Source organism: Lampris incognitus, chromosome 10 (genome assembly GCF_029633865.1).
Source record: "Lampris incognitus isolate fLamInc1 chromosome 10, fLamInc1.hap2, whole genome shotgun sequence".
NCBI lineage: Eukaryota > Metazoa > Chordata > Actinopteri > Lampriformes > Lampridae > Lampris > Lampris incognitus.
Genome location: NC_079220.1, coordinates 14,070,710 through 14,142,798, shown reverse-complemented (window position 1 = coordinate 14,142,798; position 72,089 = coordinate 14,070,710). Strand labels below are relative to the sequence as shown.

General features: G+C 43.0%; 2 protein-coding genes and 1 long non-coding RNA gene across 7 annotated transcripts in view; all 3 read left to right on the top strand.

Annotated features, from left to right (window-relative positions):
* smurf1 (SMAD specific E3 ubiquitin protein ligase 1) overlaps positions 1-902 on the top strand; it is a 22,217-nt gene extending 21,315 nt beyond the window's left edge. For both annotated transcript variants that reach the window (XM_056287817.1, XM_056287816.1), the window contains exon 18: positions 1-902. This exon is cut by the window's left edge and continues 787 nt beyond it. The gene's annotated coding sequence lies outside the window, so the exon portion shown is untranslated.
* Positions 903-19,262: 18,360 nt separating this feature from the next.
* rnf216 (ring finger protein 216) lies at positions 19,263-67,286 on the top strand. Of its 4 annotated transcripts, none has more exons than XM_056288522.1 (17): positions 19,263-19,363; positions 20,293-20,434; positions 30,569-30,696; positions 40,864-42,162; positions 42,330-42,406; positions 42,628-42,736; positions 43,532-43,693; positions 44,372-44,483; positions 45,500-45,633; positions 46,510-46,560; positions 47,089-47,226; positions 47,584-47,732; positions 49,540-49,618; positions 57,783-57,880; positions 63,482-63,704; positions 64,988-65,057; positions 66,723-67,286. In XM_056288522.1, exons 2-17 carry the CDS (start codon positions 20,368-20,370, stop codon positions 67,130-67,132), a joined length of 3,306 nt encoding a protein of 1,101 aa, XP_056144497.1. In that variant the 5' UTR covers positions 19,263-19,363; positions 20,293-20,367; the 3' UTR covers positions 67,133-67,286. The 4 variants fall into 4 exon arrangements, with proteins under 4 accessions (XP_056144497.1, XP_056144500.1, XP_056144498.1 ...); XM_056288523.1 differs by having other exon boundaries at positions 19,289-19,363; positions 20,298-20,434; XM_056288524.1 differs by lacking the exon at positions 19,263-19,363 and adding an exon at positions 20,073-20,202 and having other exon boundaries at positions 20,298-20,434.
* LOC130119927 (uncharacterized) lies at positions 30,715-32,504 on the top strand. Its single transcript, XR_008810868.1, has 3 exons — positions 30,715-31,581; positions 31,669-31,878; positions 32,014-32,504. It is a non-coding gene; the product is annotated as an uncharacterized LOC130119927 (long non-coding RNA).
* Positions 67,287-72,089: the final 4,803 nt, after the last annotated feature.

Below are 72,089 nucleotides of genomic sequence, written 5' to 3'. Positions count from 1 at the left end.
AGAAAATAACTGATCAAATGAGCCTGCACCTCTGTTTTGTTACATTTTGTCTCTTCCATTTGTATCTGCGACCACTTCGATCCACTCTTGATACCAATTGTTAATGTCTGATATTATTTATTACTAAGTGATTACTGACCATGCTGCTATATGCCCTACCAAGAGCCCACACTAATCTTTTCATTTATCTGCCCATTTGCCCCACCACCACCAATAGGATTGCAGGGTCAATTTACTTGAAATCCAAACAAGCAGAGCCTCTCGTGGAAGTGGATTTTCTCATAATTCACTTGTTAGGTGTATTACTACGTGGGAGTTATGATTTCCATATTGTATTTATTGAATTTGAACCAGAGTATTAAAGAATAATTCTCATCTAAGAGATACTCTGCTGGTGTCCTGGAGGTGTCGGAGGGCATCATCTTAGTATCAACCCATATGTTTGGGAGAAAGGAATTGGCGGTTCAACAGTTTGTTTACGTATGTTAACTAAGCAATAAAATTTCAACCTTCTCAGCAATTTTTTTCTCCTGCATTTCACAAATTTTTTGGCCCTGATGTTTCTTTTCTTCTTCTTTTTTCATGGCTCTAGGGTTGGGGGAAAGTTGCGTTTATCTTGTTGTCATCTTCCTTAAGACCGCCATGAATGAACAAAATCTCTTAACAGTCACTAAGCCTCCACTGAAATGAATGAAACTGAAAACTAAATGTTGAGCAAATGCCGAGGAAAGCATTGGGATGTGTTGTAGATTGAAAATGACTGTTATGCAGTACCATTACAATCTACATTTTTTTAGGTTGTTTATTGTGTAATGGATGCAAGAGTATTGTAACTTACTATGTACTAAAACATTTATGAAAAATACAATGTAAATAAGATTATATTAAAGAAAACTAAATTGAAAATACTTTACCTGAGTTCTGTGCTGTATTTTGTGTAAAAGCAAAGCTTATTTCACATAAGATGTAATATTTTGCAATTCTCAAGTATTTTTTTTCTGGTTGATTGATGGCATCGATGCCTTTAAAATCAACTGTGATATAATTTTTAGCCTCACTTTAATGTACTGTCCTGCCATATTTTCCAGTAAAAGCAAAAAGTTGCAATGAAAGTGACACTGAGTAAAATGGTAATTTATGCATAATAAGGACCTCAGTACTATTTAATTAAAAATGTTCAGCAATCAAATGCTGCCGAAGTGATTGCGACCTTAACATGCTAGGTGAGTAGGCCTACAGTTTGTATTAGCATTTTAGTAGAGTACTTGCAAGGATGGTTTAAATTTGACTAGTCTGAAAAGCTTGTCAAGGATAATTTAGTCAAAGTTTTGTAGCTAACCCAATTCTAAGTTAAATTCTAAGATTTCCCTGTTGAACAACCACTTATTCATATTATTGCAGTCTAATGTTTTCAATATGTATTGCATTAGTTCCTATTTTGTTTGGTTTGAGGGACTTTTATTCTGAAATTACGAATTTGATTCTTAGTGTTTCCTAGCGCGAACGAACGGAGGAATATTAACGGTGAAATGAAATCTCATTAAGTCGAATTTTATTGTCTTTGCACCCTCCGAAGAGGCACAAGGTTAGTGTTCTTTGTATTGTATTGTATTGTGTGTTTTTGTGCTTTGATGTAATTTTGAAGCCTTAAGGAACTTCATAGCTCTTACAAGTATCTTAACAGATGAGAGCTAATGCTAAGCTAGGCTAACGCTTGAAGCTACATGGCTATGTAGTTAATGTATTTCTGTTTGTGCTTTATATCTAGCTCTTACGGTGATTTGGAGTTTTTAAATAAATGAAAAATCATCAGTTGAAGTATTGACCATCATTCGGTGGGGATGCTACAAGTTCACTTCCGAAGCAGTGGGTCGAATAATAATAGCAAACCGGCAGCGCTGCATGGAAGGCACTCCCCGCGCCCTACAGTTTCAGCCAATCACAGCACTGGCGCCAGATTTAAACTTTTTCCCTCCTTCTGCAGTGAAGGAGTTCGACTCAACGTTGGTAAGGTGAGTAGCCTAGATATGTTGTGTGGAGCCTTAGTATTTTAATAATACAGGGTGTCCGCGGATCCTTAAAAAGTCTTAAATTCCTGTATCTAAATTAAAGGCCTTAAAATGTCTTAAATTCAGTAAAAATTTCGGGAAATTGTTTACTCAAAGGTCTTAAAAGAACTGTCCGGGAGAGGACTATTTCTTCTTCGTTTGTGTTGTGCAAAGATTAATTTAGCTTGGGTTGCGTGCAGAGCGCGAATCATTGTGGTAACTACTTGCAGTCGTGACTAGAGTTGGCTGCTTTTTTCGCTGCAGCTAATGTGAGGTTGTAAATAGACCGTTCTACGGTGAAATGCATAAATGTGTTCAGCCAGCGACATCTATTGGTCAGATAGAATCGCTTATAGAAGCCTCTGGAAACCGGACATCCGCAGCAGAGATGACAATTCTGAGAAGTGGTAAGTCACGTTCCGGTAGCTCCGCAAAAATAATAAAATAACGCCTTTTAAAACGAACGAAAAATCTATTGAACACCTAAACTGACATAAGATAATATTTGACACTTATACGGTACATATTCATTCCAACACATGCTAGTTTAATGAATTCCAGGTTCGTATCAGGCGCACCTGTTAGCTATAGCATGCTATTCCCAGTATTAAAACATATGTATCCCCATAGACTAATAAATGACCTGGATGATGCGATACCATGGCAATATTACCTGCAACTCACGGTTGTAGGTAATATTAATGTAACTAGTTATCGAAAAGAATACCGATGTTGGTTTTACTGAGCGGTTAATACACCCTTCTCACGCCGCGGCCATCTTGGATTAAAAAAAAAAACCAGCGGTGGGAACTTAGCCACGCCCCCTTCTTACTCAATCGGAAATCAATGCAGCCGGGGCCAGCAGCAAACATGGTTTGGACTACCAACCTCGAGCACCTACCGTCATTTACCACAATATGAAAACTAAGCTGGATCTTCTTTTTCGAGTACTTTCTGCCTCTCCTGTGCCAGTGAAGAGAGACACACACACAGGGCTGTATTCAAAGAAGCTGTTTAATCAAAATAAAAAATAAGATACATTTCATTTTTATACTGTACATTCAATATTTATACATTAGATCGTCCCATCTACAATATTTTCATTCTTTGTCCTTTAACTTTAACAAAACTGTTGGTTCATTTTAAACTAAAATATGTTCGGTCAACTGTCATTCTGTTGTAGCAATAAACTGGAACTCGCTACCAACTCAAATCATCAATTGTTTACTAAACTGAGATAGTGATTGCTCATCTCAAGGTGTGAGCTAAAAAATGGGACTGTACTGAAATTAAGTTAAATATGTTTCAATCTATCTAAGGTTTGTGTGCACTATTTTCTTGTCAGCTGAATTTAACAAAGGTTTAAAACAGTGGTCCCTGAAAATTTGTTAGGAGAGCACACACAGTCCACAGTTGGTTGACTGTTCCACTTAGTGAAAAGGGTATGACTCCATCAAAAATGTGGTACTCCTTTATGCGTCTTATTGACCGTTCAACGTGTATTCTCAAGCCAGCAATACTCTGTGTGTCTGTGAGCTCATCATAGCTAAACTGTCCACTTGGGCCTAAAAATGCAGGGATGACCAGTTTTACATCTATTTCATCGAGCAGGTCTTTCATAAGGAAGCCCTTATCGGCCATGACCTCATCACCTGACTCTAAGAGGTCCAGAACACCTGACCTCTTAGTTATCTCCTTATCAGAAATACATCCTGTGTATAGATTACTTACCAGGCTAACTGACCCTGAGGGAGTGATCCCAATTAGGGATTTCAGTGTAGTGTTACTTTTATAATGGGAGTATGTCATGGTGTTCAAAACCTTCGAACTAGCTGTCTCGATGCGGATCTCTGTGCAGTCTAGTATCACTCTTGTGTTTGGGTAGAATTCCCTGAATACTGGTGGCATTAGCTCGTCTACTGCTGCTCTACTAGGCCATATTGGGAGGGTCCCTAACATAAAGAGCAAATAGTTGGCCCACGTCGTACAGTTCCTGCTGGCTGTGGCCGGCGACACATTGAATCGTACAGATAAATCCAGAGCAAAAAAGCCTTGCCTCACACGGCACAAGAACAGGAAAAACTGATCAATCAGCGATAAATGCTCTGCATGGAAGCCAGACACAGAAATGTGTTCTAGGTTATGGCTGTTCCTTTGCATTTGAGTCCATCGCACCATGGACTCTGCAGTAGGCTGTAAAGCTAGGAAGAGTGCTTTGAGGGTGTGGTAATCCTTAAAACCAGTGTAAAACCTGATCAGATTGGGCGCACACTGGAAGCGTTCTAGACCAAAACGCTCACTTTTCAGCTTTTTATTTTTCGTCCTCCAGGAAAGCGATGCATTTCTTTACTGCGTCAAGCTGGTCTTCCACAGAAAGGGGCTTCACATCGTAGTCATGATCAGGTAGAGTCGCCCAAACCTCACTGGACACGAGGAAATGTCATACATGTGGGAAGCAATATAAATCCACACATTTTCCTGTTATCAAGATGATGTGTCAGAACAGAGTTATCCACTATTGAAAGATTAGTGAATATATATACACTACCGTTCAAAAGTTTGGGATCACCCAAAAAATTTTGTGTTTTCCATGAAAAGTCACACTTATTCACCACCATATGTTGTGAAATGAATAGAAAATAGAGTCAAGACATTGACAAGGTTAGAAATAATGATTTGTATTTGAAATAAGATTTTTTTTACATCAAACTTTGCTTTCGTCAAAGAATCCTCCATTTGCAGCAATTACAGCATTGCAGACCTTTGACATTCTAGCTGTTAATTTGTTGAGGTAATCTGGAGAAATTGCACCCCACGCTTCCAGAAGCAGCTCCCACAAGTTGGATTGGTTGGATGGGCACTTCTTTGAGCAGATTGAGTTTCTGGAGCATCACATTTGTGGGGTCAATTAAACGCTCAAAATGGCCAGAAAAAGAGAACTTTCATCTGAAACTCGACAGTCTATTCTTGTTCTTAGAAATGAAGGCTATTCCATGCGAGAAATTGCTAAGAAATTGAAGATTTCCTACACCGGTGTGTACTACTCCCTTCAGAGGACAGCACAAACAGGCTCTAACCAGAGTAGAAAAAGAAGTGGGAGGCCGCGTTGCACAACTGAGCAAGAAGATAAGTGCATTAGAGTCTCTAGTTTGAGAAACAGACGCCTCACAGGTCCCCAACTGGCATCTTCATTAAATAGTACCTGTTAGAGCCTGTTTGTGCTGTCCTCTGAAGGGAGTAGTACACACCGGTGTAGGAAATCTTCAATTTCTTAGCAATTTCTCGCATGGAATAGCCTTCATTTCTAAGAACAAGAATAGACTGTCGAGTTTCAGATGAAAGTTCTCTTTTTCTGGCCATTTTGAGCGTTTAATTGACCCCACAAATGTGATGCTCCAGAAACTCAATCTGCTCAAAGAAGTGCCCATCCAACCAATCCAACTTGTGGGAGCTGCTTCTGGAAGCGTGGGGTGCAATTTCTCCAGATTACCTCAACAAATTAACAGCTAGAATGCCAAAGGTCTGCAATGCTGTAATTGCTGCAAATGGAGGATTCTTTGACGAAAGCAAAGTTTGATGTAAAAAAAATCTTATTTCAAATACAAATCATTATTTCTAACCTTGTCAATGTCTTGACTCTATTTTCTATTCATTTCACAACATATGGTGGTGAATAAGTGTGACTTTTCATGGAAAACACGAAATTGTTTGGGTGATCCCAAACTTTTGAACGGTAGTGTATATATATACATATTATACAATGCAGTAATCTACATGTTGGAAAAATTGTATTGTACTGACAGTAACAAATCACCTATCTCCCTCATGTTCCTCTTCTTCCGCTATTAAGTCACCAATGTGACTACAAACAGGAGCAAACATTTTTCAACATCAAACTTCTGTCTCCCTTCTAATGTTTTAGTCACAGTGAAACTGGTCACCCCAATATTATTTAACAGGCTGTACATGGTGCAACCTCTGCAGCTCAATGCATACAGTAACGTTAAATGTACATGCAACCTCTGCAGCTCAATGCATACAGTAGGCCTACATGTACATAATGTCTGTTGCAATAATAGCAGGAGGAGTAAACATTTAGCCATATGGCATCTTAATGTGTCAGTTGAATTTAAGATGGTACAAAGCAGTACGACATGTTGCTTCCAGCAGTGTTTTCAATGAAGTAATAAGGGGGCGTGGCTAAGTTCCCACCGCTTGGTTTTTTTTTTAAATCCAAGATGGCCACGGCGTGAAATGGGCGTATTGCTAAATGGTATAGCCTATATAGAATTTGGCGAACAAATGCTAACTAAGTTATGACAAAATGGCAGCCGAGAGAAGAAGAAAAGTTGATGCTAGAATTGATCGTCCGGCGGGAAGGGGGCGGGACCTCCGCTGTGCGCTCTGCTGTGATTCGTTGTTTTGCTCACAGCAAATCAACCAATCACAGCAGCGTATAGTTTCTAGCAGCTTTTTCAACATGGAGGAGGACTTCAGCTTATATGATTGCAATCGCGCAAAATTCCGCGAATCAAATGTTTAAATATTCGGTCTGAACGTCAAGAAATGCGGTTACAACATCAACGTGTCACAAAACATACATTTGTTTAACCATTTCAATAAAACTGCACTCGCACGAATCAAATATCTAAATATTCAGCTGTTGGGCGTTAGGTCTTACCAACCATATGTATATATTTTGTTGTAGATCTTGGTCTTAAATTCCATTCCAAGTGGCATTAAAAAGGTCTTAAAAAGTCTTAAATTTAACTTACTGAAACCTGTAGATACCCTGTAATAGCGATTTTGATGTGTATTAGCAGTAGTGCTAGTAGTGCCCCTAGCGCATCCATTCAAAAAGCCATTTCTCCCGAAAACAAAACAAACGTCAATCTTAAAAGTGCAGCGTTTGATGTAAATATCCTTTTAAACGAAAGTTTGACTCGTGTACATTCACAAAAAGACCACAGATTGCATTTTGGCGACAGTTTTGCTTTAACTTACTTAGCTGCTATGTCTAGATGTCTTACAGCTTATCTAGCAACAACTGGATGCCTAAAGGAGTTTTGGAAAGACACCCACTTAACCATGCCTTTTTGCAGCTCACTTAAAACTAGGTTGTCTCATAGTTGTTCAAATAAACAGACTGGGAGACATAGGCTAATGCCTAACTACATAGCAATAGCACTACTCAGTCGCTCTCATAACCACCCAAAAAATGAATTGGCTGCCTGGAACTTAGCTAGCCCATTACTAAGTAAACTCTGTCCTGCATGGATAAGTTTAAAAGTAGTACATGCCAACATAAACTGAATGCTCACCACTGCCAGCTATTTGAACAGATTGACTGCATTTGAGCTAACCTTGGCTTAAAATAGTTAGCTAAAATCTACTATTGCAATCTGTTTACAGTTAGCTAGCTAGGTGAGGTGTCCGTTCAGCAAAGAAAATCCCTAGCAGTTCAATTCGAGCACCAGTGCTGTGACTGGATGAAACTGTTGGGGGCGGGGAGTGCCTTCCATGCAGTGCTGCCTGGAAGAGTACGTTGGGGGCTTAAAACACCATCGAGCCACTTTTGTGACACCACCATGATGGGATCAATCAGATGGTATCACAGGGGGACCCTGGTTAAAGTGTGAAGGTGTTTAAGATGGTGGGTGGCACTATCTCAGACATCCTCACACTTAACATGGGGTCCCCCAAAGTTGTGTCCCGAGCCCCCTGCTGTATTCTTTTTTCTTTTTTTTTTTATAAATTTATTTATGGTTTTTCCCTTTTTTCTCCCAATTTAGTGGCCAATCGATCCCTATTTTAATACAAACACCCACCCTCGTACTGCATGCGTTCGCCAACTGCATCTCTCCGGCCGGCAGTCTCGAAGGAGACCGCCTCCCCACTTTCGTGACAAGGCGACTGCAGGCCGAACCACTGTTTTTTCCGACTCCGCCCCCCTCCCGAAGACAGCGTTGCCAATGATTGCTGCTTCATCGAGTCCAGCCATAGTCGGATCTGACGAGACCGGGGCGCGAACCCCAGTCCCCAGTGGGTAACTGCATCGACACAAAGCCGATGCTTAGACCGCTACACCACCGCAGACCCCTGCTGTATTCTCTATATACCCATGAGTGCACGGCCAGGAAAAGAAAGAAAAAGCATTCGACAGGGTGGACCATGGCTATTTGTTTTGAGTACTTAAGGCTTTTGGTTTTGGTCACCATTTTGTATCATGGATGGGGTTATTGTACAGTGGTTCTGAGTGTTTGGTGAAAGTTGGGGGAGGGTTGAGCCAGCCAGTCCCTGTGCAGAGGAGGATAAGGTAGGGTTGTCCCATCTCAAGGCAGTTTTTCTCTCTGGCTATTGAACGTCTGCTGTGTAGGCTGAGAAGCCGTCTCAGTGGGCTTTCACTGTCAGGCACTCAACACAACCTACACTACCGTTCAAAAGTTTGGGATCACCCAAACAATTTTGTGTTTTCCATGAAAAGTCACACTTATTCACCACCATATGTTGTGAAATGAATAGAAAATAGAGTCAAGACATTGACAAGGTTAGAAATAATGATTTGTATTTGAAATAAGATTTTTTTTACATCAAACTTTGCTTTCGTCAAAGAATCCTCCATTTGCAGCAATTACAGCATTGCAGACCTTTGGCATTCTAGCTGTTAATTTGTTGAGGTAATCTGGAGAAATTGCACCCCACGCTTCCAGAAGCAGCTCCAACAAGTTGGATTGGTTGGATGGGCACTTCTTTGAGCAGATTGAGTTTCTGGAGCATCACATTTGTGGGGTCAATTAAACGCTCAAAATGGCCAGAAAAAGAGAACTTTCATCTGAAACTCGACAGTCTATTCTTGTTCTTAGAAATGAAGGCTATTCCATGCGAGAAATTGCTAAGAAATTGAAGATTTCCTACACCGGTGTGTACTACTCCCTTCAGAGGACAGCACAAACAGGCTCTAACAGGTACTATTTAATGAAGATGCCAGTTGGGGACCTGTGAGGCGTCTGTTTCTCAAACTAGAGACTCTAATGTACTTATCTTCTTGCTCAGTTGTGCAACGCGGCCTCCCACTTCTTTTTCTACTCTGGTTAGAGCCTGTTTGTGCTGTCCTCTGAAGGGAGTAGTACACACCGGTGTAGGAAATCTTCAATTTCTTAGCAATTTCTCGCATGGAATAGCCTTCATTTCTAAGAACAAGAATAGACTGTCGAGTTTCAAATGAAAGTTCTCTTTTTCTGGCCCTTTTGAGCGTTTAATTGACCCCACAAATGTGATGCTCCAGAAACTCAATCTGCTCAAAGAAGTGCCCATCCAACCAATCCAACTTGTGGGAGCTGCTTCTGGAAGCGTGGGGTGCAATTTCTCCAGATTACCTCAACAAATTAACAGCTAGAATGCCAAAGGTCTGCAATGCTGTAATTGCTGCAAATGGAGGATTCTTTGACGAAAGCAAAGTTTGATGTAAAAAAAATCTTATTTCAAATACAAATCATTATTTCTAACCTTGTCAATGTCTTGACTCTATTTTCTATTCATTTCACAACATATGGTGGTGAATAAGTGTGACTTTTCATGGAAAACAAAAAATTGTTTGGGTGATCCCAAACTTTTGAACAGTAGTGTACCTTTGATAGTTTCTGCCTATGCGGATGATTTAAATGTGTTTGTCAGGAGTCAGGGGGACGTGCAGGAACTACAGGACAGTCTGGGCTTATATCAGAAGGCTTGATCGACAAAGGTAAACTGAGCAAAGAGTGAGGCCTTACAGGTAGGACAGTGGAGAGAGAGAGGGCAGCAGCACCCAGTTTGCCTGCAGATCTGCAGTGGAGGAGAAGAGGGATAAAGGTTTGGGGTATCTATAAGCACAGAAGATTATCGGAGGCAGAATTGGGAGGGCATGATGGAGAAAGTGTGTGCCAAGTTGTAAATGGAAATGGTTGCTACCCCAGCTGTCAAATAGGGGTTGAGTTTTGGTTGCCAATAACTTGGTTGCCTCGATGCTGTGGCACAGACTGATTGTTCTACCTCCACCAAGAGGCCTGATTGAAGATGTTCAGCGGACCATAGTGGAGTTTTTCTTTCCCCCCCCCCTCCCCTTTTTTTTTTCTCCCCAATTGTGTCCAGCCAACTACTCCACTCTTCCGAGCCATCCCGGTTGCTGCTCCACCCCCTCTGCCGATCAGGGGAGGGCTGCAAACTACCAAATGTTTCCTTCGACACACATGGAGTCGCCAGCCACCTCTTTTCAACTGACAGTGAGGAGTTTCGGCAGGGGGCCGTAGCACGTGGGAGGATCCCACTATTCCCCCCAGTCCCCCCCCCCAAACAGGCACCCCGACTGACCAGAGGAGGCGCTAGTGCAGCGACCAGGATACACAACCACATCTGGCTTCCCACCCGCAGACATGACCAATTGTGTCTTCAGGGACACCCGACCAAGCCGGAGGTGACACGGGGATTCAAACCGGTGATCCCCGTGTTGGTAGTCAACGGAATAGACTGCCACGCCACCTGGATGCCCCTAGTGGACATTTTCTGGTCAGGGCAGCACTGGATCCGAGCCCCTGCGTTATACTTGCCAGTGGAAGAAGGAGCAGAGGGTCTTGTGGACATTACCTCTCGAGTGGTGGCCTTTAGGCTGAAGACCGCACAGAAACTGCTGTATCACTGTGGTGTGCGGTGGCTAGACACAGCCAAGCTCATCCTGCGGACAGCTGGTCGTCTAGGGCAGTGGTTCCCAACCTGGGGTCCGCGCACCCGTTGCGGTGGGGGGGGGGGGACTGAGAGCCCAGGGGGTGCGCGAGGCTTTGTCTGCTCTGAGGGTGGGTGGGGGGGGACGCCAAAGATCACAGGGGGTGCGTGAGGCTTTTCTGCGCTGAGGTTGTCAATGTGCACATGTTAAATAAAGGCATAATAACTCACTTACTGGATAATTTATACAAAAGTCTGTATATAAAAATATTTAAAAGATAAATCCCCCCCCCCTTCTAAAATGTAGTTGGGCTACACCTAGTAACCACATCAATCGGCACTATCAAACTGAGCGGGCAGTGTTGTCAGGTAGCTACTCAGCTAGCAGCTAATATGAGCTCATCTTCGTTTTTTCCTGCAGTCAGCAGGAGCACTTTATGAATGAAACAACATGGCTGAGAAACGTTAAAGTACATATGACTCAGTGTTAAGAAAGAAAGTAACACTTTGTTTCGACAGCTACCTTAACTTTGGTTTTATGGAAGGACAGGACAAGTCTTGGCCAGAATGTGTCATGTGTGGTGAGAAATTAGCTCATGACAGCATGAAGCCAAGCAAAATGAAAAGACACCGAGAGACAAATTATCAAGAGACTATTGGTGAAAGTCAGGAACGTTTTGAGAGGAAACAGCAGGTGGCGCCGTCAAGATGATCCGCCGACATCAGAGAAGCATTTGAACGAGCAGGCAGTGATTTGCACGGAGGCGTCATTTGAGTGTTGGCTATTAATTGCCAAGGCTAAAAAGCCACACACTGTTACAGAGCAGCTTATCAAACCTGCCTGTCTGAACATTGTAGAGAGGCTGTGTGGCCCACACGCGGTTGATAAAGTGAAAACCGTCCCACTTTCTGACAATGCTGTCAAAGGCAGAATTGATAAAATGGCTGGAGATTGTCAGAACCAGCTGCACGAGAAGCTTAGGAATGTTCCCTTTGCCATTCAGTTGGATGAAACGACAACAGTGTCAGGCGAGTCTGTGCTCATCGTTTATGTTCAGTATGTTGACAGTGATGACTTGAAACAAAACATTCTTATGTCTACCAATCTAACCACAACAACAACAGGCCAGGATATTTTTATGGCTATGGACTCCTATCTCTTATCCAACAATCTGCCCTCCGAGAACCTTGCTGCATGCTGCACGGGTGGGGCTGCAGCTATGATGAGCTTGCTGACCTTCAAGCCAACTCGGTGTCAAAGAAATATTTCCAGGAGAACTGGACAAAAAGTTTTGGATAGTCAAAGGACACGCTGTTGCACCCAGGCTGGCCAAACATGCAGTTACAAGGGTTATTTTCCCATTCAGCAGTACATATCTGTCTGAGACAGCCTTCGGTGCCCTTGTAACAATAAAAACAAAAGCCTGCAATAGACTCGACGTACACCAGGACTTTAGGCTGGCTGTCACAAGCGTCGCACCTGACATTCCATCCCTGGTCAAAGGCATGCAAGCCCAAGGAGGCCATTAGTTTCTGAATGAACAGGACGGCACAGACTCAGTAAAAAAAATGTAAGGAAGAAGTTATTGTTATTGTGTGTGCCAAAATAACACACTGCTTGTCAAAAAAACAAACAGTGTTATTGGTTTATGAATGAACAGGATGGTACAGACTCAGTAAAAAATGTAAGGAAGAAGTTATTGTTATTGTGACTGTGATTGTGTGAACCAAATAATACATACTGTTATTAGTTTATGAATGAATAGGGTGGGACAGACTCAGTAAAAATGTTACTGTTAGAGCCAAAATAACACACAGGCCTACTGTCTGTCAAAAAAAAAAACAATGTCCACAACTTTACATGATGCTGTGCATGTGGATGTCAGATTACAACAGTACTAATATGTTGTTGTTTCAGTGAGCCTGAGTCAGATGAAAACTATGTTAATGTTTCAATGAGCCTGAGTCAGATGACAACAGGCCTACTCTGTTGGGTTGTTAAAAGAAAAAGCTTATACAAGACAAGAGACATTTGAACACAGATGTTCTGAGGATAGAAATGGGACATTTATTTAAGATAAGGGTGGGGAAAAAACTATAACTGGTGTTCATTTTTGCAAGTAAATATTTGGAATTAATCACTTTTGTCTTGATGTGTGTGTGCAGGCTGGGGGGGCTCAGCTTTTCTTAGAAACAAGTAGGGGGGGGGGGCTCCAAGGGAAAAAAGGTTGGCAACCACTGGTCTAGGGTACGGTAAGCAACTGTTCCTGCTGAGGCTAAAGGAGGCAGATCTCGGGCCTGTTGCCTTTCTACGCCTCTCCTGGATGCATGGAAGATCCTGAAGGCCTCCAGGGAGTCTGCTGCAATGGCTGCTCTGTGGCTGTTTGAGGAGCCACTGTTTTGCAACAGCTTCGTTCAGGCCCGGACCCTGTCCTCAGCCAGCATAAGCTTCACACATCCTCTCTGAAGGAGGCTGGATGTGTGAAGCTGGGACATCTGCTGACAACCTTGGGGACCCTGCAACAATGCACCAAAATCAGACCCAGGTTGTTGAGTCATATTATTGAGGAGGTGTGTGCATCGCTTCCAGAGTACCTGAGGACATTTATGATGGAGAACCATGAGCTGGCTGGCCATTGGGAGGAGGATGTGGATTAGAGCTTTCCACAGTTGACTGTCTCTCCTAATGTGAGGGAGTGGCAGGAGGTGGAGGGCCAACTCTTTTCTTTCATGACCCCACGACTGGACAAGTTTGAGGACCTGGGAAAAAAAGGCAGCTTACATCCTGAGTGTGAAGGTGAGGCACTTTCAGTCTCTGCGGGCCATGAAAGCGTCGAGGTGGTCCGAGTTTTTTGGTCCAGGCTCTTCCCCAAAAATTTGCCGGAAGTTCCTGTACAAGCTACTGTTTGAAAAACACTCAGCTGACCTCCAGTGGAGGATTGTGCACAGAGCGATAGCCACAAACAGAGCGCACCTGGATTCTGATCACAGGGAGGCTTGTCTTTTTTGTTCACAGTGTGAAACTCTTAATACATTTATTTGTCCAGTGTCCTAGGTTGGTGTGTGTGTTTGATTTGTTAAGGAGCTGGTTTTTGGGATTGGGGGAGGCTTTATATTTTCAGTTGTTTGAGTATGGTCCTAAATACCTAGCCAGGAAGAAAGGTACGCAAACAATTATAAATTTTATATAAGCTACTGCCAAATTAGCCATCTGGCTGAGCCGTAAGAACCGGGGTTGGGCGGTGGGCTGTGTGGACCCTGTCCAGGTTCTTAAAGGACTGCTTAAGGCTCGGCTCAGGGTAGAGTATGCCTACTACAAAATGGTAGACAATTTAGAGGCTTTCAGCTTTAAATAGGCAATAGGGGGATTATTGTACTCAGTGGGAGATGATGAAGACCTTGTTTTCTTTTTCTAATTTGTGGAAGAAGGGTCAGTCCTGGCTGTATATTTGGCTTGTGTTTTATGTATTTTGTTTATTATGTAAATTGTCTAAACACAACATCTGTTGCATGTTGAGATCACTCCTCTGTTGTTCTCCATGAGGTTTCTTCCTATTTTTTCTCCCTGTTAAAGGTTTTTTTTAGGGAGTTGTCCCTCATCCGATGCAAGGGTCTAAGGACAGGATGTTGTGTTGCTGTAAAGCCCCCTGAGGCAGATTTTTGTTTGTGATGTTGGCCTATGCAAGTAGAGTTGACTTGAGTTTGAAAACTTGTTTGTTGGTATAAATAATTTGTTTTGATCCACTTAATGAGACTTTTTCTGAAACTGTTTTCATTCATGAGCTGGATTACAATCAGGTGAATATGTTTGACTATCAGCTGTTGAACTGAATGAATGTGCTTTTGAAAATCAAATCAACCTCTCTCTCTCTTTCTCTCTCTCTCTCTCTCTCTCTCTCTCTCTCTCACACACACACACACACTTTGCAGATTTCTATTATACACTTGTTTTTGCTTTGTATTATCCTCTGCACCTACTTGTCATTTTTAATTTTTTATATTGATTTCCGTTTGCACTATATTTCTATATTGCTCTATAAATTTCATTTTTTCATCTTATATTTTGTATTTTATATACTATTTCTATCTTATACATTTATATTTTATTTTCTAATACTCCAAGCACAGTATGGAAATCTACCAGTAAAACATTTCACTGCATGTTGTATGAGGAGTACTCATACAACTCCCCACTGATGTCAGGACAGTGGAGTCGCTGCCCATCTTTCGGTGCAGGTTGAAAACTCACCTCTTCAAGAACTACTACCCTGTTACTTGTTCTTAGCACTTATTGTATTCACTCATTAAAAAAAATCTTTGCACTTTTACTTTGGCACTGGTTTTGCTCTTAGATGCTTGTTTAGATGCACTTATGACCTCTGATGACTAGTAGTTCTCCTGATTTCCTACGTTAAATGCACTTATTGTAAGTTGCTTTGGATAAAAGCATCGGCTAAATGAATGTAATGTAAATGTAATGAGTATGGTAGTACGGCAGCGTATTGCTGCCACACCAAAAAAAGAAAAGAAATGATAAGTATCACATTATGTCACGATGATGTCAGTTCATTGCAAAAGGCCAAGTGCTACTAGTTCACAATTATGGCAAGCCCTTTTAACATTTATTAGCTAGACGAGATATATTTGCAATGACGTAATTACAGATATCTGCAACGTCATTTCGCCTAGTCAATATTCTAATTCAAGATATCTGTAATTACATTTTGGCTAGTAAGCTTCAAACTACATTTGCTGTTCATGTGTATGGGGTTTCTCATTACAGATATCTGAAATTCATTTTCAGATGTCCCCAGTTCACATTGTGGATGTCTGCAAATGAGTTATAACTAGTTGTAATTCCAGTTTCAGATATCTACAATTGAATTCTGACTAGTCATAATTCCAGTTCAAGATATCGCTAATCCCCATCAGTTCAAGGTAGCTACATAGTCCTAGTCAAAATGACGTTTGAGATAGCCACAGCTTTCATTCTGCCTAGTCAAAACTGAATTAGAGATATCTTGAATTAGAGTTTTGACTAGCCGAAATGACATTGCAGATATCTGTAATTACGTCATTGCAGATATCTTGTCTCGCTAATAAACGTTAAAAGGGCTTGCCATAATACTGTAACGTGCATGGATAAGAAGACACGCTGGCCCCTGGCTGGCGGGTCTGACCCTTTAGTCTAGCGGTTAGCGATGTCTCCTGCGGTACGGGCGATACAGGTTCGCTTCCCGGCCGCGGCAGTTCCTGTGGTTGCGTTGTCCCCCGAATTCGCTACATTGGTGTCAGAAGTGGGATGGAGCGACCGTAAGGCCATCGGAAGTGTAGGCGCCCTGAGGCGCGAAGGAGCTGATATGCCTAAGCGCGGGGACGCGCTTCCCGAAGGAGGCGGGGTAGTGTAACGTGCATGGATAAGAAGACACGCTGGCCGCTGGCTAGCGGGTCTGACCCTTTAGTCTAGCGGTTAGCGATGTCTCCTGCGGTGCGGGCGATACAGGTTCGTTTCCCGGCCGCGGCAGTTCCTGTGGATGTGGTGTCCCCCAAATTCGCTACAATACCACCAGAAAAAGAAAAAAAAGATAAGTATCACGTTATGTAACGATGATGTCGGTTCATTGCAAAAAAGCCAACTGCTGCTTGTTCACAACCACTTGTATTTGCCAGATGTTTAATAAGAGATCTTGGAGAGATTATTAATGAAACGCAAATGGGCTTCATTAATAACCAACATATAAGTAACAATATAAGATTAGTTCTAGATTTGCTTAACTATTCTGAATGTGGAGTCACAGGCAGTTATTGTATTTCTTGACTTCTATAAAGTGTTTGATACATTGGAACATCCATTTATACACAAGGTTTTAGACTTAATGGGTTTTGGAGAAAACTTTATTTTAGTAGTAAATATGCTATACAAGGACATCAACAGTAATTTAATGATCTACCCCAGGCCTTCCAAAAGATTCCATGTTAATAGATCTGTGCGTCAAGGTTGTCCAGTCTCCCCTTTTTTATTTCTGATTACTACAGAGCTCCTCTCATTGAAGGTTTTAAATAGTCCCAATATAAATGGTCTGTCTATATTTCAAAGAGAAATTTGAATAACACAACTAGCCAATGATACGGGGTTTATTTCTAAAAGACAAACACCAAATTGAATCAAACTATAGGACATATTACAGAATTTTCAAAAGCTCCGGGATTACATAATAACATAAGAAAATGTGAAATCTTAAGCCTATATGATACAGCTAATAAAAGCACATGCAATATTCCACTGAAAAAAACTGTCAGATACTTGGGAATTGAGATTACTAAAGATATGATAACTAGACAACAACTTAACTTCTTTCCTAGACTTAAAAAAAACACAAAGTGTTGTGAATATGTGGCTTCGACATGGCCTATCTATTTTTGGCAGAATCCTTTTAACCAAGGCGGAAGGTTTTTCAAGGCTTGTATATCCTGCTCTATCATTATTTGTCCAAGGGTCAACATCTAAAGAAATGAACAAAATACTTACTAACTTTACATGAAAAAATAAACAGCACCACCCAAAGAAAGAAATTCTTTCAGGATCCAGAAAAGAAGGGGGATTTGAATTACTAAATTTTGTTGATTTAAATAACACATATAAAATGGATTAAGGAATGTCTTAAAGCCCCAAATTCTATTTGGTATTTTATTCCATACAACATTTTTAGAAAACTGGGTGGACTTCATTTCATACTCACCTGTAACTTCTGTATTACCAAATTGCCTGTAAAGTTATCTAAATTTTACCAACAGGCTCTCCTAGCTTGGAAATTATGTTACTCCCATAATTTTCCCCACATAACACTATTATATGGAATATTGGCTACATTACAGTTAGGGAAAAAAATCTATATTTAAACAGAACTGGATTGATAACGGTATCGTTTATGTGAATGATCTCTTTCAGGGGTGGCTAACCATGTGCCATGGAGAGCCATGTGAATGCAGGTTTTCATTCCAGCCGGACTCCACACCAGGTGATTTCATTAGCAACCCTTCAACCAAAGAGGAAGAATGTATCACTGAAATCACCGGGTGTGGAGTCGGGCTGGAATGAAAACCTGCATACACATGGCTCTCCATGACACATGGTTAGCTACCGCTGATCTCTTTGATACTAATGGTGTATTGTTAATTTATGAGCATTTCCTTCCTATCAAATCCTTCCCTGTTACAAGCAAAGAGTTTAACTATGTAATAAATAAGAAGCGCTGAGAGAAGAACCCCTTTTGATGATAAACAGTGTTGATATTATGGACTCTAAATGTAACAACAAACATACGTAATACATTTTATGAAAGAAGGAAAATATCTCTTAGAGCAGGGCCATTCAGATCTGGCCCTCAAGTCCAAATACAGCCCTGGTTTTCTTTTCTCCCCTGCAGTTAATTGACAATGTGAGCTATTGATTGGCCAGAGTGTCTTCACACCTGACTCCTCAGTCTCCGATTAAGGGAGGATGGAAAATCAGCAGTACTCTGCCCTCGAGGACCGTGATTTGAATAGCCCTGTCCTAGAGGGAAGCGTTTTGGGACAACATTTTTATAGACATCGACTGGCAGAAGGCCTGGTTATTGCCATAAGTTCTGTATTACTAACATGATAAAAGAAGTGCACATCAGAATTTTACACAATATATATCCAACGAATTTGTAGTTCTCTAAATTCTTAGATATTGATAACAAATGTAGCTTTTGTAATGAACCAGAATCTTTTAACACATTTATTTTACCATTGCAACACTCGATTACTTTTTGGGCCTGAATGGAACATTATATATTGTGTAAAATTAACGATAATATCAAAATTGAATGTAAAAATGTCATTCTTGTATTTTAAACAGGGAAAACCAGACATTGAATTTATTGTGAATTTGTTAATTTTGTGTGGTAAATTTCATATACACAAATGCCGATTTACAAAGGTTTTCCCCCCAATTTTATTGGTTTCTTATGCAAATTTAAAGAATATATTAAAACTCGGACTTTCATTGACACCACAAAAAAAAGTTAACAAAACCATTAAGCTGTAAGAGGACATTTTCAAAGAGGAATGATGTCTCTTGTTTCTTTTTTTCTCTCCTTTCTTTATTTTCTGTCTCTGTTTTTTTTTTTTGTATGAGCTGTTTTCTCATTTTCATAATCCCTAGTACATTTGTTTGTAATTATTATTTAGTCAAAGTCCTTTCTTATTGCACCGTTTCGTGGAGTACATGTCTGCTATATTTGTACGTATCAATATTTTTGCATAAAGTTTATTAAAATGAAAAAACAAAGCTGCTAGTTCACAACCACCTCCGCCCGAGGCCAGCTGCGTTTCCCATTATAACGTGAGCGTGATACTGATCTTTTTCTTCTTCTTCTTTTTCTGGTGTGGCAGCAATACGCTGCCGTAGTATGGCTATGTGGCTGACAAATGAGTCCGTAGGACTACAGCACCCAGAATGCATGTGCGTTGATTTTGCGTCACTGCGCGTGACGCAGCCAGCCACTCTTGTTTTGGCAGTTTGTTTCGATATCCGCAGATTGTAAATCGAACGACGTTTCAGATATTGGTCTCACAAAAGAATTGAGACCGAGGTAAAGTATATTTTGCACACGTTTCTTCCTCTGACCGATATATGATGATATAGCTAATGGAATGATTTGATTTGGTAGGCTGAGTTTATCCCAGGGGTGAGCTAATTGCTAGCCAGCTAAGCTAATGTTAGTCAACCCCCCCTCATGCAATCCGCTGGTTAGACCAAATCTAACGTTTAGTTATGAGTGTAGTGATTTTATGTGGGGAATTTATGAATCATTGTTCTGACAAGTTTGTTCAAACGGGTCCTCAACATAGTGTCCTCCGAATGTGAGCTAAGAAGGGCCAATATACAGAGACATGACCATCAAATGTTGGCTAAAGTTTATGAATTGCAGGGAAGAAGACGAAACGAAGTTGCTAGCTCTGCGTGGGTTGCTGTCACCTTCAAATTAAGGCAGCTGTTTGTATGTTTATTATATGACATTGTTTCAGGGTGTATCCGATCTAATTCTGTACTGTGAAGCTAAATGAGTTGCTGTCAGTAACTATTGGCCAATATTTTTGTCGTTGGCCAAAATCAAAATAACTTCGGTTCGCCTCAAACACAGGCGTTTACTTCCCGTTAAGCTCTTGTTTTGCTACTAACGTTGGCGTGAATATTGTAGTCGATGTTTATGTTTAACCAGCACCTTATTTTTTAGCTTTTTGGGAAACTTAAAAGAAACTACATTAAATACAGTGTGGCTGAAATGGACTGCCAACCCGGTGATGCATTAATTTAATCGTTTGAAAGTTAGTCTGTAGCTAAACTCGTTGGAATCCAGGGTCGTGCCATTACCTTCTCAGCATAGTCGAAGGACCAGTTTCAGTTTGAGATATAATTACTACAAATTATGTAATTACAATATTTTTTCTTTAATGACGAGACAAGTAAAAAATCATTCCAGGTTGTCAGTTAAGTGTGTGTGTGTGTGTGTGTGTTTAGAATAGATGGTGGTGGCTGAGCGGTGGCTGTAGACCTGGTGTGTGAGGCGACTCCGGGGAGCCTGTTAGTATCACAATGGCAGATGGAGGTGGCGATGATGACGTTATTCACCTGGCAAGCTTCAACCTCCACCGCAGCCAAGGTAAGAGCCTTCCCTCTTTTAATTCAAACAAATTTAACCCTTACATTCCCATGAATGTACATAGACCACATATAATTTGAAAGTTTCATTTCAGGCCACTCATGCAGAATCAAACCACCGCGGGTGTGTATATATATACAGTTTTCACTTAAAAAGTTGTTCTATGTCAGGCTTTCACCTCATTCTAATCCTTTTTTTTTCTATTTACCCTTTGGTGTAAATGATAAGTTTGTGGAGGGAACCTCTGTCCATTTCTCCCCATTTTTGATATTGTGCCCTGTATTCAACTACTTTTTAATGGTATTTAGGACCAAAAAAATAGCTTTTCACATGAAGCTTGTTCCCAAGGAGTCCTGACCCCCCTTAATTAGAGTTTGATTTAGCCTAATTCAATGAAGAAGCACAACTTGTCATCAGACCAAAAAAGCCCCAAATCCCAAAAGCTCAGCTTTGACAGCATAAAGGAATGCATCTGTTGTCAATACCAATATCTTTGATGACATGATAGCTTGTGTGGATCAACTTTCTCTAGGGAATTTTGGCAATGCTGTCGCCCACTTTTCTCTACCAATGCACATTCTAGCTAAATGGCTAGCAGTGTAATTAGAAACATTGACTCAATGTTATTTTCAGTGTACTGAAAAAGTAAGTCCCCTCTCCTTTGAGTACATATGTGTAAGATGATTCTACCACAATGATTTTTACAGTCCTCCAAGGAGAATGTGTTGTCATGGCAACTTACATTCCACAAGTGAGAGAAGTCAATAAGTTGACATGTATTTAACCCCTTTCATGCAGCTTCAATTTATGCAACAGTAAGTAGATTTGCACTTTCTCTCAAATCCAATCATTCCATCACCATCTGAGCTAGAGCTAGTGATAGATTATTCAGGCTGTTATCAATGATAGAAGTCAGATGACAAATGCTGGGTTACCGTCATCCTGGCCCATTTGGATTGGACTATGGAAATATTCTTGCTGTTGTGGTGGGCTTTGTGATTCAGTTTTAACATTTGATTTATTCCTCTTTTGTTTTTATTTTCCTGTCTTTAACCTATTTGAAGTTTAATACATACCAGACATATGCTCTGTCGTATCAGACAGCTTGTTGCCAAGTGGCAATGAGGTCAAACCACTTCTCATAACTATAGAACCTGGCCCATCCGCGATAGAGTTCATGGGTGTCAATTTTACATAGTATACTTTTGTGGCTGCTATGAGATCAAAATAGGGTCATAAAGATTTTGAGCTTTTGAAATAGTTTTGCAGTTGTAGAAATATTTTATGCATGTGTGAAAGTTTTGTGCACACGGATATAATTTGCACATGTGGGAAAAGTTTTTTTAGCTGTAGAAACGTTTTGTTTAAGTGTAATTAAAATTTGTGCAGGAATATTTTCAACAGTGATGTTTCACATGTCTGAGAAACAAATGTCCTACCTTTGTGTGCAACAGTGAAGTTACTTGAGACGGAAACCCAAATTTCCCACTTTTGTGTGTGACACTAAGTAGTTTTCTATTGCAGATTTGCGCAAAATAGAAGCAATTTTATTTATTATTATAAAGACGGAAGAAGACAAAAAATGACGAAGACGATGAGGATGGACAGGATTAGGAATGAATATATTAGAGAGACAGCTCAGGTTGCACAGTTTGGAGACAACAAGAGAGGAGAGATTGAGATGGTTTGGACATGTGCGGAGGAGAGGTGCTAAGTATATTGGGAGAAGGATGCTGTAGATGGAGCTGCCAGGCAATAGGAGGTTTATGGATGTGGTGAGGGAGGACATGCAGGTGGTTGGTGTGACAGAGGAAGATGCAGAGGACAGGAAAAGATGGATATGGATAATCCACTGTGGTGACCCCTAATGGGAGCTGTTGAAAGAGAAAGAAGTTTTGTTTTTTTAAATCAACAGAACAATTGCAAATGGTCTGTGTTTCCATTGAGTGATGCTATGTGAGTCAAGCTGAGTTTTCTCTTCGCGCAATAGTCTCCAAGACCTGATAAGTGTCGGCATAGTGATTTCGATTGCATGCACCACAATGGTAGTGTTTAAATCAAAGGCGATGAGGGCATGTGATGCATGCAATGGCGGAAAGGCAAACCGCTTATACTTGGCAGTGGCTGTGAATCGGGGATTTATGGGAGGTCATTGCCCACAATGATTTAACAGGGGTCCTGTGGATCCAAAACTTTGGAAAGACCCGCTTAACATTTGATGAGTTATGCAACACAATAGGACCCCTAGTGCCACCTGCGTATCATGCCCCAAGGGAGCCAGTTCCAACCGAGACATGCATAGCCATCAATTTTTATAAGGTGCCATCTCATGTCCGATGGCCCATTATTCCGAAATCTCAGTAGTTCGAAAAATATCCATTGGATTCGGTCCAGTGGATATCATACATTTGTCCGACAGTTCGTTATCCCGAAAACAGAAGCCCACTGCTCCGAAACTACACACACTCCGTTGCAAATCATTGATCTGAACTGGCCAGAGATAAAATACAGGAAAGTTGATATTTCTGGTGAAGTAGAGATGACACTCTCACAAGTGCTTTTAATGTTGAACCTCCTATTCATGTGAATTGGTAATAAATGGTATGTTTGCATTAGCATATCATGCACCAAAATATTTAGGGCAAAAAAAAAATAGGGAAAGTGTGTATTTTTGGAACAACAGGACTTTGGAGCATTGGTCGTTTGTTTTCGTGATAACAGACTTTCGGACAAATGGGCTTTTGGTCCAGTGGGACATTTTTCAGACTATTGGTGTTTTGGAATAATGGGCTGACAGAACAATGGTCAGTCCGCCTTTAGGTGTGGCTACTACTACTACTACTACTACTTTCCGTTGCTCCCGTTAGGGGTTGCCGCAGCGGTCATCTGTTTCCATGTCTTCCTGTCCTCTGCATCTTGCTGTCACGCCAGCCACCCCACCCTCAGCACAGCTCCCTCACCACATCCACAAACCTCCTCTTTGGTCTTCCTCTTTTCCTCTTGCCTGGCAGCTCCATCTTCAGCATCCTGCTCCCAGCATCTCTCCTCTGCACATGTCCAGACCATCTCAATCTTGCCTCTCTTGCTTTGTCTCCAAACCATCCAACCTGAGCTGTCCCTCTAATATACTCATTCCTAATCCTGTCCTTCTTCATCACTCCTAGTGAAAATCTTAGCATTTTCAACTCTGCCACCTCTAGCTCTGCCTCCTGTCTTTTAATCAGTGCCACTGTCTCCAAACCATATAACATAGCTGGTCTCACAACCATCTTGTAAACCTTCCCTTTAACTCTTGCTGGTACCCTTCTGTCACAAATTAACTCCTGCCACTCTTCTCCACCCACTCCACCCTGCCTGCACTCTCTTCTTCACCTCGCTTCTGCACTCCCCATTGCTCTGAACAGTTGACCCCAAGTATTTAAAGTCATCCACCTTCGTCACCTCTGCCCCTTGCATCTTCACCATTCTGCTGGCCCCCCTGTCGTTCACGCATATGTTTTCCATCTTGGTCCTACTGCCTTTCATTCTCTTCTCTCCAGTGCATACCTCCACCTCTCCAGGCCCTCCTCAACCTGCACCCTACTCTCACTACAGATCACAATGTCATCTGCAAACATCATAGTCTACGGGGACTCCTGCCTGATCTCATCTATCAACCCCTCCATCACCTTTGCAAACAAGAAAGGACTCAGAGCCGATCCTTGATGTAATCCCACCTCTACCTTGAACCCATTCGTCATTCTTAACACCTCACCACTGTCACACTGCCCTCATACATATTCTGCACCACTCTTAAAATACTTCTCTGCCACTCCCGACTTCCTCATACAATACCACACCTCCTCTCTTAGGACCATGTCATATGCTTTCTCTTAATCCACAAAGACACAATGTAACTCCTTCTGACGTACTCTATACTTCTCCATCACCGTTCTCAAAAGCAAACATTGTATCTGTAGTGTTCTTTCGTGGCGTGAAACCATACTGCTGCTTGCTAATCATCACCTCTCCTCTTAACCTAGCTTCCACTACTCTTTCCCAAATCTTCATGTTGTGGCTGATCAACTTTATACCTCTGTAGTTAGTACAGCTCTGCACATCACCCTTATTCTTGAAAATCGGTATCAATATGCTTCTTCTCCACTCCTCAGGCATCCTCTCACTTTCCAAGATTGTGTTAAATCTAGTTAAAAACTATACTGCTGGGCGTCCAGGTGGTGTGACGATCTATTCCATTGCCTACCAACACGGGAATTGCTGGTTCAAATCCCCATGTTACCTCCGGCTTGGTCGGGCGTCCCTACAGACACAATTGGCCGTGTCTAAGGGTGGGAAGCCAGATGTGGGTATGTGTCCTGGTCGCTGCACTAGCGCCTCCTCTGGTCGGTTGGGGCACCTGTTCGGGGGGGAGAGGGAACTGGGGGAAATAGCATGATCCTCCCACGCGCTAAGTCCCCCTGGCGAAACTCATCACTGTCAGGTGAAAAAAAGCGGCTGGCAACTTCATATGTATCGGAGGAGGCATGTGGTAGTCTCCAGCCCTCCCCAGATCGGCAGAGGGGGTGGACCAGAGACCTGGACGGCTCGGAAGTTAGGGGTAATTGGCCGAGTACAATTGGGGAGGGGGGAATCCAAAACAAAAAAACTCCGCTACCATCTCTCCTAAACACCTCCATGCCTCCACAGGTATGTCATCTGGACCAACTGCCTTTCCACTCTTCGTCCTCTTCATAGCTGCCCTCACTTCTTCCTTGCTAATCCATCGCACTTCCCGATTCACTATCCCTACATCATCCAACCTTCTCTTTCTTTCATTTTCTTCATTCATCAGCCCTTCAAAGTACTCCTTCCACCTTCTCAGCGCACTCTCCTCATTTGTCAGCACATTTCTATCTATTTCTTTCATTGCCCTAACCTGCTGCATATCCTTCCCAGCTTGATCCCTCTGTCTAGCCAAATGGTACAAGTCCTCTTCTTCTTCCCTACTGTCCAACCTCTCATACAACTCGGCATATGCCTTTTCCTTTGCCTTCGCCACCTCTTTATTTGCTTTATACCTCATCTGCTTTTACTCCTGTCTACTTTCTTCATCTCTCTGACTATCCCACTTCTTCTTTGCCAACCTCTTCCTCTGTATACTTTCCTGTACTCACTCATTCAACCACCAAGTCTCCTTGTCTTCCTTCCTCTGTCCAGATGACACACCAAGTACCTTCCTAGCTGTCTCCTTCACAATTTCTGCAGTGGTTGCCCAGCCATGCGGCAACTCTTCATTACCTCCCAGTGCCTGTCTTAACTCCTCCCTTAACTCCAATAGTCTTCTTTCTTCAACTTCCACCATTTGATCCTTGGCTCTGCCTTCACCCTCTTCCTCTTCTTGGTCTCCAAAATCGTCCTACAGACCACCATCCAATGCTGCCTAGCTACGTTCTCCCCTGTCACCTCCTTGTAGTCTCCGATCCCTTTCAGATCACGCCTCCTTGCATAAGATATAGTCCACCTGTGTGCACTTTCCTCCACTCATGTATGTCACCTTGTGTTCCTCCCTCTTCTTGAAATATGTATTCACCACAGCCATTTCCATCCTTTTCGCAAAATCTACCACCATCTGTCCATCCACATTCTTTTCCTTGACACCATACCTGCCCATCCCCTCCTCATCACATCCGTTCCCTTCACCAATATGTCCATTGAAGTCCTCTCCAATCAGCACTCTCCTCCTTGGGTACCCACTACACCACTTTGTCCAATTCACTCCAGAATTCTTCTTTCTCTTCCATCTCACACCCAACATGCGGGCATATGCACTGATAACAGTCATCATCACACCTTCGATTTCCAGCTTCATAATCATCACTCCGCCCGACACTCTTCACCTCCAACACACTCTTGACATACTCTTCCTTCAGAATTACCCCTACCCCATTTCTCCTCCCATCCGCACCATGGTAGAAGAGTTTGAACCCACCTCTGATACTCCTGGCCTTACTCCCCTTCCACCTGGTCTCTTGCACACACAGTATATCTACCTTTCAACTCTCACCTCCACACTCCTACCCTTCCTCCTCTCCCGCTGCCTCTGGACATGCCTTCCCTGTCTCCTTCTCCTTTGCCCAACAGCAGCAGAGTTTCCACTGGCATCCTGCTGGCCAACAGTACCGGTGGCGGTCGTTGGTAACCTGGGCCTCGACCGATCCGGTATGGAAATCTAATTTATGGTCTGCATATTAGGTATTAGATAGGTGTGGCTACCTTGACTTAAATCTGAAAAACCACCTCATGCGAGTGTATCAACTTTTTTGTGATATTTGAGGGTTGTTGGTCCCCCCCCCCAATGTATGTGTTTCTATTACTGTGGGGTGTGGTATTGTATGAGGAAGTCGGGAGTTGCGGAGAAGTATGTAGGAGTGGTGCAGGATATGTGTTAGGGAAGTGTGACAGTTGTGAGGTGTGCAGTTGGAAAATCATGGGTTCATGGTGGAGGTGGGATTACATCAAGGATCGGCTCTGAGCCCTTTCTTGTTTGCAATGGTGACGGACGAGATCAGGAAGGAGTCTCCATAGACTATGATGTTTGCGGATGACATTTTGATCTGTAGCGAGAGTAGGTTGTAGGTGGAGGAGAGCTTGGAGAGGTGGAGGGATGCACTGGAGAGAAGAGGAATAAAAGTCAGTAGGAGCAAGACAGAATATATATGCATGAATGAGAGGGAGGACAGTGGAATGGTGAGGATGCAAGGAGTAGAGGTGATGAAGGCATATCAGTTTAAATACTTGGGGTCAACTGTCCAAAGTAACTGGGAGTGCAGAAGAGAGGTGAAGAAGAGAGTATAGGCAGGGTGGAGAAGAGTATCAGGAGTGATTTGCGATAGAAGGGTACCAGCAAGAGTTAAAGGGAATGCTTACAAAATGGTTGTGAGACCAGCTATGTTATCTGGTCTGGAGACAGTGGATCAGATGAAAAGAGGAGGCGGAGCTGGAGGTGGCAGAGTTGAAGATACTTGGATTTTCATTGGGAGTGACGAAGAAGGACAGGGTTAAGAACAAGTATAGTAGAGTGACAGCTCAGGTTGGACGGTTTGGAGACAAAGCAGGAGAGACAAGATTGAGATGGTTTGGACATATGTAGAGGAGAGATGCAGGGTATATTGGGAGAAGGGTGCTGAATATGGAGCTGCCAGGGAAGAGGAAAAGAGGAAGGCCAAAGAGGAGGGTTATGGATGTGGTGAGAGAGGACATACTGATGGCTGGTGTGACAGAGGAAGATGCAGAGGACAGGAAGAGATGGAAACGGATGATCTGCTGTGGCGAACCCTAATGGAAACAGCCAAAAGTAGAAATAGTAGTAGTAGTAGTAGTATGTGTTTCTATTACTCGTCTTTTATTTTGCAATTTCAGACTGCGCATTTAACAGGTTAATGGAAACCCGCCTACTGAAGTTACAAGCACAAGCTACAAAATACAATGATGAATTTTGCTTGTTTACAGTTAGCTAATGCTAGCCAGCCAGTAAATTTCATCCAATATTTTCATGGCACATGATATGGGGTACATGTTATGACATACTAATTTTAGCATGACTAGATAGGTCAAATTAAAAATAGTGACCTACATTATTTGTACAAACCTAACGAAACTCACCCTCTATCGTGGAAAACTCATGAACATGCACTCAAGAACATGGGCTGAGACGGTTACGGAGCTCGCAGAAGCGTGCACTGCTATGTCCTGCAAACCACACCCGTCTGGGTGAAATACCAAGTTTTTAGGGAGTCCTATTTGATAGTCAGTGGGCAGCGTGCAATTTGGCTCGTCAGCTCAGGTGTAAAAGCGGTCAAAATTCATGCTTGTATTTTGTAGCTCGGAAGGTACTTGGTGTGTCATCAGGACAGAGGAAGGAAGACAAGGAGACTTGGTGGTGGAATGAGGAAGTACAGCAAAGTATACAGAGGAAAAGGTTGGCAAAGAAGAAGTGGGATAGTCAGAGAGGTGAAGAAAGTAGACAGGAGTACAAGGAAATGCAGCGTAAAGCAAAGAGAGAGGTGGCAAAGGAAAAGGCATATGGTGAGTTGTATGACAGGTTAGACACTAAGGAAGGAGAAAAGGACTTGTACCGATTGGCTGGACAGAGGGACCGAGCTGCAAAGGATGTGCAGCAAGTTAGGGCGATCAAGGATAGAGATGATGTGCTGACAAGCGAGGAGAGTGTGCTAAGAAGGTGGAAGGAATACTTTGAGGGGCTGATGCATGAAGAAAATGAGAGAGAGAGAGAGGGTTGGATGATGTAGGGATAGTGAATCAGGAAGTTCCGTGGATTAACAAGGGGGAAGTGAGGGCAGCTATGAAGAGGATGATGAGTGGAAAGGCAGTTGGTCCTGATGACATACCTGTGGAGGCATGGAGGTGTTTAGGAGAGATGGCAGTGGAGTTTTTAAGTAGATTGTTTAACACAATCTTGGAAAGTGAGAGGATGCCTGAGGAGTGGAGAAGAAGCATACTGGTACCGATTTTCAAGAACAAGGGCGATGTGCAGAACTGTAACAACTACAGAAGTATAAAGATGATCAGCCACAGCATAAAGATTTGGGAAAGAGTAATAGAAGCTAGGTTAAGAGGAGAGGTGATGATCAGCGAGCAGCAGTATGGTTTCATGCCACGAAAGAGCACCACAGATGCGATGTTTGCTTTGAGAATGTTGATTGATAAGTATAGAGAAGGCCAGAAAGAGTTGCATTGTGTCTTTGTAGATTTAGAGAAAGCATACGACAGGGTGCCGAGAGAGGAGGTGTGGTATTGTATGAGGAAGTCAGGAGTTGCAGAGAAGTATGTAGGAGTGGTGCAGTATATGTATGAGGGAAGTGTGACAATGGTGAGGTGTGTGGTTGGAATTACAGATGGGTTCAAGGTGGAGGTCGGATTACATCAAGGATCGGCTCTGAGCCCTTTCTTGTTTGCAATGGTGATGGACAGGTTGACGGACAAGATCAGGCAGGAGTCTCCATGGACGATGATGTTCGCGGATGACATTGTGATCTGTAGCGAGAGTAGGGTGCAGGTTGAGGAGAGCCTGGAGAGGTGGAGGTATGCACTGGAGAGAAGCGGAATGAAAATCAGTAGGAGCAAGACGGAATACCTATGCGTGAATGAGAGGGAGGACAGTGGAATGGTGAGGATGGAAGGAGTGGAGGTGACAAAGGCATTTGAGTTTAAATACTAGTGCAGAAGCAAGGTGAAGAATAGAGTGCAGGCAGGGTGGAGTGGGTGGAGAAGAGTGTCAGGAGTGATTTGCGACAGAAGGGTACCAGCAAGAGTTAAAGGGAAGGTTTACAAGATTGTTGTGAGACCAGCTATGTTATATGGTTTGGAGACAGTGGCACTGACGAAAAGACAGCAGGCAGAGCTGGAGGTGGCAGAGTTGAAGATGCTAAGATTTTCACCGGGAGTGACGAAAAAGGACAGGATTAGGAACGATTATATTAGAGGGACCGCTCAGGTTGGACGGTTTGGAGACAAAGCAAGAGAGGCAAGATTGAGATGGCTTGGACATGTGTGGAGGAGAGATGCTGGGTATATTGGGAGAAGGATACTGAATATGGAGCTGCCAGGGAAGAGGAAAAGAGGAAGGCCAAAGAGAAGGTTTATGTATGTGGTGAGGGAAGACATGCAGGTGGCTGGTGTGACAGAGGAAGACGCAGAAGACAGGAAGAAATGGAAACGGATGATCCGCTGTGGCGACCCCTAACGGGAGCAGCCGAAAGTAGTAGTAGTAGTAGTATTTTGTAGCTTGTGGTTTTAACTTAAGTGTCACACACGAAGATGCGAAATTGTGTGTCCATCTCTTACTTGTGAAACCTCTCTGCTGAAATATTCTTGCACAAATTTAAATTACACATAAACAAAATATTTCTACAGCTACAACAACCTTTAACACGTGCAGATTATATCTTGGTGCACAAAACTTTTTCACACATGCAAAAAATATTTCTACAGCTGCAAAACTTTTTGCAAAGCCCAAAATCTTTGTGACCTTTTATTGATTCCAGCACCTCCCATTGTAAATTTTCATATATTAAGTGTCTTCTCACGCTTTCATAGTGATTTGTAAAGAGAATGCTTGGATGTTTGCATGTTTAGGCCGTCGGACCCGTCACAGGGAGCTCATCACCATTTCTGACGACTCAGATGAGGAGCCTGTGACGCTGGTACCCACCAGCCCTGTTTTGGTGCCAGACGATGCTGATGATGATGTCAGAATACTGGAGGTGAACCAAAAAAAAAAAAAAACTCTTTTTTTCCTTCAACATTTTTATACTACATCGCTATACTCAGGGCTCTATAGTGCGAGTATTTAACTTGCATTTGCCCCGAAAAAAGGATATGTGCGAACCAGTGACAGACTGGCCATCTGGAATTTTGGGCAAATGCCAAGATGGGCCGCAGGCAACCATTGGCCATTTGGGCCACTCAGAATTAATTGGTATAATAGGGGGAAAATAAAATGTATAGTCATCGACTAGGGCATCAAATCCCAGAATCCTCCCTCTCCTCGTTCTTCAAAGGACATATATGTGAAAGGTACTGCTATAAATAACGTAGCTCCTTAAAGGAATAGGGCAGTATGTAATGTGTTTGCGTAGCGAGTGTTGAGAGATGGAGGGCCGGTTTCACAGACAGGGCTTAAATCAAGCCAGGATCAGTCCTTAATCCATATTAGTTAAACTAGGACATTTAAGTAGCCTCCATGAACGTATCTTAAATTTGGTTTAGTTAGTCGAAGACTAGGGAGTCCTGGAGTAAGATAAGTAAGTCTAAATGAGAGCACCTGGGTTAAACCTCATCAGGTTAAGTATGAGCACATGCCGTTCGTCTCATGGTGCTCATAAAAACCCGGAGTGGAATCGAAAACACAATTTAATGGTATGAATCCTGAGACATAACAATGGCAGAGGCAAAAAGAATTCGTTCAAAAAAACTTTAGTGAGTATGAAAAAACGCTACTAAAACAAATTTTATCAAACCATCCGGTTATTGAAAGTAAAAACCATACTACTGCTACTGAGCAAAAGAAAAAGAATGCTTGGGCCGCAATTTGCAGTGAATTCAATGCAAATGAAAATGTAACCACAAGAACAGTACAACAACTTCAGGTGAGAAATCTACATTATTATCAGTATTCCACATTTATCAAATTCATATTTTTGACATTACTAATATTGAATGATATCTGCCTTTAGACTCTGTGGGAGAATATTAAACTGGCTTTAAAAAGAGAAAATGCAAAAACCAGAAGAGAGAGATTTAATACTGGTGGTGGACCACCAAAAAAGACAAGGCTGATGAATTGAGTGACTTGCTGTCTGGAATTATTGAACCCCAGCAACCTCTGGATGGTATACCAGATGCTGACCATTTGGATAGTTCAGATGAAGAACTGAGCACAAATGGTAAATATACCAAAGAAAGTAAATTGGTTACTTCCTTTAGTAAATGTATTACACTGACTGTGTCAATCTTTATTCTTCTTCCATTCTATGGACCATATGAGTTCATTTGTGCTTCTAACAGTGTTGTTTTTCCAGAGGAAAGGAATCTGAGCAGTGTGGAAGAGCCTGCAGTGTCCACTGAGTGTGGGCCCTCTACATCTACTATAACATCCTTAAGAGAAGATGCTGCTGCCACCTCTCAACAGAGAACAAAAAAGATGACCATGCATGAAAAGTTAGCCAGAGAATTTCATGAGCATAAACTGAAATATCTGAAGGAAGAACATGAAATGAAAATGAGAATTCTACAGGTTGAATTGGATATGAAGTTGGACGAGAGAGCTATCCAAAAAAGATACAGTAATGAGACAATTGTGGTTGCCAGCCATGATGAACAATATACGTAAAAATAAATAAATGTTTTGTCATTTGCATATTCATGAGTTTGAGTATTTTAATCACCACAAACTACATTTTAAACCAGCTTTGGTTTAGTCACTCATTTAATTTGCTGCACACCATGTACAAAAAAACATCCAAGCAAAAATAGGCCATAATGAATACATTCCATATTTAAATACATCTCATCTAGCTGAAGTGCTGCAATGTGAAAGCAGCTCTGTATGCAAGTCCTCTTTGGTCATTCCCTGCCTCAGCCATGGGCACATCTGTTTGATCCCGGTCTTCCATTGGAGGATCAGGACAGCAATGCTGCCTCAGGTAGTTGTGGAGCACAGCTGTAGCAATTATCACCTTGCAGCATCTTCTTGGCTCAAAACGAAGTGTATTGCGTAAACACTGGAATCGGTTTTTCCATACTGCAAACATACGCTCGACCAGCCCTCTAGTGCGGATATGAGCTCTGTTGTATCTTTGCTGCTCAGCTGTTGTGGGTTTTATGTATGGGGTGAATAAAAAGTTACTCTGACCATATCCACTGTCACCAAGGAGTTGTCCTCTCTGAAACTGAGCACACAATGAAGAGTTGAGAAAAATCCTTGAATCGTGAGTTGCACCTTTCCAACGAGCAACAATGTTAGAAAACTCTAAATTAGGAGTGCATACACCCTGAACATTGATGGAAAACCAGTTCTTGCGGTTCCTGTACTCCTCAGCATCAGGAGTTGATGGACACTTGATGGGAACATGACATCCATCTATACAGCCAATCACTCCTGGGAAGTGCCCATATTCATAGAATTGCACTTTATATTTGGCTTGGCCAGGAGCATCAGGAAACTTGATGTAAATATTCCTCAGTTCACAAATGGCCCTACAGACTTTGTGAACTATTCTACACACAGTTGCTTCACTGGCACCACATAAATCACCAGTTTCACGATGAAACATTCCAGAAGCCAGAAATCTCAAAGTGATCAGAACTTGGAGAGAACTGGGTAACGGCCTTCCTCTTTGAGACAGAGGAAAGTCTAAGATCAAGCAAAGATATGATCTCCAGTGCATTTTCTTTATACATACAAAAGCGGTCTTGAAAAGTTATTTCATCAAAGTAATTTAATGGATTACTTCTATCCACAAGTACTCGTCTGGCTGGCCTCTGTATTGCATGTTGGTCTTCATTTAGATATTCCAAGTAGTCCATGCTCCCTCACAAACTGCTAAGCAGAAATTAAACCTGCCTCTTTGAAGGATTAATTTAAGCTTCAATTTAGTCCTAGAGTAACTATGATCCTCCTTTTCGCAGTCAGTTTAGTTTAATCCAGAACAGGCTAAATCTAGGACTATTTTAAGATGTGTCTGTGCAAGTCACTTTGAGTTAAGACAACTCAAACAGACATTTTAGTCTGGGACGAGGCTTAAGCCTTGTCTGTGAAACCGGCCCCGAGCGTCAGAAAAGTGACGGTAAATGCAAGTGGAGGAGAGGAAAAAATTAGCAGTAAGTTGTCAGTTTGGCAGTAAATTTACAGTTTAGGCTACAGCAGGGTTTTGCTTACCATTATAAGGCTTGGGCACAGCTCCCAAGCCGTTTTGAGCACCAGCTAAGCTGAATGAATGTAAAATCAACATGGAGAGCATCAAAACTAACTAAATGACTTTTCCCAAATCTAATGGTTGTAGTTGGTCCCCAGTGAATATCTTTAGCAAGTTTTGTCTTTAAGCTTTTGGGGTGTTATTTATTTAGGATCTGCTCTAGCTTTTTGTACTAAGATATGGCAATAATGACCCAAAATTATGTGATATTGCATTTTTATTATTTTTTTTATTGAAAAACATCAGATTTTCTTGAAAGGACCCTGTACCCCCCCACCAAATGTGTGCCCCCAAGTCTTCCCCAAATCTAGTGAAAATGCTGAAATTTTAAGCTATTCTGCCATGCATGAATACTGGCCAGCGTCGCATGTTCGGTTTTTTCTTATTGTTTTCCCCCTGTAAAAGTGTTTTTTTTTGTTTTTTGGAGGGGAGGGGGGGGACTTTTTTCTTATCAGATGTGAGGGTCTAAGGACAGGATGTTGTATTGCTGTAAAGCCCACTGAGGCAAATTTGTAATTTGTGATAATGAGCTACACAAATAAAATTGACATACAAACAACAGCACTGCTGCCGAAAAAAATTCTAGGAGAAACTGACCTGTGTTGACGGCAAGGTCCAATTCCCCCACTTGGCCCTACCCCTCCGTTTTGCGCGTGGCTGCGTAGCGTAGCATGTCCCATTTGTTTTGGGGATCAAGGGGTAGCGGTCATCTAGCCTACCAAATGACCCTCGAATGCTTTACAAACTGAAGCAGAGCAACATGGAACATGGCTCCTGGTGCGGGGAAAGAAGCCCATTCAAATAATCATGCAAAGGTTTTAAAATCAGTAGGAATATATTAGTTTAATGTAGATGCAAAGGAAAATGTAATTTAATCGTTATAACAAGCATTTCAGGAAAATTGCTATTCACGATGTCAGTAGAACTTCATGTAAACAACGATTTGTGAGTGACAGTTCAGTAATTTCCATGTCCTGTATATGAAGCTTGAAAAATGATCCAGCCACAAATTTACTGCATTTCCCCACTCATCTGATATCAGTGCGGGGCAGATGAACACGTTATTTGAAGGGGTGTGATAAGACTGATATGACACTGTCACAACCATGACATGATACCTGTCCTGATCATGAAGCAGTCTTTATGAATGTTTATGATTGTTGTCATTAAGTGTCATTCGATCAATTATGTCATTTTTAATTTCAAAGTTTAGGTTGTCTGAAATGTCTGTTTGAGCTACAGTTGTGCAAAATATATCAAAAATCAAGTGGCTCGGTCCCATAATTCATAATTAATTCATAGAGATTCCTTCATGTTGTGTGACCCAGGGCAGAAATGTCTATGGGTAAGACTACACTGAAATAGCCCATGTGTAAATGTGCTTTCTGGCTATTGCCGATTGATAATCTGTCTTGTTCTGTCCTGCAAATATGGACAGATTTGTCACTATAATAGATGATAATGGTAGCAAGCAACAGGCTTTAATATAAAATGTATAGTACTATACATTTTATATTAAAGCCTGTTCCTTGCTACCATTATAGTAACAAATCTGTTACAACCATGTTATAACCATGTTGTAACATTCCAGGGACTCCTGAGCAAACCAAACAACTAATAAAATTCTGAGCAGCAGACTTAACAATGGAGGTGATGATGTAACAAGTGGCGTCCCATTTCCTAGGTAAAGATTTTAAACCCTACCCCTTGTAGCTCCGTTGTGAAGGGCCACTACCCAGTAGAGGGCACTCCAAAACTAGGGGTAGGGCCAGGTAGGGGGAATTGGAATTCGGCCTAAGACATGTGCTATGATAATACTGAATCTAGTGCAACAGTCCTAGTAATAGGCCTAGTATTACTTTGCTAAAGGTGAGGTTGAGATTGGTGCTGGGTTTGGAAACAGGGCTGCCGTGACAGTATATGTCGCAAATGGCAGGGCCCTTTTTTTTTTTTTTTACCTTAGTCTGTCACTGGTGCGAACCGAAAAAATAATTTACGTGCACAGTATGTAAGTAAAGATTACAATCTACCATAATCGCTCAGGGACAGACACATTTAAAAAATATTGCAAAGACATCGCTAAAAATAAAGCCCATAATTTTTTTTGTTTTGAGCAAAAAACACAAGGAGAAAGAGGAATCTGGCGAGGGGGATTCGCAGGGTTTAACTAACGAGGCTTTGCAAGGTTTAACTGAGGCGGCTAACGTTAACATGGCAGTTAACATGATCCCATTCCTGTTGTGGAGTGGCTGAGCATGCCAGACAGCCAACATGCAAAAGCAGCTGGACAACCAATAATATCCTTTGCATCTAGTAGGCATGAGCCAATGTGTGATTTTGGTGGTATGTGCTGTTGCACAGGTGTGTGTCCTTTAGTGTGCACGCACACACACAGTGTGTGTGTGTGTGTAATTAATTTCATTTACAATTTATATTGTAAATTATTTTATTAATGTCTGCGATGGACTGGCAACCTGTCCAGGGTATTTCCCCGTCTTCCGCCCTATGAGCACTTGGAAATGCTCCAGCACCTCGCAACCCTCATCAGGATAAGTGGTTTGGAAAATGAATACTGATTGAATGAATTTATTAATGTAGCTTGTCTTTGGACTGTGGGAGAAAACCACAGCACCTGGAGGAAACCCATGTTATGGCCTCGCGGCCCATTCAGGGTGTCTCCCCGCCTGCTGCCCAGTGACTGCTGGGATAGGCTCCAGTATCCCCGCTACCCTGAGAGCAGGATAGCCGGTTTGGATAATGGATGGATGGAGTTTATTCTTAGTTTTCCTGGGAGATAATTACACACAATAGGGGGTGTTTTGTTATTTCAGGTGGAGGCACCGTGTCATTTAGTCAGTATAAATTCATGTAAAATAACCCTTGTGGAACTTCTGCCACACTTAAGAATTTAGGCTCCTAGAGGCACAATACTAAATACACTATAAATAGTGCCTAAGAAATGTTTACATAATTGGAGACACTGTTGGGATCATAGGGCTATTACATAAATAAATTATTAATTTAAGAACAGTTAAATACCATAAGATGTTCAATATGGAGCAGGCTAGATTCCTATCATGGTGCAGAGGAGAGCATATAGATCCGGACCTTGCCCTCCTGCTCACAGGGGTAGATGAAAGTACTGATGACCTGCCCATAACTGTGGCATTGGTGACAGTAAAAGCATTTGGAAGGATTCAGATCAGAGGGCGACAGTTTAATGAAAGTGGAAAGGTTATCATCCTTGTGTGATGCAGTGAGAAGTTGGTCACGGACAAAATTCCCCCTGAGATAGGCACACTAGTGGATGGAGGTCCATGGAAGGTGGCTATAAGCAGCTGCACTCAGAGTGAGGGATGACTCAGTTAATGAGTCCAGTGAATTTCAAAAGAAACAGTTAGCCTTCTTGGAGACAGAAGGACGATCATGGGAGGATGTGAAGTGCTGATCTGATGTCCACACATCGCCACAGCAGTCGGTGGATCCTTACATGCTCTCGGCGTTGGGCCACCTTGTTAAGGATTGCCAGAAAATGAGGAAACACATTATCAGAAACTTGGAATCTTCTCTGGGCAGAAACCAGTGCCTGCAGAAGAAAGGACTTTGATACTTGGCTGGACCAAACTAGTCAGATAGAGGAGTGGAAATGTGCTGAACATACAAAGAAGCAACGTGTAGTGGAAAGTTTGAGGGGGCCAGCAGCTGACACAATTAGGTTCCTTCAAGGCTCTCAGCCCTCTGCTACATTAACAGAGTACTTGGTTGCCCTAGACAATGTCTTTGGTTTCACTGATAACTGAACTGATCTTCTCTTGCATTTCCATAGAACACTCCCAAGAATATGGGGAAAAGCTGTCTGACTTTGTGTACCGAAAGGACAAGCTAATGAACAGGATGTTGATTACCAGAGAGAACCTTGACAGCTTGCGCATAGAGCAGATTCTAAGGGGTGCCCTACCACATGACATCATTGCAATGAAGCTGACAGTAACTGAAAATACCCGAAGCCCACTCTCTCTCCCACAACTCATGAGAGAAATAAGAGAAGAGGAAAACAGACTAGAAACTCGAACAAAACTGAAGTGTAAAGCAGCTACAGCAAAGATTGCAGTTGAACCTAACCCAGTAAGACATGAACTAAATGACCTCAAACAAGAGCTGAAAGGGCTGGCCACCCAAGTCAGCCATCTGCTAAAAGTCACCACTGAAGTAAAATTGCCACACTCTTTAGAGGAAGGACCACGTCCTGGGGGAGGTGTGTCTCAGAATTCACAACCTTTTGCCACTGTCACTTCCTTACAAAGCAGTGCTGTAAAGAAGGAAGGGGTTTTCGGTTTTCGCTGTGGTGAAGATGGGCATTTGTCTCGAGATTGCCAAGGAGAAGATAAGAGGATTTACGTAAGGTCAATCGGCGCCTGATTCAGGAAGTCAAGATGTCGGGAAACATGCGGGGGGGGGGTCAGTAAGGGAGCGGTCTGAACCCCCAAACAAAGCACGTTCCTTATATGTACAAAATAGTGTCATTCAGCCCAAAGCCAAGTTACCCAAGAGTTTGGTGGGCCCATCTGTGACAGTGCCTGTGATAATTGAGGGCATCTATGCACAGGCACTCCTAGATACTGGCTCACAGGTTACAATTGTGTACCAAACCTTTTATCGGAAGCATTTGAAACATCTTCTCCTTCACTCCATTGACAATCTCGAGATATGGGGACTCAGTGATCAAAAGTATCCATACGACAGCTTCATTGAACTGTAGCCAGTCATTGGGGTGCTTTTGAAAATTGACACATTGGCTGTCATCTGTCCAGACCCACCCATAATGGAGCAGGTGGCAATCCTGGTGGGCACCAATACCAGTATAATTGTGAGATTGCTACAGGAGTGCAAGAAGGAAGGTGGAGATGACTTTTTACATATGCTGAATGTACACCCAGTTGTCAAGGAAGCATACAGGCAGTTTTTGAGCGATGAAAAGGCTGCCGCTGATGACTGCAGAGGCACAATGTGGTATATCTGCAAAAAAGTTGTAAACTTGTCTGCAGGTGGAAATTATCAACTTGTTGGTACAGTCAGATTCCCGGAAAGAGGAGAAGACAAAATAATTTTGCTTGACTATCCATGGAGATGGGACACAATGGATTTGTTGTCTGTCCCGAAATGCAACCAGCACTTGCCATCTCACATGGAAAGAAGATAACAGTCACTGTGAAAAACACTTCTGCCAAGACAGTTTCCCTGAGACCAGGAACAGTGGATACCCAGTACCATCCATGCAGTGTCTTTGTCCATGTCTGTGTTTAAGTTTTGTCTTTGTTTGATGGCTGGGAGAGCTTGGTCTGCTGCGTCCTGTGGGCCCAGGGACCACAGCCCTGCCTGGACCTGCAACCGAGGAGGTAACACCAAAGGTGGTCTGACAGGACGCGGAGACGGGGCAGGCTAAGCTAACTGCTAGCCCATGCACACCGGCAATTCCGATAACACCGGGGGCTGTCTGCGGAGGCCTCACCTGGCGTTGACTGTGGTGTTTTTGTTGTCATTGTGTGGAGTGCGAGGTAGTGTGTCTAGCTGGGAGAGCTGGTGTTGGGTCGGCTGGGGAAGCCTGGTCTACTGCGTCGGGTGGGCCCAAGGATCACGGCCCCTGCCTGGAGCTGCGCCCGAGGAGGAAGCACCAAGGGCAGTCTGACAGGACGCAGAAGTGGGGCAGGCTAAGCTAACTGCTAGCCCATGCAGACCAGCAGTTCCAACAGTCATTCTGGCTGGCATTTGTTCTCTTGGACAGATTTTTTTATTTTTATTTTAGTTTATTTATTTTTTTTGGGATATATGTGTTAGTTTGGATATGTGTGTTCTTGAAGTTCTTGTAGTTTTTGGATATGTGTTTTTGTCTTTGTGTTGCACTGCTGTGGGCTGGGGGAAATGAAATGACAAAGTCTTCCTGATTCTTGAAACGTTTGTTTGACGAGGGATGAAACATTTCTCTCAATAAACATTGTGTCCAGATGAACTGATTCAACTTTCTGTGACAGCTATGTGGAGATTAGTGGGAGACAAGAAGGAGGAAAAACACAGCAAACTGTCTGAAGAAGACTGAACATGCTACTACAGCTAAAAAAACATTAATATGAACTTTGACTTTGAACTCATAATTGTTACTTATTTTTACTTGTTACTGTTAATCCATCTATAATTGTTATATTCTCAAACTCCTGAATAAATGATCCTTCTTGCACTTACAGCCGAATACCACTGAATTTATTAATTCAAATGTGTTACACTTAAGTGTTGAAACCGTTGAATTAATATTTCTGCATACAGTTAGTGTACTGCACCCAACTATAATATTGATTGAGAATCGCATATGAGACCAAGATAACATGCTAAATAGCAATAATAGCACATTGCAATAGTAAAAAGCAATTTTTTTTTTTTTGACTGGGGGAAAAAAATCTGTTTGGCTAGTACATTTTTTCATCTACCAACCACCTTGGCAGGTAAGCCAAAAAGTTAATTTTAGAGCCTGGCTTTGTCTGCTTTTCATTTAGGAGCACATGTACTCCTTGGGGGAAACAGTTAGCATTGGAGCCCTGATACCATGTTACAAAATCACTTTTTTTGAGTTGCAGCACCTGAGATATAAGTTTAACTGTGATGTATTCCTGTGATCTCTTAACCAAAACCCCCATGCTGAGTGGGGATGTCAATAGAGGCTTGTTTGTCCTGTTTTCTTTCATGTGAGATTGACCTTATATCAGTATTTCATGAAAACTTAATTGTGAGGGAATGTCAAAGCCAGTAAAAATAACTAGATATTTATTTATTTCAATAATTGGCATATTGTGATGTATTTAAAAAATGCATAGCAGCTGCAGGTTTAGTAAATATTCTACTATTCAGTAATTTGTTGTTTTGTTCTACACTTATACTTATTGTATTCCCCTGCTTCTCCTGCAGCCACTCACTTCATCACGAAGACATGTGATTCGCCCTGCAGCTACTTGGAGTGTGGCCTCCAAAAACCTAATTGAAGTCACAAGTCAAAGCAACGTGGCCTCAGGAGCTCCGTTATCGGACCCTGACTCTTGCCCCTCCACCTCCAGGAATGCCATGGTCAGTGCCATCGGGACAAGACCGCCCATACGCATACAGGTTCCACTGCAGCCCAGCACTTCTGGACACACACAACCACAGCCTGGTACTTCAGCAAACACCACAGACTCCCAAGCAAGCATGTCTACCCACTCCCCAGCTACCTCCACAGACCCCAAGGCAAATGGTATTGTATCAAAAGAACCTGCACGAATAGAGGTTCACTCTCAACCTAGCACTTCTGGACACACTCAGCCACAATCTGGCTCTTCTATTCATACGCAGACAGATCCCCAATCAAGTACTTTCATTGGGCCCAATTCTAGTGCACAGGCTGATTTGCGTGCTTCCAAAACACAGACCAAGGCAAGCCCTAGTAGACACATGCAGGACAATACTCAGGCTAGTACTTCATCCGCACATCCCCAGTTGCAGGTCAGACCTCACACATATACCTTAACTGAACCTCTGCCCAGCACCTCCACACAGTCCCATATCCAGTTATTCCAGGTGACAGAGGTCAAGGTAGTTGTTCCAAAACAGCAGACCGAACAAGCCCCATCTCTCATAATCCAGGCCCTCCCCAAGTCCTTACAATCAAATCCTACCCAGGGAAACCTCATTGAGATTGTGGCTAGACCAGAGCTGGACTCTCAGCCATTAGCTCAACCTCAGACTCCAGTCAGGGCTCCTCAATACCCCCAGGTTAGACCAGTGATAGCCCCTGCTGTGCTAATAGCTGCTGCCCCAGAGAGATTAGGACCTCCCGAGACAGGTCACCAGATCACTCCAGGAAGCCAGACACCAGGGGAGGCCCACCCCAACCCTCAACCCCACGCTGGAGTTCCCAATCAGGTACCCCCAGCTCCTAATCTCAATGCAAGGGTACCCGAACCCAACCCTCCTGCTCCCCCTGCTCCCACAGCCTCAGGCAGCCATCACAGAGCACTTCTTATGAGAGAGGCGACTCTGGTTTTGGCTCCAGTCCCAGCGCCAAACCCAGAGGGGGCGAATCCAGCACCTGCCCTCATTGACATCCCTCCACCCCCGGCAGACATTCTCAGGATAGAAGATGTGAGGCCTGGTCCGTCTGTGCCACCAGAGGGTCACAGGGCTGAGAGGCAGGACAAGGAACCTCATGTGAGACCCTTGATTGCTGGGGTGGTGAGTAGCACACATCAGGCACACACAGTTGCTTACAGCTTTGTTCTCCATGAAAATGAATTATATGAGAGACATGGATAACTATGATGTAATCATACCCTCGCCTCTTTTTCAACCCCCTCTCTTTATTGTGCGTCCCAATCTCCGTATAACTTTTTCTCCTGCAGTTGGATCTATTTCCAGATGTCCAGGAAGACTATGTAGCAGAACTAATCCAACAGGCCAATGTGAAAGACTTGAATGTGTAAGGAGCATCGGCTTTTTTCTTTGTCACTTCACACAAGAATACAATTAGTGTCTCAGCTGCACAGGAAATTAAATCTGGGTTTGTAATGATAACAGAATTGAAGATGGCCCCTTGTTTAGTTGAAAAATAAGTCTTTTTTTTCCCCAAAATCTCTGATTCTTGATGCAGATACATACCTCTAACTGCAGTATTTGCATGCATATGTGTTGTTTTTCCAGTGTCTGTAATCTGCTGTTGGAAAACCCAGCATATCCAAGAAAGGAGACTGCTGCAACCACAACAGCTCCCACCAGCATCCTGCTGGAGTCTGGAGATACGCAATCAGAAGTAAGGATGGTGTGTGTGAGAGAGTAATTGAAAAATAAAGATCTGCATGTCTACTATAGCGTTTTGGGGTCTTACTGGAGCAACAACACCAAACCTGTAAATGTAGTCATTAGTAAGTACAATTTCTCTAAACCTTAGTCAGAAAATGGTTTAAATTTGCATGGATTGGTGAGGGTAATGGTTTCAAGAACAAAGTGAATATTTAATATTCTTACAAGCATTCAATGTGTGTATGTGTTGACAAATGATGACAGACTGCTGTCTTTTGTGAAATTATGTTTATCTTAAAAGAATAATCTTGCAGTTTTTTTTTTTTCAATTCTGTGAAGGAAAAGTCATTGTTTTTAAAATTAACACAAGAGGGAGTGATTGAGCTTTTATTAAATCCTTACTTGCAATGGGGACCTGGGCTTGAATACAAAGCTGAAAAACGAAGTCACGATAGAAAGCTGACTCATCTCCCTTCCAAGAAGGAGATCCGATTCCTGGTAAACATTGTAGACAGTATTTGAATGATTCAGCTGGGAGCTAAAAATACCCTCAGGTAAATTTGACAGAAATTAGGGCACACGCACACACACACACACGCGCGCGCACACACACACAAAATCTATATTTTTTTCTGTCTTTTCTCTTAGGATGTTACGGATAGAGTATAAGAGGGCCAGAGGAAGTTAACAGTGTTTAATTCACATGAATTCACTCACATTAATTCATTTATATCTGCATACATGCATGAAAATTATATTAGTATATAGGGACCCTGCTTATGCCCTTGGTTGTTTGTCCTTGTAGGTGACAGAGGACCTGTTTGACTATGCTAAGCTGGGGACGGTTGGACCAGAGGCCGTGATGCAGGCTGCTGACCTGCTGATGGCTGACTTCAGGATGCTCAGCTGTCAGGATATTAAATGGGCCCTTAACGCCCTCAAAGGACACTATGCAATAACACGCAAGGTATCGCTGGTTTCATATTCCACACGTGACAGCACCTGGTGGTGCAGGTTATTAGAAGGCAGTCAATTCCAAACAATGAGCTGGTTATTACCACTTGCACACATGCATTTCTTGAACTTCACAGGGTAAAGTGTAGAGCTGGGCAATATATCCATATAATACTGATATTGTCATATGTGTCAAGACAGCTGGGATTTTGCTTTTAGTAATATTGTGATATAACTTAAATGTCATCATTCCCTGGTCTTAAAGGCTGCATTACAGTGATGTGATACAATTTTCTGAATTAGTGTTAATTTCTCAAAATTTACTTGTGTGTCGATTTCTTATGAAAGCGCCAATAGTCATCCTCAAAATATTGTCACATTATTGATATCGAGGTATTTGGGTATCACCCAGCCATAGTAAGGTGTATCTATGATAAAGTGTGGCGATTTTATTGTGTGCATATGAGAGCATAATATTTCTTCTACTTTTCAATCTGTTCCCTTCAATCCTTTTCTTCTTTCTCTAACCCTCCACCTTTCTTTGACCTTCAACTTCTTTCATCTCTTTGTATTTCTCTTTTTACTCTTTACATTCCCTTGTGTCCATTCATCTATCTTCATCACTTTTTTTAAACCCCCAACCTCTGACTCCCTCTGTCTCTCTCCACTACAACCCCTTTCAACCCTTCAGGCCTTATGTGAAGCTCTGAAGAAGTGGCAGGAATCAGGGGACCCCTCAGGAAAGAGACGACGGAGTCGAGCCTCCTCCGAACGCTGCTACATAGATTTCGCGTTTGAGCACAGTGAATACAATTTCTTTCATGCTGTTGTTCTTAAAATGCTGTTTACATACACAGGCACAGCGTTCTTTTTCAGAATAGTCAGAATTGATTTGAATTTACAGACACAACATAAATTTGATGGTGGAAGGTGAAAAATTAAGTCAAGTTTATGTCCTCAGTAGGGCTGACCCGAATTCTTCGAATCCTTCGATCGTTACCATGGTAATTGACGGCAAAGTCAGTATTTTTTTTTTTTGCCCCGGGAGATGGTAAACAACGATTGGCAGTACAGCACGGGAAAAACACAACTAACTGCGCGATTGAGTCGACAGGACGGCAAAAAACATGACGATGCGTTGCTGTGATGAAGTCCAATTTTGCCTTTGTCTCTCAATAGCATTATAATTAATTACAATAACGGCCTCTAACAGATAGTATGGGATAAAGACATAATTAATTAATAACAGCAAACGTGAGCAATTTAGTTTTTACAGTCTAAGGCTGTAATTTACTTAATTTGATTATTGCACTGTCCCCCCCCCCCCCATACCTTCAAATACCTTTGAATACTTGATGCCGAATATTTAAAGCCCAAAAAAAAAAGGTATTCGGGACAGCCCTAGTCCTCAGTTATAGTTACAATCTTCAAGGCATTTACATACCCATAGTGAAATACATCAGAAATGATGTAGTGATGCCCAGCCTGTTTTGAAAAGCCTTAATGTTGACTTGCGCAGTCAGATTCCAGACGTGGGTTTGTCTATATGTCATTCACATGAGACATCTGAAGAAGCAAACAATGTATAGACATAATCTTACAAAGTACTATTGTGGTAAAATAAGCTTTGCATGGTGAACCGTCATATTGTTTCTTACATGACATTTTTTTCCCACCAGGAAGTTTATACTCATTTTTCAAATTATAGTCGCTACCATACCAAAGTTGGAATATATGTATTGCACAAGGATCCCAAGGAGAAGATTTGGTTCAATCTCCTTTTTAAGAACAAATTAACTCTGTCTCTTCTCTTCCCCAGACTCGGTTAAACTCGAAAAAAGGATGTATTTCCTTGAGAATGACCGTCGTTACTTCAGGACTTATGGGACGCTGGAAGCCTCTGTTCAGAAGGAGCTCTCATTCTATCAGCAGAAGGCCAAAGAGTGGGCAGAGGTATACGCGCACACACAAAAAAATGTCTCTGCCTTAGTCTTACCACACAGTCTTTTTCGCTGTATGTCACTGTTCATTGCTCCCTCTGTCACACAGACAAAATTACCCACACTGTGAAACACGTTTTTTCTTGTAAGACCTTAGAATGTGAAGAAAGTTTATAGCCAGCCCACCTCGCCACTCACTTGACTCCTCCCAACAATATGTAGCTGTATAATCCAACCACCATAAAGCAAACTGGTGACTGAATGCTTTGTAGCCACTGTTGACCACACTGAGAGAGGGGCTGGTACTTCATGACATACTGCCTGAGGAAACTAAACTAGGTCTTGTTATCACGCGATAGCTCCTAGCCATGCCATTACTGCTGAGGAGTTTGATTCAGCAGAACTGTTTATGGAAAGTTCAGCTAAATAGTTTTCATGTAAATTTATCAACCTTTGCATCCACTCCCACCAATTCTTGTTTACATAAACGTGTTACAAGATATTCTGTAGCCATTCAAGAATGTAAATTTGGAATCAGGGTTTCACAACATCACACTGCCTAGTGTGAAATGAGGGCAGTGGACTCGATAGGGGGTCAGGCCTCAGGCTCTGTAGGATCACTATAAAACAGTAGTATATTCTGTTTTCTGGCTAATCATCAACTTATCATGATTAGATGGATGCCACTCTTGTTCATTCCAACAGCAATCACAGAGACAATACCTACTGGTCATCAAGACAGTCACATGTTCCTTTATGATGCTTTCTCCTGTGTGACTTCATGGTATGGTGGCTTCTCTGCAGGGAATAATGAGTGAACCGCTCTGTCACTTGGCAATTATCATTCCCTTTGTCTTTCTGTCTGTCGTCCATTCTTCTCCCTCTCCAGCACGAAGATTTCCTACTGGCACTTCAGGTCAATGAGGATGAATATAAAAAGGTACCAACTGCACATAATTGGAACTTTACTGCTGCTGAACAGGTCAAATTTTGACACCCCCGCGCTTTCATTTTTCATGGTACGGCACATGTGGGCGGTTTACTAAAAAAAAAAAGGCTTCGAAGTACATTTTAAAATCTGTTTAACAACACAAATAAGCTTTTACTCGAGTGTTCACATCAAAATATATAAACACATGCTTTTGGAACCAAGATGTGAGTTACACAAAGATTAAAATTAATCCCAAGTTGTCTTTGCCAAGTTGATATCAAAATATCTCTGTTATAATGCAGCCCTCTCAATTCCAGCATATTTAGTCTAAATATACTTTCAACCAGTGGCTTTGAGGCTTAATTTAACCACATAATTTTCTTTACACAATAAAGTACTGAAAGCAAGAGCTTGTAGCCTGCATACGGGGCACATTTGTAAGTATTGGTCATGATAACAGCGGGCTATTTGGGTAGCAGTGTGTGGCTCCATAGACACAAAAAAAACCCACTGAATATTGCATAATTTTCTCTCCAGGATGGCCAGTTGATAGAATGTCGCTGCTGCTACGGGGAATTTGCATTTGAGAAGATGACCCAATGTTCAGATGGCCATCTCTTCTGTAAAGAGTGCCTGGTCAGATATGCTCAGGAGGCAGTCTTTGGCTCTGGACAGGTACTCAGTCTCCTTAACTTTTAGCAGGTGATGTTGCTAGGCCATTATAAATGGCTATTCCTACCAAAATCAGAGTGTCTGAACATTCAATCACAGCTCATTCTGAAATCTCATGCAACAACCTTGTGCAATTTTATTAATTTTGCACAACCTTTTTGAAGCAGTATTTTCTTTTGGTGGTGAAAATGTTAACCTATGATCAGATCTCCTGGTAATTGTGCTGAGGTTTTTAACTTGGACTCTGTAGTGCCTTTGTCAGAATCGCGTTGGTGGTCTGAATGCATCTCAAAAATTGTGTGCGTGTGTGTGCGTTTGTGTGTGTGCGTGCGTGTGCGTGCGTGCATACATGTGTTTCAGTCGGAGCTGAGCTGCATGGAGGGGGGCTGTCCATGCTCTTACCCAGTGTGTGAGCTTGAGAAGGTCTTACCAGAGAACATACTTTGTAAATACTATGAGCGACAAGCAGAGGAGGCTGTTGCTGCCACCTGCGGTGATGAACTAGTCAGGTATGCGCCCCCCACCCCCCCTCATAAACCTTACATGACCTTTTCCCCTGTCCTCATTGTGTCTTAACTGTGGTTTACATGGTCTGATAGAACTGACATTGAAGTATAATCAGAATTGAATTTTTCTCTTTTCTGACCAAAATACCGAATGCCACACATGCCATGTCCCCGAGCATCGGTGTCACTAGGTCACTTTGCCGGGGCTTAAGCCCGGAACATTTTGAGTGTAGCCCCGAATATAATTTTAAATTTAAGCTTATGTGGGGGCATCCGGGTAGCGCAGCGGTCTATTCCGTTGCCTTACCAACACAGGGATCGGCAGTTCGAATCCCTGCGTTACCTCTGCCTTGGTTGGGCGTCCCTGCCGACACAATTGGCTGTGTCTGCGGATGGGAAGCCGGATGTGGGTATGTGTCCTGGTCGCTGCACTAACGCCTCCTCTGGTCAGTCGGGGCGCCTGTTCGGGGGGGGGGGGGGGGGGGGACTGGGGGGAATAGCGTGATCCTCCCACGTACTACGTCTCCCTGGTGAAACTCCTCACTGTCAGGTGAAAAGAAGCGGCTGGCTCCACTTGTGTCGGAGGAGGCATGTGGTAGTCTGCAGCCCTCCCCAGATCGGCAGAAGGGGTGCAGCAGCGACCGGGACGACTCGGAGAGCAAGGTGATAGGCCAGGTACAATTGGGGAGAAAAGCCCCCCCCCCCCCCCAAAAAAAAAAATTAAGTCTATGTGAAGCCCGACAAAAAACTTAACATGTGTGAATGTCCAATAGTCTTCGTAACATAACAGACTGTCAAAATAAATGCAGGTCTCTAAACTAACTGTGTGTGTGTGTGTGTGTGTGTGTGTGTGTGTGTGTGTGTGTGTGTGTGTGTGTGTGTGTGTGTGTGTGAGACAAAATTTAATATTCCAATAAACTAATGTTAACAAAAATACATTTAATTTTATTTCTCTAGTCTGGCACTGAAGCATGTCAACAAAGGTTTAATGGTAGCTGTTGTGAAATATTCTGCTTCTACTCAATACTAATACTAATTACTAACAACTACTAATATTTTAACACCACAATTTATAATTAATCTGGAGAGTAAACAACAGTTTTTGAAGTACACATTTCAATTTTTCAATGATTAAGACATGTACTTTGTACGTAAATAAGGTGCAAGAGTGCATTAAAATAGTGCTTGTTTATAAAAAAAATTAAAAAAATTCTGGCGGAGGAATCCCCCCCCCCCCCGGACCCCACTGCAGAAGTCCGGGCTAAGCCCCGAATGTCCTCAAATCCTGGAAATGCCCCTGTCCCCGAGTGATATTTCTATTCTTTAAAATTAACATTGAATACTGTTTCTTGCTCATCCATGAGGTTTCTTGACATTTTTGATAGGTACGTTAAAAGCCGAGGTGCCTGGCACCTGTTTGCTTTTCGTGTTTTACTTTACAGAGCTTGGAAACACTACACCACCCTGTTAATGTGGCCACCTTTCTCTCTGACTACCTCTGGGAGAAGGTAGTTTATGTGATAGGACCTTTAGGGTGGCTCGGCTACATTTAAACCTTTTTTTTTTCTTCTTTTTTTTTTCATGCATGTTTGCTCAAACTAAATACAAGCTGATCACCCACACATTAATGTCAGGTATGAAGGAGAGTTTATACTTTGGACCTGAAAATGAATATATTGCAGACATCTAGTCATGGTTCTGGTTCTGTTGAGAGGTAGTCCTTGTGTCTCTGTCCTGTTTCATGTATTTCTTCAACCCACTGGTCCTTCTCTCTCATTTCCCCTGCTTTCCTGTCTGACCCTCTTTCCAGATGTCCATTCTGCAACTTCCCAGCCTTGTTGGACAAGGGTATGTCCCTCTTTAGCTGTCCCAACCCACGATGCCGCAAGGTCAGTCCTAGATGCAAACACGTCTTTTTGTACATACAGAGATAATATTGTAGAAACATTCTCCAGTCATTCACATCCCCCTTTGTGTAGGGATATTAATGTGCTCTGGCTTTCTTACTGAAAAGTTGGTTAGTTCCAATATAGAGACAATCTGATCACCAGACTTTTATATTGTATGCTTATTGAGCTGGATATCACCCCTTGGAACACTACAGCAGTCAACACCATTATGAAATAAAGCTCCAGTGGGATATGCCATGTAACTTGCCGAAAGCTGCACAGACCATGTAAGATGTTGAACTTGTAAAAAGAAAAGAGGGAAACCTAGGAATCCATGATGTAGACTTGTGCTTAAATCATCTTGGAGCGAGAGGCAAAGAGACAAAGATCAGTCAGGTGTGAGTGGTAGAGATAAAGACGGATGGGGAACAAACATTTTTATCAAGGTGATGGAACAACTCTTATCTGGGGAGGTTTCCAGCTCTGTCTGTTTTTATCTCTCCCACTCCCTCCTCCCTGCTTGAAGAATGCAGAAGGAGGTAGTTCTTTCCCCAGACTCAGCCATCAGCCAAGGCTGTCACAGATTCCAGGGTAAAATCTCTTGTTATTTTACAAGACACACATACCTACAGCTGCTCAGCCTCACACCATCCTCTTGCATATGCATACTCTTACCATTCTCACAAAATCTCTGTCTTTCTCTCTCTCTCTCTCTCTCTCTCTCTCTCTCTCTCTCTCTCTCTCTCTCTCTCTCATTCCATCTTCTGTTCTTTGTCTGATTGTGCTTCTTTCTCTTCCCCTCACTGTTTGCCTCTATCTCCCTGCGTCAGTCTCCTTCTTGATCCCTATACACATAGTATATGTCTCTTGTTTGCCCTCTCACTCGTTCATTTATCTTACGTGTGCATACACACACATTCATACACATCTCTCTCTCTCTCTCTCTCTCTCTCTCTCATGAGAGTCCCATAATTGCGAATGAAAGAGATTGGGGAATTGTGTTCCCACCAATACCCAACCAGAACATTGTGCATGTGTGCATGCATGTTTGTCAGGCACCATGGCAGCAGAGTGCTAGCCCTCTAGCACCTTGTGTGTAATTAAATGGTTTGAGGCTGTTAGAGGAGTGGATAATTGACTTGGCTTTCAACAGTGAGGCCTTTGTCAGTGCACCTTTTTTCCCACTTGTCCATGCCTTTGGGTATCAATGGTGGGTTCCTGCTCACTTGTGATAATGCACCCACATACATATGCACAAACTTGACGTCAGCACTCATGGGTTTTTCATTTTGCAGTGGATATAGGATTGTGAGATTTCTTAAACACGGACTTGCCTAGCACATTTACCAATACAAACAGGTGGTACAAGTCATATGTGCTATTAGAATTAGGATCCAAATCTGCTTTCCTTTTGCCTGGGTTCGGCTTTATTCTTTCTCATCCAAGATTCTCTCTTCTTTTTTTCTTTTTTCTTTTTTCTTTTTTTTTTCCCCCCTTGTCTTTGCACTGGGTGCACTAACATACTCTTAACACTGAGTCTGGACTATGTAGTGCCCAAACTTAGCCTCATAACTGCGGATGAATTGAAGCAACCATCCACCTATATTGTGGATTTTCATACTTTGGACTAGCCTGGGAACCAGACAAATTCGCAAATGCTAATTAGTCTAGCTCCTTTCAGTACAATTTCGATTTCCAAGGGGCGTTATCCATGGGCGCAGACCGAAATGCCTCTGGATGCAATTGGAAAGACCTAAAACCAATCAGAGCAATGAAACGCATAATGTAGCGCTTACCAAATCCTATCGGAAGTACGGAAACAAATCTTTCTTATCGACAAAAGCTTTAAGTGTTTGTTATTTTTTTAGAGAAAATATACCATCTAGTTCATTTAATACTATTACAATAGCGGATTCAACAGAGCGTTCCGCATCAGTGACAGCCAACGTCACTCTTCTGTAAGTCAGTGTTATTTTCATTCCCACCCGCATTCTGAGAGAACCCACCCCTACTCTGACTCTGATTGGCTAACCTTATCCCTAACCCTAATCTTAACCATCGTGGGCAATGAGTACTATCCAATCAGAGGCAGAGCCCTGGAATGTTGGTGGGAAAAAAACAAGGCTGTATGTCATCATATCAAACCCACCCCATATTAGATAAACGGTTCTGATTGGCCTGACCTGGGCCAGGTCGGCTGGAAATCTGTCTGAACAGGAGGGTGTCCAGACGTATATGTTTATATTACGTATCTATATATATTTTGACTTCAAGATACTGCTTCTCACCTTTAAGGCCCTTAATAACCTAGCTCCTTCATATCTTTCTGAACTCCTTCATATCCACACGCCCTCCTGCACTCTCAGATCCTCTTCTGTTCTCTAACTCACTACAATATTGGCCCACTTGACTACCTTGGGGTCTAGAGCCTTCAGTCATTCTGCCCCCTGCCTATGAAACTCTCCCACAAGACATTTGCAACACTGACTCTCTTTCAACCTTCAAATCCCATCTCAAAACGTACCTTTTCAAACTGGCATATTCAGTCTGATCCACGCTTCATTGAGTTTTATGCAGATGATGATTTCATACTTATCTGCTGTGTTAACTTTTTATTGTCTACCCTGCTTTGTTTTGATTTTATGCTGTCTGATACAGCGCTGCTTGTTTTTTTTTGTTTTGTTTTTTTTTGTGCGTGTGTGTGTGTGTTCTGTAAGATGTTCTGTAAGATGTCCTTGAGTGCTCGGAAAGGCGCCCACAAATAAAGTTTATTATTATTATATGCTAGAGCATAAAATATGAGCTCACAGATTTGTCTGGTTCCCAGGCTAACTTTAGGCGCTAACTATCGTCCCTCAGCCTCTGGTTTCTCTTTGTATAACCTTCAGAATCCGCTGTTATGGCCTCACAAAAACTCTTAACACAAATCCCTAACTCCATGGGGAAACTGATAAGGGAAGTGGCTACAATTCCATAACAGCCAACTTTCCATGTTCAGCCCTGACCCAAGATAAACTTGTTCAGTCTAAGCTCATTAATTTACCTCATCCCCTATATCCTCCCATGAAACAATTATTTCTGCAAAATAAAGCATCCACTGCATATTAGACCTCAGTACCAGGTGACAACCTTAGCATATGTATTCTTGCTATGGTCTTGTTGCTAATAGGACTGGGAGGTGTTGATCAAATCACATTGCACTATCCCCAACCTCTGCCCACTCAGTACAAATTTCTACCTGATTGTCCTTAATGTCCACACAAAGTTTGTAGTAAAGAGTTTTCTTTGTTTGTAGCTAAAGAACCAACTCCTGGGCATTTGGTCTCATAGATTGTCAATTAGATTTAATTCTTTAGTGTTTTTAATAGTTTGCACTCACATTTTTTATACCAAACTGTATGCATCATCCATTTTATGATGTCACCCCTACTTACTTGCTACACAATGACCATTTTAAGCTCAAGCTGGAAAAAACAGGATCATAAAAGTAATCAAGCAAACTTCTGAGACAAACACAATAGCTTTGTGAGGGTGAAGTTGGCACTCCCTCCTGTAATTCTCTCCATATTCCTGTAGGTGGAGTCCAAGGTACATATCTGCTGTGCCACAGTAAAACCTCACAGCTGCACCCAATTACTTAAGCCCACAAAAAGTTAGTCATGCTCCAGATGTATCTTTGGTCAGTTCCTGTTCAGAATCTATTGTATCATTCTCAGTTGTAGAGCCACTTCCTTTTCTTTAACCATCTGAGAGCGAGAACTGCAGCTATAAGGCAAATAATGGTTGTTTAACAGGCTTAATCATACAGCCTTTGTCATTATAATAATTGTCCAAGTTGCAAGCAAACCTTTCTTAAATGGACAGTGAATTTCTGACAAGCTCACATTGACTAACAGCTGAAAAGGTTTGTGCAGTTCACTTCCTCTTTACTATCCTAAAAAATCAGGATGTGTTTTCCAATCTTGTGACACTGTAAGTGTGTTACATTTTTTCGAGTTGACTGCAAGTCTGTATTTCCCCTCTTGACAGCGGAAACTCCCTGACAACCTTACCACAAGACTGAGTGGCTTGAATGGGATGAATGTAGCTCAATTTTTTTTTCTGTTTTGCTCCTCTGCTGACAACAGTACAAGAGCACATCTGTGCGTGAACATAGACACACTGTCTATGAAGTTGTACAGTAAGCCCTGCAGCCTGTTCAGTCCAAGAGTGGGGAGGGGCTTCATTATGTAACTGACATACTTCTCTAAGCCAACCCTCTACCACTCATATTGTTCCTTCATTGGCTTGACACACTTTCCACTCCCCTTGCACTGGTTCCTTATTGGTTGGACACACTTTCCCTCCATTTCAAATGTGGTTGAGATCATGTTTGACCCAGATATTGTCTCCCCTCTCTCTCTTCCACTGACCTACACACTCACACACATCCACACACATGCATGTTAATATATTCCACATGTGGGTATTTGGGCAATTGGACAGGCTTGTTCCTGGCCTATGTACAACTGGTCCATAGCAGCATAGACTGTCGATTAGAATGTAGGCCATTGGAAAACCATGTCTGGATAGACAGTTCACTCTACCTCTGATGATACACGACAAATATGTTTGTGTGTGTGCCTGCACAAAAAGTGATGTGTGGGCATGCACGTTTATACCTCATAGTGTAGCAGCAAATGCAATAAAATCAAAATTTACTGCATTCTTAATCCATTCAGCATTGACCCTGTTTATGGCACAGAAAATGTGGAGACTGGCCACACGACTGTGGTTGCATGCCAGTTACACACATCTCTGCCTCTTCCTCCCTTTTATCTTTTTCCTTCCTGTCTTTCTCTCCCTCCGTCTCCCCCAGGCCCCTGCATTCTGACATTCTGCAAGTAGATTTGATTGCGGCGAGAGCCACCTCCCCAGCAAAAGCACACTCGCACGCACACACCAACATGCACGCACACAGTCACTCTGCAGTGCCCCAATCAAAAGCTCTGCAAACAGCTTCCTCTGCCTTATAAGGGCTGCTGCAGCCTGCATGGTGAGAGCAGAGACAGAGAGACTGAAAAAGAGAGAGGGAGAGCCAAAGGGGGAAAGAAAGGGGAAGTATGAGTGAAGGTGAGGGAATAGGGAGCGGGTTGCAGGAGACAAAGGGGGGCCATGACATAGGAAAGAATGAATGAAGGTGGAGAAGTACAAGGGGAAGACAAGTATTGAGAAAAGAGTTGATGGAGATTGTGTTTGGCTGGCTGTGTACAGCCAGTAGTCCAGTAGATGTTATTGATTTGTATTAATGTTGATTGCTTTGTCCCTGATACTTGGCAATGTGTTCTTACTGTAGCAGGTTGCAAATTTAATATGTCTGGGTTTAAATCTTTGAGTAGGTTAATCTTTCTAATACTGAGGGCGGCATTCAAATTTCTGTCATTTGTGCATCCTAAACCCACATGAGTGTCCCTGTTGAATTCAAATGAGGCCTCGTCAGCTAGCAGTATTTTTTGGCTGTGCTATAAGCAGTATTTTTGGCTGTGCTATAAGCAGTTGACTGCAGATTCATGCTTGCTATCCACCAGCTTGTCCGACAAGTTGTTACTCCTGACATAGGCAACTGATTATGCAGGTTTTCCTTCCAACCAAGCACTACAGTGCACCTTAAACCAAAGAGGACCGACCAATCAGAGATATTACTTGGTGTAGTGATTGGTTGGAAAGGAAACCTGCATACTCTTGGCACTCCATGGCACACAATTGTCCATGTCTGCAATACATGCACGCACACACAAACTCTGAACTGTCTTCCTGTTCTCTAGGTTACTGATAGAGGGCAATCTCGCACCACATTGTCTGTTCCTCCTCTCTCCTTTTCCTTTTCTTCTCTCCTCCCCCTCTCATTCTCTTCCTTCAGAGCCTTTGTGTGCTCCACACTCTCTGTGAGGGTTATGTTCAATTCTTCTCCCCTTGGCTCAGCCCTTGTGATGTGCACATAATCACCTTCTCATTGCAGGTGGAAGCATAAAATTGGCACAAGCGCAGATTAGATTCAGAGGGAAGGGTTCTTCACCATGCTCTAGGCACAGAATAGAGGGCAGGCCCCCATGTTTCATGGTGTGAGGGGCAGCAAGAAATTATATCGTTTTCTTGTTTCACTCCTGTTTTGGAAAGAAACTTGGGACCTTTTTCAGATGCCTCAACCCAGTTCTCTACCCTTTGGCTGACCTTGCACACAGCCTGGAAGAAGGCCCGAGTCATGGGCAGACCACACCTATACTACATCATGCTGGGCAGACCCAGCAAGTTGTTTAGCAATAGCTCCAAGCCGGTTGGGCATTCACAGACTGAAAGGAAAACGTGTGTGCACACACACTGCCTATATTTTTCTCTCTTTTCTTTTAGGGTGTTACAGATGTATGAGAGGGCCACAAGTTAAGTTTTTTTTTTTTTCAAATCTGGGTCAGAGGTCAGAGTAGAGGTTGCCATGGAGTCATGGATCATAGTTGTAACTAGGAATGTCACAATACTTTACAAGACAGTAAATTCCCAATACAAATATGACGATTCAAATTGGTGAGATGAAAACTGAATTGCGATACTCTTTTTAAACAGCTGAGGGCGCTATCTACATTTGAGGTCCCTTGTTCGACTTCATGCCAGTAGCTGGATCAAGGCGCAAAGACATAGCAGTCACAGGTGGGACATTGTGAATGTCCAGAGGTCTCAGCTTCTACCTGAAAATGTAGATATGCAAATATTCCTATAAAAAAAAAGGTGAATTCCAAGCTAGGAAGACAGGCCAAGCCTTATTGTGTTTATCTAAAGAGACTTTCTTTACTTGTGTTATTCATTTATTTATTTGATTTGCGATTTATTTTAAAATTCAATTTAGGTTTTTTTTTTTTTAAGACAAAATATATTTTCAGTTTGACTTTTACAAAGAAAAGGAAATATGCATTGTTTTGCATAGTTTATACCCTACCTCAGAAATAACAAAAAGGATTATTTGATTTGATAAAGATAAGAGAAAATGTATATTTTTCTATTTTTGTTTGAGAAGTAAGGGTTTCTTTTTTTCGTCACAATTTGTCTTCAATCTCATTTTGTTAAAAAAAAAAGTGAAAAAATTATATCGTGAGCCCAGTATCATGAATCTTATCGAATCATGGGTTGAGCGTATTGATACATCCCTAGTTGTAATGTATCAGATCAAGTTATGTATGGCAGGCTCATCAATATTGTACAAGCACTTCAAATATTTATGGCGATACCACTTAAGTTAGGGGTTGGCCGTGGAAGTAATCCATGGTTAAATCAAACTCGGGTGTCTGCGTGTGTGAAAGTGTGTGTCCATACGTGATTACAAGAGTCTGCACTGTAGTTTCAAACTGCATTTCCCTCTTTGCATGTGTCTACAGTTACATTGACAGTTTCAGGCAGTGTGTGTGTGTGTGTGTGTGTGAGTGTGAGTGAAGCCCTGCCAGCCATAGCAGTGTGACTGTCTGCCCCAGATGTCCTTCAGCTGAGGGGCAAAGCGTTGTGGGCCGGCATGCCTGAGACAGTGGGAGGCTGGAGTTGCAGTTACTAGGCAACCAAGCAGTCTGTGACGAACAAATCGCACTCTCGCTGCAGTTGGAGATGCTCACACACACATATACATGCATGCACTCAAAGCCACACCTTGTGTCTTTGTCAACCCCTCTGCAGTGGTAGCATCAGTAGCATATTGAGCAGACACTTATCGGCAACTCTCTGCCTGATGGTTTTAAAGTCCAGTTCAGAATTAGGTGAAAAGGGGTGAGGTTGGAAGGGAGTCTTTGTAATGCTGAGACTATGTTGTGGATGGATGCGGTCGGAGTCACATCTGTGTTAAATGACCCATGGAAAACGGAAATGAACTGAATTATTTCATTGCTCTGGTGAAAGAATGCCCAAGAACAACACTTCCAATGAAGTCTGCTCCAACTGACTTATGTCACTCTTCTCTCTTCCTCTCTCTCCCTCAATGTTCATTGTCTCTTCCCCTGGTTTGTTCTACTTCTTGTTCCTGCTTCTTTCCCTCTTCTCACCTTTGCCTTTCTTTTCCTGTTTGTCGCTCCCTTTCTCTTTGTCTTTGTTTCTCTCTCTCTGTCTGTCTGTCTGTCTCTCTCTATCTCTGTCTGTTCTCCCTCTTCTGTAGGAGAGCTGTAGGAAGTGCCACGTCCAGTGGAAGGAGCATGTGGGGAAGACATGTGAACAAGTCTTGGAGAGGGATGAGATCCGCATGAGGGTGCTCTTGTAAGTGAATGACCAAAACCGATAAAGGTCCCACTCCACTCACCTCTCTTTCACAGAGCGACCTCTCGTGACCCTGAGCCTGGGGCCCTTTTACATGTTCCTTTACATTTACGCATTAAGCAGACACTTTAATCCTAGGGACCTACAAGAAAGGCGGCAGTTAGCTTTGAATGTGACCAACTGGCATCACAGAGCGCTATGTAGTAGTGATATCATAGCCAAGAGTACATGTCAAGTGTACTCTTGGCTATGCATTTAGTGTAGGTGTACCTTGGAGCATCAAGAGGCAGGGAATAGGGGAATCAAAGTACTAAGACAAAGACATTGCCCAGGAAATGGGTAAGTGTCAGCCTTACTGTTAAGCTCAGGGTACGATACTTAATTTTTATCTGGTGAGAACAGTGGCCAATGGACTCCAAAATTATACAGTCATCTCTTTTTATTTATATATTTGTTTATATTTGAAAAGAGTAGGCCCTTCAAATACTTGTTAAGGACTTGCTGAAGTACCAGGTTTGTCAAATTTCATCAACCATGTCCCAAATGAGTCCAGTTATAGAAATATCTCAAACCTAGTTGCAAGGCGTCCATGTCCTCAGATGATCCTGACTGGTATTTTGACAGACACACCAGTGTGATGCCATTACAAGAGAACACGGTGTTAATGGTTCTTGTACCATTTGGGATTTTTCAACCTCATACTGTTAGCAAGGCCATTAGCCCCATGTTATCTGGATTCAAGACGTCTCCTCTGCCGCCGGCCTCGCCTGTCCTGTTCCCCTCTCAAGAGAGGATGCTGGCTCAGTTTCACAGTCCAGGAAGCGGAATAGCCAGCTGCTTCCTGTGTCCCAGCAGACCCGCAGGCAGTACTTCCTGTTTTGAACTGTCCACAGATCCTCTTAACCCCCCCCCCCCATCCTCCGTGAGCTGAAAGATACATGGAGCTGCATGGTAGACAGATCAGTTTAGCCAGCCTGACCAGTTCACTGCAGAGTTTTCATTATAATGAGACAAAGGAATATGAGTGTAACACCAGACTGTATGTACACTCACTGGCCACTTTATTAGGTACACCTTGCTAGTACCGGGTTGGACCCCCTTTTGCCTTCAGAACTGCCTTAATCCTTCGTGGCATAGATTCAACAAGGTACTGGAAACATTCCTCAGAGAGTTTGGTCCATATTGACATGATAGCATCACGCAGTTGCTGCAGATTTGTCGGCTGCACATCCATGATGCGAATCTCCCGGTCCACCACATCCCAAAGGTGCTCTATTGGATTGAGATCTGGTGACTGTGGAGGCCATTTGAGTACAGTGAACTCATTGTCATGTTCAAGAAACCAGTCTGAGATGATTCGAGCTTTATGACATGGCGCGTTATCCTGCTGGAAGTAGCCGTCAGAAGATGGGAACACTGTGGTCATAAAGGGATGGACATGGTCAGCAACAATACTCAGGTAGGCTGTGGCGTTGACACGATGCTCAATTGGTACTAAGGGGCCCAAAGTGTGCCAAGAAAATATCCCCCACACCATTACACCACCACCACCAGCCTGAACCGTTGATACAAGGCAGGATGGATCCATGCTTTCATGATGTTGATGCCAAATTCTGACCCTACCATCCGAATGTCGCTGCAGAAATCGAGACTCATCAGACCAGGCAACGTTTTTCCAATCTTCTATTGTCCAATTTTGGTGAGCCTGTGCGAATTTTAGCCTCAGTTTCCTGTTCTTAGCTGACAGGAGTGGCACCCGGTGTGGTCTTCTGCTGCTGTAGCCCATCTGCCTCAACGTTCGACGTGTTGTGCGTTCAGAGATGCTCTTCGGCATACCTCGGTTGTAATGGGTGGTTATTTGAGTTACTGTTGCCTTTCTATCAGCTTGAACCAGTCTGGCCATTGTCCTCTGACCTCTGGCATCAACGAGGCATTTTCGCCCACAGAACTGCCGCTCACTGGATATTTTCTCTTTTTCGGACCATTCTCTGTAAACCCTAGAGATGGTTGTGCGTGAAAATCCCAGTAGATCAGCAGTTTCTGAAATACTCAGACCAGCCCGTCTGGCACCAACAACCATGCCACGTTCAAAGTCACTTAAATCACCTTTCTTCCCCATTCTGATGCTCGGTTTGAACTGCAGCAGATCGTCTTGACCATGTCTACATGCCTAAATGCATTGAGTTGCTGCCATGTGATTGGCTGATTAGAAATTTGCGTTGACGAGCAGTTGGACAGGTGTGCCTAATAAAGTGGCCGGTGAGTGTATGTTTAATAGTGGCGGCCACCACGGTAAGAATATGAGCCTCCACGCTAGAAATATAACTGCCCATAGCAAAATTATTTTCAAAATTATTCTTGATTTTGACCAGTGGTTCTCGGTGCATCCCGGTCGGTGCCATACAAGCAGGAGTTGGGAGGGGAAAATTTGGAGCGGAACTAAAGTTGAATAAATTTATTTCTCCAGCGAACAATAAACAAACACAATCGGCATAAGCAGAGACTAGAGTGGCGGGGTTCATTTTACACACTAGCGCATGAACAGTTGGCAGAAAAAAGAGGCTGAATTGCCATCCAACTAACTGTTTGAAATTAGCTAAAAAATAATATCTCTGAAAGAAAAACAGTCACGATAAGTCTGACAAACTACCGTGGTTGACAGTTTGTTTAGAACGAACAGTTCACCGATTCACAGTGATGGATTTTGTGATTGAGAAAAAAAACTGTTGCATGAATGTTAAAGGAATAGTGGTTCCTCTTTTTTCAGATGAATTTATTGAAGTATTTCCCAAGGAAGAGGAGGAAAGTTAGTCAGGTAAGGTAAAGACTAGCTGTTAGGTTACTTGTAGGCTACAGTAAGGAAGTTATCTAAAGCTGCCAGCATGTGTAGGCTATACAGCCTTGATGACTGATTTGTTTAGTTCAAACCAACAAATGTCCACCTTGTGTAACAACAGCTGCAGCTTGTTAATAGCCTGATGATAATGCTGATAAAGATTTTAGTGGGCGTCCGGGTAGCGTAGCGGTCTGTTCCGTTGCCTCTGGCTTGTCAGGCGTCCCTACAGATGCAATTGGCCGTGTCTGCAGGTGGGAAGCCGGATGTGTCCTAGTTGCTGCACTAGCGCCTCCTCTGGTCGGTCGGGGCACCTGTTCGGGGGGGGGGGGGTGGCGTGATCCTCCCATGCACTACGTCCCCCTGGGGAAACCCCTCACTTTCAGGTGAAAAGAAGCAACTGGCAACTCCACATGTGTCGGAGGAGGCATGTGGTAGTCTGCAGCCCTCCCCAGATCGGCAGAGAGGGTGGAGCAGCAACCGGGATGGCTCAGAAGAGTGGGGTAATTGGCCGGATACAATTGGAGAGAAAAAGGGGGGGGGGTCCACAAAAAAAATAAAAATTTTAGTGAGGAAGTGGTGAGAGAGAGAGGGAGAGAGAGAAATACACGCCACATGGTGAGTCTCCTGAGTAACATCTACAGACTGTTATTGGTGTGATACCATACCAAGAAATTGTTGACTATACAATTTCTTTTCTCCTACTTTGATATTGGCAAATTTCTCATGATGTTCTTAATCACCATGTTTTAGTTTTTCCCTCAGTGAAATTAGTTTTATATTAAATGTTATGAGTCTGGGCGGCACGGTGATGCAATGGTTAGCATGGTCGCCTCACAGCAAGAAGGTCCTGGGTTCGAGTCCTGGGGTAGTCCAACCTTGGGGGTCATCCCAGTTCGTCCTCTGTGTGGCGTTTGCATGTTCTCCCCGTGTCTGCGTGGGTTTCCTTGGGGGACTCCGGTTTCCTCTCACAGTCCAAAGACATGCAGGTCAAGTGAATCAGCTATACTAAATTGTCCCTAGGTGTGAGTGTGTGTGTGTGTGTGATGGCCTAGCGCAGGTGTCCCCAATTACTTTTCATAGCGGGCCACTTTTAGGGCCACTTTTAAAACCACGGGCCACTCAACCTCCAGCAGCATGTTGTTCGTTAGTTTGTTTTGGTGTCGATACGTTGCAGGTATTATAATTTAAACAGAGATTTTTCATCTATTTTTCGATATATAACTAGTCTCACTTTTACCAAGAAATTAATTATTTCACATGCAGTAGTGGCCAAAATTTTAGTCCAGGTGCCGAATTTGTAGGTTTTCAATAGAACGATGATTCGTAAGATTCCAATGTTTATTATATTTAATGAAAAGAAACTAACAATGAACAGACTTTAACTTTAACAGAGTGAACATACGCAGAGTTTAAGCTAGCTGTTTTCTGCTTTCTGGTATCTGATTTCGGTTGAAATCTTTCATTGAAGCTGCTGTGTTTTGTTTCGAAATGGCGTTTGATGTTAGTAACTTTGCTGACCGCTACCGTTTGCGAACAGATCAAGCAAGTTGGCTTAGCATTGTTATGTTCAGGTAGAATGAAGCAAAATTGATCCGTCCAATCTTCATTAAACAGTCTATTTTCGGTGTCAACTTTGCGTTTCTTTGTAGCCATTGCAATTGGGAACTTACTTATTTGGTCTTATGCGTCTGTCTCGATTCTCGATTCTAGCCCACCATAACTGAAGTATTTTCAGTAATGCTGATAAGGTCATGTGACGCGCAAGTGAGGGGGGCTGGACTAGCCCACAAGGGGAAATGCGGGGTGGAATTGATAGTTACAAGGTAGCATTTCTTGTTGGATTGGTTGCTGAAATTATGTTTGGAATAGTGTTCCCAAACAAAATGTGTAGAAATACCAGAAGGAAGAAACTATTTTTTATTTCCAAAAAAAAATTAAAAGGTTTTTTTTTTTTTTTTTTTTGGGTAGGGAAATAAAAAAACATTCTTCCTTCTGGCATTTCTCCAAAAATTCTCGCGGACCATAAATCAACCCGTCACGGGCCGCCTATTGGGGACGCCTGCCTAGGGGCTTGTCCAGGGTGTCTCCCCACATCCCGCCCAGTGACTGCTAGGATAGGCTCCAGCATCCCCACGACCCTAAGAGCAGGATAAGCGGTTCGGATAACGGATAGATGCTTATGAGTCTGAGTCATATTTTCTGATAAGTATTTCTAACTCAGTTGTACTTTATAAGTAAAATCTTCATCTAAAATTCACAAAAACTGCACATTTAACAGCTCCTTTGTGAAAATGTTTTCCCCCGGGGGAGGATGCCCCTAGCCCTCCTACATGGTATGGTTGCTTGCCGTTCCACCACATTAAGAAAAACTAATAGGGGAAACACTGACATGAATAGATAAATATAGAGGGGGTTGGAGGGGGACATAAAAGGAAAAATAATTGTTTACGTCCATACATTCATCACCAGCTTATACACTGATTTTCAGGCCAAAATAAAGCGGCTATTTTGAATATTTATTAAACCCTGAAGTCAGACATTGCATTTGCTGTGTCCACTGAAAATGTAACATGAACAGATAACAGCTGAAAGAAACGTTGCTAAAATCACTACAGTATAAGCTGTTCAGTGCAAGTACCCAGAGGATCTCTATATATCGATGTGATCCTCTGATTGATTGATATGCATTCTGTTTCACTTCTGCCACCCATTAACCCGAAATATCACCTTTCTCCCTGTCTGTCCTCCGCTCTCTCTGCTCTCAGTGAGGAGCGCATGACAGCGGCGCGGGTGAGGAAGTGTGTGAAGTGCGGGATGGGCCTGGTCAAGTCAGAGGGCTGCAATCGTATGTCGTGCCGCTGTGGCAGCTTCATGTGCTACCTCTGCCGAGAGCCCATCACTGGCTACAACCACTTCTGCCAGCATGCCCGGTCGCCCGGCGCACCCTGCCGTCACTGTCGCAAGTGCTCCCTCTGGACCGACCCCACGGTGCGCCCACACATGATCACCTGTACAAATGCCGATTTCTGAAACACTGTGTAACAATTTCGACCGTTAGATTTATCTTTAAAATGAAATGGGGGGGGGGTAAGGCTGTCATTTTTTAAAATAATTTTATCAACAAAGTTTTTAGTTTCAGAATTTTTGTTGTCTTCATTTTTTAGTCATCTTGTACGCCATGTTTTTCAGATGCGGGATTTTATTGTTTAGCAAAACATCTTTGTTGTAGTGTGAGCTGTGTAATGACAGCTCCTCTGCCACTGAAAAACTGGCTTGCACACCACGTTTATTCTGAAAATTAATCATGTGGTAAAAATATGTCAAAGTAACTGGTCATTATGGGATTTAGTCATTACCTAGGTAAAGTGTTAAACTCAGCATTGGGATTAATTCCCAATCTCAAATACACACTTAGGCACTCACAAACACACACAAAAATGCCCATTAACAACACTCTGACCCCAACCATCTGATTGCATGGCAGCACACAGTGACCTGGCCCTAATATTACTGGAAGTCCAGAGCAGCAGTTAGTCTGTGAGTAGCTAATCACCTGGACCCGATCCAGTACCACCAGAGAGGCACCAGAGCCAGCCAGAAAGACAATGCCAAGAAGAGCCTAAATACTTTAAGCCAGGGGGAAATTTGAGGGGTGTTGGGGGGGCGGCTGCCTTATTAACACATTATGTAATGCATTTATATTGCCAAACATTGATTTTTAAAGGAAAATGTGATGCATTACAACATTTTATAACTCACCACATCCCTTTGACCCCTTAACACACTGTCATCTGTAATTAACCGCAACATTAAGCATTTTGTTCAGCGCTATGCCTCATGCTAGTCACATCAGCTGCTAAGATCCCCCCAAATACATTTCGCCAAGACCTAAAGAGTATCACCATTACCAAGAAGTAGCTTCATGTACACTTTGCTGCAACATAACTCCTACCATTTGTCAAACTGGAAAAACTCATTTATCCAAAAACTGTCATTGCACTCTGCAGTTTACTGCCCCAAACTACAGACCCAGTAGCTACAGTTACCAGTATGAAGTAAGAAAATGTAACTTCAGGTCTAGCCACAGCCAGCCTACAGCTGAGCTGACAACATGTTGGTACACTCAGATGCAGTACTGTGAAAACACCCACCTGCAGTACTGACAGTAATAATATGATGCAATTATACTGATGAAGCTACCTACATGTGTACCGCATAAAAATATTTCATGATAATTATCTTTGTGTGTGTGTGTGTGTGTGTGTGAACAGCAAGATGATGAGCGCATCATTCAGGAGATCCAGAGGGAAGGGGAGGCTGAGCTGAATAAGAAGTGTGCAGGTCTGTATTCATGTTACATTGATTTGTCTAGAATATAACATGGCTAGATCAGGACAACCCTCAAGGTTATGGCACAGCATTGCTAATACAACATGGTGGCCGACAGTATTTTTAACACTATATTTGTGTAGCTTTATCCAGTGATTGTCCGATCTTTCAAGGAGGGGTGAGCAACATGACACTAAAATGTCATCATGACTTGCCTTCACAGGAACATTGTGGACGTTGTCCCATTATAGCAATCCAGAATCATTACTGTTTACATTGAGCGCATTCACCATATTTTGACTGTCTCATCACATGCCTTGCATGTTTTTACTTTTAGCTCGGGTTGTATATTTTATATTTTTTAGATAAAGATATTGCACATGAGTGGTTTGGGAAGTGATCGACTAAAGGTTACAGAATCCATTTATCGACTGTTGTTTAGAACAGCCGCAGAAAGGTGTGTTTGTATTCTGCTGTATCAAACATCACAACATTGCATCTTCAAGTTTAATGTCTTTTTATTCCCGACCGGGTGAGAAACATAAAGTTAAAAATGGAGCTATTTCAGGAAAAACTCGGCAATCAAATAGTAACTTTTTGAGGGATGGCATGTGTGTCAGTCAGTCTGTCCATCCATCAGAAGGGGTCGTGGTGAGGCTTACACCGATGGTTAATACAGAATGGTATGACCGCCCATGGGCAAGGGCTGCTGTGTATGTCCAAGCAGAAATCCTGGAAAATGATTTCCTAGAAAGAGTGGGAACCCTGTTGCTCTAGGAATGTTTTTCATGTCCCGCTTTTAATAATCACTGTCATTGTATTTCACTCTGTATCTTTTTTTATTTGATTATTGTATTCAATGTTCTTATTCATAGTTGTTCTACTTTTTATTTTTGTTTAATTTAGGTTGTGAATCACTTTGTTTGACTAAGTGCTATACAAATTTAAGTTTTTACTACTACTACCACTACGATGTATATAGCATTTTGTACTACATATCCCTTTTATTGTTGAAAATCTGTGTATATCAAAATGTGTGTAATTAAGATTTAGAATACTATTTTTGTAAACAAATAACTGAGACTGGGTGGCACAGTGGTTAGCGTGGTCACCTCGCAGCAAAAAGGTCCTGGGTTTGAGCCCCGGGGTATTCTAACCTTGGGGGTCTGCCCGGTCATCCTCTGTGTGGAGTTTGCATGTTCTCCCTGTGTCTGCGTGGGTTTCCTCCGGGTGCTCCGGTTTCCTCCCACAGTCCAAAGACATGTAGGTCAGGTGAATCGGCCATACTAAAAATTGTCCCTAGGTGTGAATGTGTGTGTGTGTGTGTGTACTGTGTCAGTACTGTGTGAGTACTGTGTGATGGTCTGGCAGCCCGTCCAGGATGTCTCCCCGCTTGCTGCCCAGTGGCTGCTGGGATAGGCTCCAACATCCCCACGACCCTGAGAGCAAGATAAGCGGTTTGGATAGTGGATAATGGATGGATAACTGAGACCTTGGAGAAAGATTTTGTTACAAAAAAGGTTTAAAACTCTGTTTGGATCAGGTTTAACTTTGTGAACTATGGTCAACACCACAAAGAAAGTATCAAGTCATGAATTGAATGATCTCTATGTCCACTTCGACATACATACAACCCCCCCCCTTCTCTCTCTGTCTGTCTCTCACTCTCTCTTGCAGATAATTCAGGGAAGAGAGTCGGCCCTCCTCCTGAGCCTGCTGCCGATGCCAAGCGGCAGCGTGTTGGTCCGCCACCTCAGAACCCTCCCAATCCCCCGGCCATGCCTCATGTGCATGCAGTACGAGCTCCTCTGTTGGTCCCTCCACGTGTCGTTTACCCACGGGCGGAGCCCCAGGCTGGAATGTTCCAGATGATGGGACCCCAGTTGGCCCCAGCACCTTATGTCCCTCCGCTGCAGCAATTTCTCGCCATGAACAACAATAACAACAACCACCACCACCACCACCCTCCTCCTTTCAACCACAACGACCATCATCATCATCGCCGTCATCATCATAATCATAATAGGAACATGATGGACTTGCCCATGCACTATGGACCTCCGCACAGATACTACAGACGTGTCTAACAAACACAGACACACTCAGCCAAGTTAATGTTCGTCCTGGAAGAACCATCTTGTTCTGGGCAGAACAAGGAGCTGATGTCGTGCACAGGAAGCACACATGGATAAACACGCGAACACACAGAGCCATGTTAACACAGATAATACACACACATGGGTGTTACATGTTTGATTTCTTTGCGACTTTTTTTTTTTCCTCAAAAAATGTGTGGTGTTTTACCTCGCCTGTCCTGAAAACATCCATTTACTCTTTTTCCATGACTGTTAAACACTCCCGCTCCCCCCTCTCCTCCCTCTCCCGATCTCTTCAGATTGCTCATGTGCCCATACACACAATTCAAGTTAGATCACAAATCATGGCAACCCTGAATCTGATGTGTGCTAGCAGGTTTGAATGAGAAGTCAGTCACATGAAAATAGGTGTTAGTGTAGACACACACACACACACATCGTATATACACACACACACACAATTGGACCCCTTGCCTTTTTCCACTGATTTTGGGATTTATAAAATGTGGTTTACACCCTGTGTTGCTTTTTTTTCATAAGTGTTATTTGTGGGACAGATCTAAATAGTTGAGTGCTTTGAAGCAAACTTTTTATTTACTGCTGATAAAGATATTTTTGAATTACTTAAAAAAAGCATTCCATATTGTATCTTTGCGTAATAAGTGAGAGCATACAATTTTCTGATAAACATGTTTTCATATTGCCTCTATCTGGTTCACTTGTGATTAACCGCCACTTGCGACTGTTGTGTGTAGACGTGGTGAAACTGGTCCCTTGCCCTCATAACAGGACACCACAACAAGTCCTCCTTTACTTTATTCGTTTGCTTTTATCACCCCCTCCTTAATGTCTCATTTTCATCTCTACCTTTTCTGCCTGCCCGCACCAACATATGGGGGGGGGGGGGGGCTGTAAGTGAGGCTCCGCTCGTCTCATCCAGAGAAAAGAGGCTGAGTCACAGTAAGGTTTTCCACCAATCACGTGACGACTAGTCGGTCTTTCCACCAATCCCGGGGCACAGATCGCCAGGCTCTGTGAGAGAAGGGGGTTCTGTGTGCAGCCAAGAGGGCTGTAAGTGTGACAAATCACTTTTCTACACACATGCGCTCAATCACACACGCGCAGCCCTTTGTTTCTACGTGTAGGCTGCTGAGAGTACCACAGTCAACTCCGTTTAGCCCGGGGAGCCTAAGAGTTTAGTCATGGGTGGTGGGACTGGGACGGCGTGGTGTGAAATGGCGAGAGCCGGAGTCGCCATCACCAGCTTGTGTGTGTGTGTGTGTGTGTGTGTGTGTGTGTGTGTGTGTGTCTTAAATTGTCCCCTTTGTGTTATTGTACAGCATTCTAAAACACACGATGCCGAACAAAGGTATATAAAACCATGTCTTACATGAGTTGCACATCTTGGGGTTTACATTGTTCACAGGCACGTCCGTTTGATTTCCTGAGCTTTTCTTCATCTCTGGCCTCTCCCATTAGAGAATATGAATAACTTAGCGCTGAGTAACACTTTCATATCTAATGAATCGACAATACTGGGTTGTTTTTCATGTGAGCTTGGAGGCACATTCACTGCCTACTATACTCACTGTGTGTGTGTGAGAGAGAGAGGCTCCATGTTGTAGAAGTCATGGGACGGCTGTTCAGCAGAGTGTGATTCCGGTGAAGCCCTTGACCCCAACTCCTTGAGACCTTTAACCTTTGCTCATGCTGGCTATCCCGTGATGGCCTGCGGTAGACGAGGCTATCGTCCTCGCCTGAATCTCTAAAAACAATTAAGTCTTAATTTAGAAGAAATCCTATTCTGGTCTTTCTCATGCTGTTCCGCGTTAGTGGGCGAGGAGCCCCGGGCCTGCAGGATCATGGCTCATGGTTTAGGTATTATGAGTGGTGTGGAGTATTATCCACGAATGAGTCACTTGACTTAGGAACAAAGGGCGGTCTTAAGCATTGTGGCTCAGTGATGGAAACTTCTGCCATCGTTACTCATTGCAACGAAATGCTGTCAAGTTACACGCATTTTTTTCTCCCAATTTACTGGCCCAATCGCTCCCTATTTTAGTTAAAACATCCACCCTCGTATGCGTTCGCCAACTGCATCTCTCCGGCAGTCTCGAAGAAGACGCCTCGCCACTTCCGTGACAAGGCGACTCCAGGCCGAACCCTTTCTGGTAGAGGCTAGTTCCCATCGATGCAGAGAACGGTCAACTGAGCATGCGCAAGTACTCGTTGCCTCTGTTGTTTGGGTAGGTTAGGGCGGGGTTAGAGTTAAAGTTAGCTAATCAGACGCAGAGTAGGGGTGGGTCTTAGAATCCTAGCGCCTGGATGCTATGCGGGGCGTGTGGCGGTATTTCGCGCATGCTCCGTTGACCGTTCTCTACTCCATTTCCGTTCTTTTTTTTGCATCGATGGGAATTAGCCTCTACCCCCCCCCCCCACTCAGAGACGCGTTCATATGACGAACACAAGCCAACTCCGCCCCCTCCCGAAGACAGCCCGGCCGTAGTCGGAGTTGACGAGACCGAGGCTCGAACCCCGGTCCCCAGTGGGCAACTGCATCGACACAAAGCCGATGCTTAGACCGCTACACCACCGCGGATCCTAGTTACACACATTTCTAGGTAGCCTTCGCTCTGCAGTGAAGATACGTGTAGCGCTATCTATCCCTTTTAACTGTCAAGGACAACGCTCCTGAGTTCTCTATACAACTCGGTATTCAATAAACTATTGAAGTATGTTAACTTCGCTTCTAATGTGTTTAAAGTATGTTCTAAAGGCTCTAAATGTCTTACAGTGTCATCTGGTAACTCCAACTAAAAAGGTTGACTACCCCTTTAAGGTGTTCAGATATGGCATATGACCCCTTTAAGGCAATCTAACATGGTCTTGACACCTCAATGTGTCACCGAGTAACTTATATTAAAACGGTGGACTAGCCCTGTAAGGTTCTAAAATATGGTGCATTAGCCCTTTAAGGTTATATACTATGGTCTACACATCTCTGGGTGTCACTAGGTTACTTCCAGTAAAAAGGTGGACTAGCCCTTTAAGGTTGTCTCAACATGTCACTTACCATAGCCTAGACACCACAGGAATAAACACACATGAATAATCCACACTCACACAGGTACATAGAATTATATATACAAATGTATTATGAGTAATAATTATTAGAATGAATGAAAGTAATAAGCCTCAATGGCTAACAAGCATCAGCATTCATATATACACAAATGAATGACCAACACATTAGCATACAGCTCAACAACCCTATAAGTAAGCCGGCAATAAAAATAAAAGAAAGTCAACCCCCAGTTGCAGGCCTGTTTCTTTATCGGGTACGTTGGGGCTCTAAACAGCCCTCTTCGCTCCGCTTGGGAGCCCGCACATCCAGCTTGTACTCTCAAAGAATGAATGCTCCTCTTCGTCTCCCGCTTCCCACCGCAGCACAGCAGCGAACGTCAGGCAGGCAGCCATCCTAGTGTAAACTACTAAGACACGTTAGTCCCTAGCTAACGGGTCTGACCCTTTAGCCGAGCGTTTAGTGATGTCGCCTTGTGGTGCAGTACACCCCGTATCGAATCCCGCCCCGGGCAAGAAAATAACCAGTTACATTGGTGGCAGCGGTGGGATCCGGAAACGTGCAGATCCTCAGAAGTCTCTTCGGAGCGCGGGAATAACAAGGCGCGCTTCCGGGAGAGGGTGACGACTGTAAACTACTAATAAGACACGTTAGCCCCTAGCTAACGGGTCTGACCCTTTAGTCGAGCGGTTACTGATGTCGCCTTGTGGTGCAGTACACCCCGAATCGAATCCCGCACCGGACAAGAAAATAACCGGTTACACTAGCTAACTGGCTAGTTAGCCGTTAGCACCAAACCGTGCGCTCGCCTCGGCAGCACAACACGGCAACAGACGACTCCCTCTGCGTTCCTCGATGGTCGCATGAACACAACACTACACTGTAACTGATAACGTTACTTCACTAAACTAGAAGGCGGCCCGACTCACTGTGGGGCAAGCCCCTCACCGCATCCAGTCCATTCGCGCGTCTTGCTGTGCTAGCAACGAACACCGACTGGCTAGCTCGCTCCGTAACGTCGCTGGGTCCACATATGGGACTGACGAGTAGTCAGTTTGTCTCCCCAGTCCACACAAACAGTTCCCGGGATGGGTTTCGGTCAGAGACCCGCACACATCACTGTTCACTAAACTTCAATTACATTTCTCTCACCGCAAAATAGCATATAACAACTCGACATCAAACTGCTCCGTTTTTCTCACACAACGGGCGAGTGACCTCCCTTCTCTCCCAGTTCAGTCTGCTCGCGCTGACGTTCCCCGCTGCCCTCTCAATCAATCACATTCAAGATAAGTTATTCTCTCCACAGCCAACCAATCACAACAATGGTAAGTTTTCAACAATAAAAGTAAATGCATTTCACATTGGTAAACAACTGTTGCAGAACAATATCAACAATATAATATATTCATATTCAAAAGGTAAACAAAATAACAAGCATAGGCCAAACTCTTATCTAATAGTGCAATATAATATATCTGAGGCCTATAATTTAACCACAGGGTTACATACGATTGAAGCATGTGCTGTTTTACAAACTCTAATTCGGGCTCTGAATTCACCCGCAAACTAAATCCAGTCGCGGCGTGTTTTTCTTGGGGGGTGCATTGGCGTCCGAGGTCGTATATCCGCGCTGAGCTTTTGAATGCCAGCGGTGTGTGTTATTGTTTCTTTGACCTATTCACAATCCAGTCTGGGCCTGGGTCGGTATGATGAGTGAGAGGGCGGCGAGGCCCTCGGCGGCTGTTTCCCTCTCCCTGCTGACTTGCTCCGCTCCGCTGGGCTGTGATGGGACGGATTTCACTCCCGCCTTTTGTCTGGAGTCCTGAGCTGTGACGGAAGACACGACCCAGACGCGATGCATGC

Coding starts and splice junctions, on each gene's coding strand:
- rnf216 (XM_056288522.1), top strand. CDS start 20,368: ATGGCAGATGGAGGTGGCGATGATGACGTTATTCACCTGGCAAGCTTC. Junction 20,435..30,568: donor CAACCTCCACCGCAGCCAAG/GTAAGAGCCTTC, acceptor TTGCATGTTTAG/GCCGTCGGACCCGTCACAGG. Junction 30,697..40,863: donor ATGATGTCAGAATACTGGAG/GTGAACCAAAAA, acceptor CTTCTCCTGCAG/CCACTCACTTCATCACGAAG.